This window comes from Sphaerodactylus townsendi, linkage group LG05, assembly GCF_021028975.2.
Source record: "Sphaerodactylus townsendi isolate TG3544 linkage group LG05, MPM_Stown_v2.3, whole genome shotgun sequence".
Lineage (NCBI taxonomy): Eukaryota > Metazoa > Chordata > Lepidosauria > Squamata > Sphaerodactylidae > Sphaerodactylus > Sphaerodactylus townsendi.
In genome coordinates this window covers 119707603-119778850 of record NC_059429.1, presented here as the reverse complement: position 1 = coordinate 119778850, position 71248 = coordinate 119707603, and the positions used below count along the sequence as shown (strand labels likewise).

Here is a 71248-nt window from a genome sequence, read left to right as displayed (position 1 = left end):
AGGAGGAGATAACTATTGTTTTATTTATTTATTTATATGCCATTTTTCTCTCTAATCGTGAGTCAAAGAGCCTTATTGCATTGTTCTCTCCTCCTCTACCTTATCCTCACAAAAACAACCTTGTGAGGAAGGCAAGGCTGGGTGACTTGGTATAGCCCTAAAATTCCCCAGTAAACTTCCAAGGCAGAGCAGAAATTTGAACCCAGTTCTTCCGGGTCCTAATCTGATAACCATTGCATACAGTTGCCAATCTCCAGGTGGTGGCTGGAGAGTTCCCACTTTACAACTGATCTCCAAACAACAGAGATCAGCTCATCTGGAGCAAATGTTGGCTTTGGAAAGCAGTCTGCATGTCATGATCCCCTCCCCAAACCCTGCCCTCCTCAGACTCCACACCCAAAACCTCCACGTACTTCCCCCACCTGAAGTTGGCAACTGTACCACTGTTCATAATTCAGCATATGTGTCGAATCTCAGGTTCTCCAGGATGCTATGGACTACAGTCTCTGATTATCCCCTGCCAACATCATGCTGCAGGAGATGATGGGAACTGTAGTCCATAACATCTGGAGGGCCGCGAGTTTGACACCTGTGCACTACACCATGCATGCTCTCAACCTCTCTGCCGTTCCTCTGCTCGGTGCTATTTGGTTGATTTACAGAAGAGCTTTGGCAATATGGGAAGGAAATTATTTTCCCTGATTGCCCCTTGAGGTCTAACACTGCACTGCTACATCTGGCATCCTCAGAAGCAGTTGCGGGGCATATGGACAGGATTTCAGGAGGGAGGCTTGTAGTGCACTGGATCCAACGGAGGCTACCTGAGGAATTAATTCAAATGTTTCAAGTGAGAAAAGTTGGATTTCAAAAGTTAAAAATTGGATATTTGAGTGTCACAAGCAAGGACATCTCATATGCATCCCAACTGAAATCCTATGTTTAAGTTCTGTTATTGGTCTTCCGGATGTGAAATGTGACCCTAAATACAGCCACAATCAACAACAACACCCAAGAAACTTCAAGCTCCAGAAGGGGCGGAAATAGGCATAATAAAGACATTACCAGACAGAAGGGCATTTTTTATTTCAGATGGGGAAGTAAAGAAACAACATGGCACCAGTGGTGGGATCCAAAAATTATAGTAACCGGTTCCCATGGTGGTGGGATTCAAATTGTGGCATATCGCCAATGGGGCTGGGCAGGGCATGATGGGGGCGTGGCTGGGCATTCCGGGGCGGGATATTCCTGGGTGGGGCTGTGGCAAGGATGCAGCCGCTGCGCCGGTCCTTGGGCGGGAAACGAATGCACGCAGGTGCAGGCTGACATGCACGCCGGTGCACCTCCTGCTGGACTGCTTCAAGTTCTGCGTGCTACTGCTGAGAGGAGGGGCATAACTAAGGCAAAAATCACGTGGCAAAATCACCAATTAGTAACCCCCTCTCGGCACACACAAATAATTAGTGACGCACTCTCGGGAACCTGTGAGAACCTGCTGGATCCCACCTCTGCATGGCACCCATCCAGAAACAAGGCTCTGACCCAGGCTGAGCACACATACAGACCTGGGACTTCTTTTAAAGACCAGGTTCCATCTGGAATTTTGCTGATTCATACATTTCGAAAGGCCTCCTGTCTGCCCTGCAAACATTCTACCAGACATGCTCTGAGGGTTCTGTGGTTGACACTTAATTCCCAAGTTCACAGGCTTGGTTTGCATGAAGACCATGGGAAGAGGGGGTTTAACCCTTACCCCACACACACTCACACACACCAATTCCTGACCTGAAATGGCCCCAGGGAGCCACCAGGTACCCCAGTAATGTGTACTGACCTGAATGGCCCAGAATAACTCCCTCTCAACAAATCTCAGAGGCTAAGCAGGGTCCACCCTGGATAAGGACTAGGTTAAGAAACCACCAAGGAAGTGCAGGGTTGCTACTCTGAGGCAGGCAAAGGCGAAACATCTCTGAACATCTCTTGCCTTGAAAACCCTCCAAGGCTGTAACATAATGGCACTATCTGCCACCGATATACTGATGGGTTCATGAGATTGTTTCAAACTGGGAAAATGGTAATGAGGGGTTTAAGATCTCCTTTTTCTGTGTGCCACAAGCCCACTCCAGATTACTCCTCCCCCACCCCCCACCCCACATGCACCTGACAGAGTTACCAACCCGGGGTTGGGAAGTTTCTGGAAATTTGGAGGTGGAGCCTCGGGAGGGCAGCATTTAGGGCTGCCATTTCTAGGTCGGCAGAGAGCATAAGCATAAGCATTTTATTGTCATTGTGCACGCACAACGAAATTTACAGCAGCATTCCTCGATGCACACAATTTCAGACTCATACATCATCCTCACTTTCCCCTTCCTCCACCCATCCCTACACAGCCCCAAACACATCAACACGAAGCCGCGGAGTTCAGCATCGCCACAGCTCTAGAGTAGAAGCTGTCTCTAAGCCTCTTTGTCCTAGTTTTGATAGACCTATATCGTCTGCCAGATGGTAACAGTTCAAAAAGAGAGTGTGCTGGATGAGACGGGTCCCTCAGAATATTTTGGGCTTTTTTTAGGCTTCGGGAATTATAGAGTTCTTCCAAAGAGGAGAGAGGGCAGCCGATAATCCTTTGTGCAGTAGTGATCACCCTTTGGAGCGCCTTCCTATCTGCCACTGTGCAACTGGAGAACCATACACAGATGCAGTAGGTTAAGACACTCTCTATAGACTTGGAAAGGGACTTCAGCAGGATATGATGTCACAGAATTCACCCTCCAAAACAGGCATTTTCTCTGGGGCCACCGGTTTCTCTGCTCTGGAGATCAGCTGTGATTCTGGGTCATCTCCACAACCTACCTGGAGACTGGCAAACCTAACCTGGCTGGAAATTAGGTTCCAATCACAGAATTCTCAGAACACATCTAGTTAAAAGGTTCTGTGGAGGATACAAGAACTTCATAACGCATGCTGAGATTCCAGTTTGTGCATTCAAGTGAGAAACTGGACTGTGGAGAAAAAAAACCTGTGGGATTGCAATTCTAATTTGAATTTCAAAAAAAATCCACTTCTGCCTTTGAAATGAACTTTGGCAAGATACTTCTTAATTTGTTTAATAAGCTAAATTTTAAAGCCTTGATGACTGTGAAGGAAATAATATCTTCACGTCATTTTAAGACAACCACAGAATAGTCACCAAGTGATGAACGGGCGTGAGTCAGCATGAGATAAGGATGCTCTGTCTTCACTTCGTACAGTCTGCAATTTTGCCTCAAATTTCATCTTCACTTTTAATCTCTGCACAAATACAGGCTGGGAGATTTTCATCGGGGTGACTCCAAATTCATCAGATCTAGCTTCTAGCCTCACACACCCAGACATATTAAAACAAAATGACTGTCTTGCTTGACCTGTTATGGGGGTGCCATTTATTAAATTCCTGGGAGAGGACTTTTTCTAAATCCACATTTTGATGCTGGATGATCAGATAATGAGCGTGAGCCGTATTTCTGACTGGAAGGGTTTGTTGACACACCAGGCACCCTTAACTCCCGCCAATCACAGCTAAGCTTGGGTTTCGGGGAGATGCAGACAGAAACCACAACAAGAGTAGCTCATAAAGATGCTGGTTTTCCTGCCTCACCAAAGCGCACTTTTTACTTATTTATTTAGACAGCTCTACCCAACTTTCCTGCCCAGTGGGGACCAGCGTGGCATACAACAGCATTCTGCCTGCCTCCATTTTCCCCCCTCACAAAAAGTGCCCTGCGAGGAAGGTTAGGTTGAGAGTGACAGGCCCAGGGCCACCCAATGAACTTCCAAGGCAGAATGGGAATTTGAACCCAAGTCTCCCAAATCCTAGTCTAGCACACTATCCACTATACCACTCTCTTAATCCCAAACATTTGTATGGAATCCATTTGTACTTTCATTCCACAAGGAGACCCTTTTCATACATGAAGTGTGTTGGCGCACTAGAAGGACAACAAAATGAAACAAGTATAAAAATGGGCTGACTCAAAAATCACGATCTTGAGTGGTGTGGCTGCAGACTATACCAGCAAGCCCACAAAATAACAGGAGGTGAGTTCGAAAGTGAAGTCTAAAGGCAAAAAGAGCTCCCTGGACTGCATGAGTTATTCTAGAATAGATTGTATGAGTTATTCTCGAATATTCTAGAGCGCACCAATCAGGTGTGCTCTTACTGTGATAGCTGACCAATCAGCACATTAACACAGTCAGCACAAAACCATATGTGGAGTCGGCTATCCAGCTTTTTATTCTCTGTGTGAAAGAAATTAAAATGTAGTCTAGCGATGCAGATTCTACCTCAAGAAAGGCTGCAGCCTTCCAACGCTTATTTGGATTGTGTATGTTTTTTGCACACTTTTTTTTAGCTTGCTTCGTTTTCTCTGCAACTTTTAATACTTCATATGGTTTGTTTTGGCTTTGCTAGGGATCAAAGGGGCAGGGCAAGAGTCTACTCAGGTCCTATGTCAATCACTCAGCATCCCTTCTGGCTTGTCAGATTCCATTGGGCATTGCCTTCATATATCTTCACAGCCAAAAGGACTGGAAGCATAAGTATATTAGGAAACTGAAATCTGAAACTTCCACCCCTTTTGTTTTACTCCCACAGAAATGTAGCACCACAAGGCAAGGAGAATTTACCACTCTTTTGCTTGCTTGCATTTCCAGCCGGGTAGGGATGAGTGGCAAAATTCCTCTCACCACATGGGTGTATGCATCTAGCTCGCTGCTTGGGAGTCATTACATTGCATGCATGATGTCAGCATCAGAATAGTGGAGGGAAACATAGACTTGTCATAGAAAGAGGTCCTAGTTCAGGGCTAAAGCAGATATTTTGTCTCTATAAGGCTTGATAAATACTACTCATAAGATTTCAAATAAAACAGACCCGAGTCTCCAAAAAGATACAGACTCTCTCTACCCCAGTTGTCTTCAGTCTAGATCCGACGTCCAAGCACGACAGGGGAGGTCCAGTTCCTTTTACCACCACCTGCCCCCCACACATCTTTTCTTGACTCATGAGGTTCTATGTGATGTTATCTGAATTCCAGTGCCAGGAGACAGCATTGAGGGACCCTCAGTCCCTGTGCCTCGTTGTTGACTCTCTATAGAGACAGTAGTCTTGGGCTAGTCACAGTTCTCTTAGGACTCTCTCAGCCCCACCTACCTCACAAGGTATCTGTTGTGGGGAGAAGAAAGGAAAGAATTTGTAAGCTGCTTTGAGACTCCTTACGGTTGAGAAAAGTGGTATATACATCCAAACTCCTACTCCTACTCCTCCTCCTCCTCCTCCTCCTCCTCCTCCTCCTCCTCTTCTTCTTCTTCTTCTTCTTCTTCTTCCAAAGAGATAGCCAATGTGGTATAGAGGTTAAGAACAGTGGACTCTGGAGAACCAGGTTTGATTCATCTCTTATCTGTATAAGCAGCAGACTCTAATCTGGAGAACTGGATTTGTTTCCTCACTCCTACTCATGTAGCCTGCTGGGTGATCTTGGGATACTGACAGTTCTCTCAGACCTCTCTTAGGCCCATCTACTTCACAAGGGGAGGGGAAGGGAGGGGGTTTGTAAGCTGCTTTGAGACTCCTTTTGGTTGAAAAAATAGGGTATAAATCCACACTCTTCTTCCTCATGTGTCCATTAGGCTTAATTTATCCAGTCCTGTAACAAGGTGAGAACATGGGCAGAAATGAATGAGGAATTGCTGGACCTAGCGTTCAAATGTGGAGCCTCATCTATATGTTTCATGGACCATTGATTCAAGTACTATATAACAAGTGCAGGCTTATTTTGAAAGCGTAGGCCCTGCGATGCTTTGAACCTTTCGTGACAGGTTTATTGCTCCATTTAAATTACCCTTTTGAGCCTTGAATAGGAGTTGAATTTTTCTCAGACTCAGATTGCAACAACATATTCCGGAAAGCAAAGTGTTGCAAAACAGAAATGGGCATGTTCTGTTCTTCCTGCGGCTTGCATTCATTCCATTTCTTCTCACTTCCCACTTTACCTCTGCTGCAGTGAGAGGTCAATTGCATTAGTGACCTCTGCAGTTCCGCATCACATGACTTGCAGTATGGAACTCCTCGCTTCACTGTTCCACACCAATACCTTTCCCAGAATCTGCTATCCACAATCCTATAAATTGTGCTATCCACAATCCTATAAGATCAACATGTTGCAAACTTGGTCACTAGCAGAATCACCAGGTGAACTTGCTTTGCACACTTCCTTGATCAGATAGAGGTTGAGCTTCTGAACGGATCAGTTTGATGGCTGTTGTTAAAGACTTATGTGTGGTAACCTTGCCCTTGCATGGGTGAATGATTAGTCTGCAAGTTGCTACTATTCTAGTGTTTGACCTTTGAACTGTTGGGCGTGGCTTCCAACTTCTAAGAGAAACTGACCAAATTAAACCATTATTTCTACTACCAGGCAATATTCATAACGTTTTGGTGTAAGAGTGCTCAGATTAATATCTATGTATATATGGCCCCTTCCACACACGCAAAATAATGCGTTTTCAAACCACTTTCACAACTGTTTGCAAGTGGATTTTGCCATTCCACACAGCTTCAAAGACCACTGAAAGCAGTTTGAAAGTGCATTATTCTGCATGTGCAGAATGAGCTTATGTGTGTAAGTAATGTAGGTATACTTCGTCCAGTGTTAGTAAACAGAGAAGAAAATGAATTCATTATCTTGAAGAGCAGACACCCAAGGTTCACAGAGACATCTAAATAGTAAGGCTCAATTTTTTTTCTTTTCAGTGATGAATGTTTTATCACAGGTAGCATCAGATGAATGATGTGGTGTGTACAGGGGAAACTGCTATGTAAAATCACAGCCATTGTGCAAGAATACAATGTAATTGCAGTTAATGGACACACTGTAATTTGTGCAAACGGCTTGCTGAACAATTGCTGTGTAGGATGTGAGTTGAACTGATGGCTGCTCAAGGAAGTCTAGATAGAGATTCCAGAGACTGAACATGAGGCCTTCCGCATACCAAGCAGAAACTCCTTGTACTCTGCCCTTTCTTTAGGTATGCATGGTATATACATGTGTACTGGTAGTTCTAGATTGTTATGGGTATGTGTGAATGAATATACAAATCAATGAATGAATGAACCAACAAATGAATCATCTCAAATTTTCAACATTAATCCTGATACTGGCCCTTTCCACACAACCAAAAATAAAACGTTTTGAGACAGGAAATAAAACACTTCCTCTGAAGACTCCCACTAACTTTCCAGCCCAAAATGTTTTATTTGCATCTCATTCCCTAGCAATTTCTTTTTTCTGAAAACATTTAGAAAATAGTTTCACTTACTGTGTATAGGTCTTTAAGACATTTCCCACGTCTTCCAGACTTCCTCGTCACCGGCTGTCTTGCACCATATTTTCATCAGGTTGGATTTTTTAAACAATTGGGAGGCTGGTGTCTCTATAGCTTCAAAGACACGACCCCTAGAAAATCGCAACATGAGACATTGAAGCTTCAGATCCACAAACCTGTAAAAAACAAACCACAAACAACCACAAAATGGTGGCCAGGAATCGTTTCAAGGGGGTGAGTATGAACAAACCGGGGGGGGGGGGGGGGTCGAAACATTTTCAATGATTTGTGCAGAATGGACCATGGTCTGGATGCTGACCAAATTCTTGTATTTTACTGCTTTTTTTCAGCAGTTGCTTTTGGGACCGTGACAACATTGCTTTCCTTTTCAGCCAGTTTGCTTAAATGATAGGAAGGAACTCTGGAGTGGGCTAGATCCCAAATCAAGATGAGAACAAAGCAGTCTTTGTTCGCTGTACAGACGCCTAAGTTTATTTCCTGTATCTTGTAAATACAAAGGATGTTAACAAATAGCTGTTTCGGCACATAGTCACTGTGGCACATTTCGCAGTGCAAAGGTTGGCATAGAACTGGGACCTTATGGAAGTTTTTAATCTATTCAGCACATTTTTTGTAATCCTGCTCTTCCTGCCAGGAACTCAAGACTGGCTTCCCCTCTTCATTTTTGCCCTCCTAACCCCCAGGGCTGGTTCTCCAGCAAAGCCACCCAAGTGGTTGCTTGACACAACACAATGAGCACTGGTACACATTCAGGGCAAGGGCTCAGCTGGCTGAGCCCCCAGGGGCACAGAAGATGATTGGCATCCAATCCAAGGTCCTTATCACTACCGGACTCCAGCGGCCTAGGCCTAGGAGCAAAAGTGGTCCTTATCAGAGGGGACAAAATACCTTGAACCAGCCCTGTCAATAGGCTTCAAGGTGACTGGCTCAAAGCCACCCAGTGCACTTCATAGATCAATGGTGGAGAACCTTTGGCACCAATTGGCCATGCTGGCAGGGGCTAATGGGAATTTTAGTCCATAACATCTGGAGTGCCAAAGGTTCGCCACCACGGTCATAGATGAACGGGGAATTTTGAACCTGGGACTCCCCAGTTCTTTGTCAATAGTCATAACACCACAGTGACTCTAGAGCAGCGGTTCTCAACCTGTGGCTCGGGACCCCTTTGGGGGTAGAACAACCCTTTCACAGGGGTCGCCTAAGACTCTCTGCGTCAGTGTTCTCCATTTGTAAAATGGATAAATGTTAGGGTTGGGGGTCACCACAACATGAGGACTGTATTCAAGGGTCGTGGCATTAGGAAGGTTGAGAACCACTGCTGTAGAGCTGGAGTCTGCAACCTGCCACTCTCCAGATGTTTGTAGTCCATGAACATCTGGAGAGCTGCAGGTTGCAGACCCCTGCTCTAGAGCAAACAGATTTTTTTCACTCTTACATCTTACATTTTCACTCTAACCAACCATCTCTCAAGAGGGCAAGTGTACCAGGTGACATACATTTTGAATCCCCAAATGGGCTCTGGTATGTCTGATTCCGACTTTGCATTATGCAAGGGCCACCAAGTCACAACTGACTTCTGGTGATCCCAGCAAGAGCCTTCCAAATCAAATGAGAAGCAGAAGTGGTTTACCGTTGCCTTCTTCAGAGTTTCCCTTGGTGTCCTTTCATCCAAGTACCAACCCTGGTTAGCTGAGATTGGACCAGACTATGCTGCTTTCTCTTCTTCTGACTTTATTTTTTTTTTTTTGGCCATCAGGACACAACTGACTTATGACAACTCCATAGCGTTATCAAGGCAAGAGATGTTCGGAGGTGATTCACCATTGTCTGCTTCTGCATCACCCTGGTATTCCTTGGAGGTCTCCTATTCAAATATTAACCAGGGTCAGGGCTGAGAGTGTGTGACTCTCCCAAGATCTCCCAGCAAGCTTTCATGGCATGAGTGGGGATTCGAACCTGCTTTTACCACGTCCTAGTCCAAAATCTTATCCTCTACACCATGCTGGCTCTCAGTAAGATAATGAACACAAGAAGCTATCTTATATTGGTTCAGACCATTGGTCTGTTAGAGTCAATCATGTCTCTTAATTCAGGCAGCTCTTTATGATCTAGGTAGGAAGAGATCGTTCACATCCTTTGCTATGATCCTTTTTAGTGAAGATGGCAGGGATTGATCCTGGAAATCCATTTATTTAATTTATAGGCTGCCCTTCTCCTTATGGGCTCAGGGTGGCATACAACATCAATCGACAATAAAATTGATAAAATCTGTAAATTCCAACTATATTTTGGTACCAGATTAGATCACTATGGGAAATAATAGTTAACATATGAACTATGTGTCCTTAAAATCTCATTCACACAAGGAAGGAAGGAAGGAAGGAAGGAAGGAAGGAAGGAAGGAAGGAAGGAAGGAAGGAAGGAAGGAAGGAAGGAAGGAAGGAAGGAAGGAAGGAAGGAAGGAAGGAAGGAAGGAAGGAAGGAAGGAAGGAAGGAAGGAAGGAAGGAAGGCAGGCAGGCAGGCAGGCAGGCAGGCAGGCAGGCAGGCAGGCAGGCAGGCAGGCCAATTCAATGGATATCATTACTGTATTCCAGCATGCCTCTGGCGGAATAACTTTGTCTTACAAATGCTGAGGAATTGCATCTAGTCTTCTGAATGTGAAACAGATGTTGTACCACTGAGAGACTCTAAGGCAGTGGTGGCGAACCTATGGCACTCCAGATGTTCATGGACTACAATCTGGAGTGCCATAGGTTTGCCACCACGGCTCTAAGGCAACTCCCCTAGATGGACTATCTAGGCCAGTAGGTAATTTTGCACTCCAGGATGTTAAGAGGACTACATACTTCTCCATCAGGTTCTTCCATGCATGGCCATAATTCGGGCCATGCTGGAAGGGGCTGATGGGAATTGTAGTCCATAACATCTGGAGTGCCAAAGGTTCGCCACCATGGATCTAGGCTATCTAGACTGAATATCTACTCTGATCACCGCTTGATCTTCAAGGACTTGAGCACAGGTTTATTCCCTGATTTCCTTTAACTGGAGATGGCCGAAACTGAAGGTAAGACTTTGTCTCTGCAAAGCAAGTGCTCTTTTCACTGAGTGGTGGCCCCTTCCAAAGCAGAAAGGTCAAAACTTCCCAATTCCAAGACACCTTCGTGAAACTATTGTTATAGCCAGCCTGCGACGGGCGGCGAACGGTTATATCGGCGCATTGCGCCGACCTGAAGATTTCGGGACTGGCCCGCGATGGACGGGTCCTTTGAAGTAGCGCTACAGCCGGGCGCCTGCTGGAGCCAGCGCTTCAGCCGACTTCCGCTAAAGCAATTTATTTTCTGGCGCTACCGGGCCGAGGTTTGACGCTTTCATTCTGGCGCCGCCTGGAAGCAGGCGCCAGCAGGGCCAGGGGCGGTCCCCAGGCTCCTCGCCACGCAACTGGAGGCCCGGAGAAGGTGAGTGCTCGGTGGGGAGGCGCATGGCCGCCGTCGTCAAGAAGCGGAAGCATGCCGGCGTTAAGCTTCAAAAAAGAGCTTGGAAGCCTGGGAACGCCGCCTTCAGCTGCCGGTGACGCAGGGCGGCGCTGCTGCGCTTTGCAGCTGCGCCTGCAGTGACGTATGCCTGAGACGGCAGCCTTTACCGCTCCAGGCCGCCATGAATTGCCTGCAGAAACGGCTATGGCGTTTCATACCGGCGGAAGCGGCTTGAGTCCGGCGCGTGCTTGGCGCCCGACCTGAAAGCAGCTAGGACCGTCGCATGGGCCCGGTCCTTGGCTGCAACTGGGCAGCCGGCGCGCTGGCGCCGCCGACCCGGCCTGTCCCGGGCCTCAGTAGCGTCGCGCCGAGGCCACAGGACCGCCTGGCCCTGGCATGCAAACGAAGCGGCGCGCGGGAGCCAGAAATAATCCCCAATTTTCGGCGTACCAACCAGAGCGTGAAGATGCGGGTGGGGAGGCGGCATGAAACGCTGCCGTTAGCTGCGGCAGCGGCTTCATGCCAGCGACCCCAAAAAGCTGGGAAGCGGCTCACAGAACGCCGCCTTCCAGGCGACCGAGGCTGACGCGAGGAAGCGGCGGCTGCGTTGCAGCTCGCCCCGTCGCGAATGGCGTACCTGGAGGCGATGTTTACCGTCTCCAGACGCCATGGTGCCCGATGCAGAAACGGCCTATGTCTCTGCCAGAAGATAGGCTGTTTCGCCTAGTTTCTTAAGCCTAAGATGCAAAATGGCGTGTCAATTTTAGTACTTTTTAAAATTCTGTATCTTTTTTTACAGGTTCTAAGGGGAAAAAATGGCTGACAGCCTCCCTGCCTTCGGTTGTGATCTTGAGAGCTCTCTCAAACGCAACAAGCTCCAGCCTGTCAGTTACTTGAATCGGAGACTTCTAAGGAAAACCCAGATGCCACCGGAAGTGGGGCTGATGAGCAATGAAGGAAAGCAGCCCTCCCTCCTATCCGTCCAAGACTATTAGACTGCTGAGGACAAACTAACAGCCTTATCCAAACTGGTGGGCTGTGGCACTAATGTGGCACCCCTCCATTGCTCCCTCAGAGGCTTCCTGGTGCTTGGGGAGGCTTGAACAGAAAAAAAAAAGAAACCTCGATACCAAGAAGCCCTCACTGGGCTGAATGGACTTATGCTGCCTTTTTGGCGACATATGTCCAAGGCCCAGGTCAACATCATAATGCTGGCAAAGGCTGGGAGGGAGTCGATGTATTTTGGCTCCTTTCCTGGCCATGGCCCTCACCCCACCTGCTATGGGCCCTGGAACACTGGCATGGGATCCAGCATGGCATCCCGGTGCTGGGGAGGACCATGGCAGCCACACACCGGCAGAACCGTCCCTCTGTCGAGGCAAACATATACTGCTCCCATGAGCAGATTCACCCTCCCCCCTTTGTATGGTGCCTCAGGTTGGTGAAGTCAGAACTGTTGGGTCTGAAGAGGAGGAGGAGGAGGAGGAGGAGTTTGGATTTTTATCCCCCCTTTCTCTCCTGCAGGAGACTCAAAGGGGCTTACAATCTCCTTGCCCTTTCCCCCTCACAACAAACACCCTGTGAGGTGGGTGGGGCTGAGAGAGCCCCGAGAAGCTGTGACTAGCCCAAGGTCACCCAGATGGCATGTGTGGGAGTGCACAGGCTAATCTGAATTCCCCAGATAAGCCTCCACAGCTCAGGCGGCAGAGCTGGGAATCAAACCTGGTTCCTCCAGATTAGATACACGAGCTCTTAACCTCCTACGCCACTGCTTAGCTTCCAAGAAGAAGGAGGAGGAGGAGGAGGAGGAGGAGGAGGAGGAGGAGGAGTTTGGATTTATATCCCCCCTTTCTCTCCTGCAGGAGACTCAAAGGGGCTTACAATCTCCTTGCCCTTCCCCCCTCACAACAAACACCCTGTGAGGTAGGTGGGGCTGAGAGAGCTCTGAGAGAAGCCGTGTGGACTGGCCTACAAGGTCACCCAGCTGGTGTGGCAAGTGGGAGTGCACAGGCTAATCTGAATTCCCCAGATAAGCCTGCACAGCACAGGCGGCAGAGCTGGGAATCAAACCTGGTTCCTCCAGATTAGATACACAAGCTCTTAACCTCCTACGCCACTGCTTAGCTTCCAAGAAGAAGAAGAAGAAGAAGAAGAAGAAGAAGAAGAAGAAGAAGAAGAAGAAGAAGAAGAAGAAGAAGAAGAAGAAGAAGAAGAAGAAGAAGAAGAAGAAGAAGAGTTGGTTTTTATACCCCACTTTTCTCTCCTGTAAGAAGTCTCGAAGTGGCTTACAAAACCTCTCTCTACAACAGACACCTTGTGAGGTAGGTGGGGCTGAGAGCGTTCTGAGAGAACTGGGGCTGGCCCAAGGTCACCCAGTAGGCTTCACGTATAGAAGTGGGGAAAACAAATCTGGTTCACCAGATTAGAGTTTGCTGCTCATGTGGAGGAGCGGAGAATCAAATGTGGCTGCCCAGATCAGAGCCATCTGCTCCTTCGCACTACACCCCTCTTGCTTTTTTTTAAAATCAGGCACGCCAAGGCTGAGGTCTTGCCAAGGTGTGGTCAGTCCAAGATCACAGGACCCAACAGGTTTGTAAACATGAGAATGAGTAATGGAGCAAGGTGTCTCAGGTGCAACCACGGATAAGAAATGATTAGAAGAAAGAACAGCTTAGTCGGCAAGCATGAGCTGGACTGACGACATGGGTGGGGTGGCTGTTTATCTGACAGGGAAATTTTCTAGTGGGCCACCACTACCATATTTATTTATTTATTTACTTGTGTATTTATTTATATCTCACCCCCTCACCCCCTCCCCCTCACCCCCGGGCTCAGTAGCAAGTAGAACCAAGCCCTGGCAACTCTGCTGTCTTCAGGGGCCACTACGGTCAATAGTTTTCAGTCACTAAATGTCTCTTCCCATATTGCCATTCTTTTGGAGGAGGCAGCAATGAGTGATTTAATGCCTGCTGTTGGGCCGGCTGAGCTGAGTATTGGCTTCTAGCAACACAAAGGCTGCTCAGCTTGGCTTACTCCAGGGTCATTTCCTCTTCCCAGTTCACTTCTAACTGACAGAAGAAAGGAGATGTGGTGACACAAGGCAGCCCAAAGGACATCTTGACTCCATTTAGTCACATTATTTGTAACCCACCTTTCTCTTTGAGACTCAGGGTGGATTACACCATGCAAGATATATGCAGTCGATATGATAATGCATCTAATAAGCAATGTAATGGGACTAGGAATTGCAGAAATTCCAGAAATTTGAAACAGATTTGTCATCTGAACAAAGCATAAACATGACATGTTAAACAATGCAGAATGTGGTGTTACATCAGTAGAAACACGGCGGATTTTCCTGGCCTGGTGTATTACGATGTAAGCCCCATTTCCTTCATGGAGATGCCTCTTGAAGAAGAAGAAGAGGAGGAGGAGGAGGAGGAGGAGGAGTTTGGATTTATATCAGCCCTTTCTCTCCTGCAGGAGACTCAAAGGGGCTTACAATCTCCTTGCCCTTCCTCCCTCACAACAAAAACCCTGTGAGGTGGGTGGGGCTGAGAGAGCTCTGAGAAGCTGTGACTAGTCTAAGGTCACCCAGCTGGCGTGTGTGGGAGTGCACAGGCTAATCTGAATTCCCCAGATAAGCCTCCACAGCTCAGGAGGCAGAGCTGGGAATCAAACCCGGTTCCTCCAGATTAGATACACGAGCTCTTAACCTCCTACACCACTGAGAGTAAAGTGTTCTCAAGTTGCAGCTAGCAAGGGGCTTTCAAGGCAAATGGGAAGCAGAGGTGGTTTACCATTGCTGTCCTCTGCAGAGCCTTCTTGGTGGATTCCCTTCCAAGTACTGACTGACCCTGCTTAGCTTCCAAGATCTGACAAGATCAGGAAATCCCATGCTGCCTTCCCTCCCTGAGTGGCAGGATACAAGTCCCTATGCTGGAATTCTTTATTGTGGTATATTTGGACCATAAAATTACTCATTTCATCTGCTGGAACATCTCAAGGAGAGCATTAAAAGATTGTTTCTCATTATTTACACATAGAAATGTTTTGGTTCTGTCTCGGTTTCTGTCCTCCATGATCTCCCAAATTATAAAAATATGAGCTGTGAAGCTTACCAGAGAGTGTTCCATTCTTTGTGGGGGGGGTGGGGTAGGGGAGACGGCTTTTCATGCCTCTCAGAACATTCTGGTATATTTGTAAACAGAAATGGACAAGCTGTCTCAAAGATTGGTACAGCATGTCTAAAGCGATGTGGTTTGGATTTATATTTACAGGCCAGTCTCGTGTTGATCAGACAAGCCATGTGACGAATGTGTCATAGTGTGGTCTGGGGAAGGGTGCGGGAGAAAATTTCCTAGGATCTCAGTGAACACAGGCCACAATGTTGGGGGTGAAAATGTTACATGATGCGCATGCGCTCCAACTGCAAAGGAACAAATGACTAAGTTGACAAGGAAGAAGCATTTGGATTCATGTCCTGCCTTTCTCTCCTGTAAGGAGTCCCAAAGTGGCTTACAATCGCCTTTCCTTCCCCCCCCCCCCACCCCACATCAGACACCTTGAGAGGTAGCTGGGGCTGAGACAGTTCTGAGAGAACTATGACTAGCTCAAGGTCACCCAGCAGGCTTCATGTGCAGGTGAAGAGAAACAAATCCAGTTCACCAGACAAGAAGCTGCCGTTCATGAAGGACTGGAGAATCGAACCCGGTTCTCCAGATCAGAGTCCACTGTTCTTAACCACTACACCACACTGGCTCTCCACAGGGAAAATTTCTGACTTGCACAAAACAGAACAGTTTTGTTCTGTTCTGTTCAGCAAAACTTAAAAGTCTTCCTCTAGTATAACAAGTCTTCCTCAACCTTAAGTGGCCCCTCCTCATGTCCGGGGTCATCCAGAAGGCTTCATAGGGAAGAGTGGGAATCAAATCCTGTTCTCCAGATTAGATTAGAGTCCACCACTCTTAATCAGTACATCATGCTCTCAAACGTGACTGAATGAAATGGTAGCATCCAGCCAGGCAGCTAACTGAGTGCAGGGAGCTCGACTGTTTGGAATTCTACTCCATTATTTTTTCATAGTAAGGCAGCATGCACCATTGCTGGTTGTTGTGCTATCTTTACACCATAGCAGTGATAAGAACATAAGAACATAAGAACAAGCCAGCTGGATAAGACCAGAGTCCATCTAGTCCAGCTCTCTGCTACTCGCAGTGGCCCACCAGGTGCCATTGGGAGCTCACATACGGGATGTGAAAGCAATGGCCTTCTGCTGCTGCTGCTCCTGAGCGCCTGGACTGTTAAGGCATTTGCAATCTCAGATCTTCAACATGGTGCCAATGAACTTCATCATACCTACCAAAGGGTTTTCTTTTGAGCTATAATGGGTCTGCAATCTGCGGTTCTCCAGATGTTCATGGACTACAAATCCCATCAGCTCCTGCCAGCATGGCCATGTCCATGAACATCTGGAGAGCCGCAGGTTGCAGACACCAGTTTGTTAATGGCAAGTAGTAATTGCAAAATTTACTAATTGTGCGTATCAATGAAATTGATTGTCTCCTGTGTGCGCTGTACATTGTAAGGCTGCTTTGGGTCCATGTTGTAGGGGTTAAAATATTCTGAATGAATCAGAATCAGTAATAACACTCATTAATGGACAAAATTGCCAACCCCGACAGATATTGACTGGACTGCAGTTAAAAATTCAAAATTACAGAAAGTGACATTAGCAGTTGATCACACAATAACTCTTAGTATGCACAGGAGAGTGGACGCTGCGCTTGGAAGTAAGTCCGGCTCATACTATTCTGCCCAGAATAAAACTGATAAACATTTTAGCTTCTAGGTACAGTTCAGGCTTGATTTGATCTAGAACTCAACTGTTCTTTTCCTTCTTTCTTGAGAGTCAGTGAAGTATAGTGGTTGAGCAGGGGACTCTCATCCGGTGAACTGGGATTCCTCACTCCTCCACATGAAGCCTACTAGGTGACCTTGGGTCAGTCACAGTTCTCTTCAAACTCAGACATAACAGTTTGTTATGTGAACAAGCCTTGTGAATTCTTAGGTAATATAATTGAAGATGTCGACTTTCATGGCAAACCCTAGTTGGCTACAAGTTTATGGCTTGTAGGGAAGAAACTCCAGTTTATGGCTTGTAGGGAAGAAAACAAATCAAGAGAATCAGTACAGTGTAGTGGTTGGAGCATCGGATTAAGTTCTAGGAGATCTAGGATCAGATCCCCACTTTGACATGGAAGCTGTCTAGGTCAGTGGTTCTCAACCTTCCTAATGCCACTACTCTTTAATACAGTTCCTCATGTTGTGGTGACCCCCAACCCTGACATTTATCCATTTTACAGATAGAGAACACTGATGCAGAGAGTCTTAGGCGACCCCTGTGAAAGGGCTGTTCGACCCCCAAAGGGGTCCCGACCTACAGGTTGAGAATCACTGGTCTAGGTGGCCTTGGGCCAATCACAATGTCTCAGTCTCCCCTCCCCCCTCTGACAGGATGGTTGCTGTGAGGGAAAAAATGAAGGGAAGGAGAATGACGCTGCAAACCAGTTTGAGTCCACACTGGGAAGAAAAGTAAGGTATAAATAAACATGTTGGTAAATAAACCAAGTTTGGGATCCAGGTTGGTAAGAAGAAGAGCTGGCTTTTATATTTCACTTTTCTCTACCATTACGGATTCTCAGAGTGGCTTACAGTTACCTTCCCTTCCCCACAACAGATACCTTGTGAGGCAGGTGGGGCTGTGAGAGTTTGAAGAGAACTGTGACTGACCCAAGGTCACCCAGTAGGCTTCATGTGGAGGAGTGAGGAATCCCAGTTCACCAGATGAGAGTCCCCGGCTCAACCACTATACTACACTGAATCTCAAGAAAGAAGGAAAAGAACAGTTGAGTTCCAGATCAAATCCAGCCTGAACTGTACCTAGAAGCTAAAATGACTAAACTGAGGCTGCCGTAGACAAGTCACTGGAAAAGACAATAGCGCTAGGAAAAGTTGAAGGCATCAGGAACAGAGGAAGTCCCAACATGAGGTGGGAATGACTCGATTGGGGAATCCAGGGCCCTCAACTTGCAGGACTTGAGCAAGGCTGTTAACAATAGGATGTTTTGGAGGTCATCAATTCATAGGATCTCCATGAATCAGAAGTGATTTGATGACACTTAACACACGCACTCATCTGAATTAGCAGGGCTGCTCCTACTTCCTTTTAATGAAGATGGAAAACAAAGATGAAGTGTCGCCAGTATGGAACTAGCCATCGCTGTGATATAGTTTCTATCATAAGCACAATCATGCACATTAAAGTCATGGAAATGACTTTCCGCAGTGCCAGGGCACATCCGTCAGACCACTAGTTAGGCCTGCTAGACACACAGCGGGCTTTGCTTGGGTACAGATTGCTGAAATAAAATGGAAACCTGCTTCTTCTCTCTCCCAGAGGGCAATGGCCACAGTCTCTGGCTGGGAGCTTGAATAAAAGGCAAGCTTTACAGCTTTTGTTCAGCTAATTTAAAATATTGTTCTGTAGCATGATCAAAGTCTCCTGCACATTCTCTTGCTGCAGAAAAAGAGAAACAATTATTGTGCAGGACAGAAACTGTTGTTTCTTTCCATGATGTTCACTTTCCTTGTGGGGATGTGCCATACTTTTACTAAAAATGTCAATACATCAAACAAGATTTGGAGGATGCAGGGACAGAAAGGGGTGGGTGTGTACAGAGCAGCTGGAATTTGATCCCCTTTCCATGCTTCCAACCTGCTGTGTAGATCTTCAGCTGATTAAAGACATCTCAGTTGATTAATCACAAGATTTTTAATCAATTGCACTTGTGTATGAAGGAAGGAACACACACTTTGTTCCAAGATGTGCAGGCCTCAACTGAAAAACTGAAAAATTCTTTTACCAGAGAATGGCCATCTGCAGTTTTCAAAACTTTTCAAAAAATGAGTTACCCAATTCTAATCTGGAGGAACTGGGTTTGATTCCCCGCTCTGCCGCTTGAGCTGTGGAGGCTTATCTGGGGAGTTCAGATTAGCCTGTGCACTCCCACACACACCAGCTGGGTGACTTTGAGCTAGTCATGGCTCTTCGGAGCTCTCTCAGCCCCACCTACCTCACAGGGTGTTTGTTGTGAGGGGGGAAGGGCAAGGAGATTGTAAGCCCCTTTGAGTCTCCTACAGGTGAGAAAGGGGGGGGGATATAAATCCAAACTCTTCTTCTTCTTCTTCCTTATTATGTATAACAAATTAACTATGTTCTGTTCCACCAAAAGATGATCGTTTGGTTAGTTGAGGTGCAGTGGATGAGAAAATTGTAAGCCTCCAAATTAGAATATAGTCCTGAACAAATATGAGAATTATCATTCGTAATGATGTGCTGTCTTTGTCAAAACCATTATTTTGTGCATTATTGAACATGGTACTTTGATACAAGAGCATTTAAGCCAAAATTTATTTTTACTTTCAAACAGATTGGGGGAGCAAAGCTAGATAGGCACTAGGATCCAGGCAGAGCATTCTACAAAAAAAGGTCTGGCATGCTTTGTTCTGTGCAGAGGAATATCGAAGCCTACTACCATCTTCCTGTGGAACGGAGTATAAATTTGCAGCCTTGGTAAATGGGGGAAGGGTCATGGCTCCCTGGTAGAGCAACTGTGTGGCAGGCAGAAGGCCCGAGCATGCTCAGTTCAAAGAATCAGGTAGTAGGCGATGCAAAAAAGACCCTTTGCCTGAGATCCTGGAGACATTACACACCTTGATTGAGTAGTGACTTCACTTATATGTGTTCCACTGATTGGTTCTGGGGTACCTTTAAGCCCAGACCTAGATAGTTCAGGCTAGCTAGCCCAATCTCAGAAGCTAAGCAGGATCAGCTCTGGTCAATATTTAGATGAGGGACCACCAAGAAAGTTGAGAGTTGCTATGCAGAGGCAGGAAACAGCAAACCACCTGTTTCTTGCTTTGAAAACCCTACACTTGATGCCACTACACTTGATGACAATTCACACTCTTACCAACTCAGACATGCCTTGAACTGGATGGCCCAGGCTAGCCTATTCTCATCGGATCTCAGAAGCCTACCAGGGCAAGCCCTGGTTAGTATTTGGATGAGAGACCCCCAAGGAAGTCCAGGGTGGCTATGCAGAGGCAAGCAATGACAAGCCGCCTCTGAATGCCTGAAAGCCCAACCCCCCTTACAAGGTCAAATTAAGATGGCTGCGACTTGATGGCAAAACAAAGGCCCCTCCCGCCCACGCAGAATACTTTCAACTCGCTTTCACAATTGTTTGCAAGTGGATTTTGCTATTCCGCACAGTAAAATCCAGCTGCAAAGTGCATTGAAAGTGCATTATTCTGCATGTGCGGAAGGGGCCAAAGAGCACCGTTAAGCCAAAAGTAGCATAATGACTGAGTCAGACTCTGACCTAGGAGGCTTGGATTCAAATCCCTGCTTTGCCACCAAACTCACTAGATGGGCTGATCTCTCTATTTCAACCTCACAGCACTCTTGTTAAGGATAAACAGGAACTCTGGGGAAGTACGTGGGGCTCTTTTGGTTGGTGGCAGTTGTGGATGTGGCTGCCAACAAGACATGGATCAGGTATCACTGTACTAATGCAACTCAAGCCACAAAATTTGCCGAGAGATTGATGCTTGGGTCTGTTGTGTATTCTGTTCCCACGTCAACTGAGGTACCCTGCCACCCCCACCCCGCCCATTCACATGAAACAGGACAACATTTTCCAATAAAGCAAAGGGGAGAAAAAACCCAAATCACATACTTCTATCCAGAATACTTTTATTATGGTTATCCTATACAACAGCATGATGATAGGGAAACATTTACAAACCGGGATTGGGGGGGATTGGATTGTACGCCTTTCTTTATTTCTTCCCCCCTCCCCACAGACATACGCCACCTCACACACTCGCTTCAAATTGCTACTAATACACAAAATTATTGCTTTGTCAACATACACCTCAGATTCTATCTAATCTTCAGTGGCAAGAATAAAGACATCTCTTTTTTTATTATTCGTAAAAAGTCTTAAATACCCAGCATAAACAGACCTGTGCATAAACTTAGCAATATACCAAGCTTACCCATTACCTTTTGAAAAAAAAATTTGAAGCCCATTTATTAAAAAAAGTATTAAAAAGTTCACCATTATTTACAAATCCCATTAAATTACAACATAAATAAATATGTACATTCAACACACTTGCTTTCCCTTATACACATAAAACTTCCCTGGATAGATAGATATATTTATATATAATTTTTGGCCTATATAGGCAAAACAAAAAAATTAAAAAATTATGTGCCTATACTTTTCAAGTTTTTTTCCTATTTTAAAAACACCAAAAAAATGGATAAAGCTGCAGTATCCTGGATCTTTTTAGAAGTGGATGTCAAGTTTCTAAAACTCCCCCCCCCCCTTTTAGCTGGGGCACTCGGGGTGGAGTGGGGGTACCCTTGTGTCAAAAGACAGACCACATCCCCCTTTAATCCTGCCTCACTTCCATTTGAGTGTTGCGGGAACGTTTCCTGGATCAGGCCCAGAGATCCTAAAGCCCTCCCCGAGATACACAAGACATTACACAGAGCGTTCAAAATACCACCAGATATTTTTAAAAGAAATAATTTTACATCAGCCGCCTCCTAAGACATTTCAATTAGGTTACAATCCTGGGCATTTTGCCAGTAGTTCAGAATCCCTGGGGTTAATACTGTTTCTCTATGCTATTGCCGGCTTCTGAATATATAGATGTCCTAGAAGTTTTTGAGAGTTAGAAGGATCCCAGCTGGTCAGAAGCTTGATGTTCACCTGAAATAAAATCTAAACGGGGACGATCCATCCTTTCCTTTACTCACTGCCCCACACAGGGCCTGACAAAGCCCTTTTAATTCATTCCCCCACCCACCCTCTGCTAAGTGCATGTATGGTCCATGTGCATTTCCTGTGGACTCAATCCCACAGGTAGCCCACAAGCGTAGGGCCCTGTCAAAATTCAGAAACAAAACAAGTGCCCACACAAGGACAGGATGGATCTCCTTCCGCAGCTTCTAGAAATACCACATTATTTCCCCGTTTTCCCCCTCCCCCAAATAGCACCACTTTGTACTGCTTCACAACAAGCTCATGTCCATGTTACCTTCTGGTACCTGGTCCCACAATGAATGGATAACAGCAGCTTTAAGGAAAGAAGAAAAAGAGAGAGAGAGAGATGTATCTCGTGGCGGATCCAAAAACAAGAGGCTTTCATCAAAAACAAAACAAACCCCAAAAGTGTTGTGATTGATTTCTACATGCCCCCTAGGCATGAAAATCTTAAGTCCTCTATTTGGGAGAACGGCTTAGAACGTCCGGCTCCTGTCTCGCGCACTCACTTCCGATGTTTATCCATCTTCTCGATGCTTTTGTTGGCTTCTGCGGGACTCTGGTCCCCTGCGTTCATGTACGTTTTGTCTGCAATTTTTAGCGCTTCGTTCAGGTAGTTCTGGACCGACGTCATGGCGGCGCAGATGGCGGCGCTCCCGAATCCGTGCGTGATGAGGCTGAAGTGAGTCAAGCAGCCCTGGATGCCAGGGTCCAAAATCGGGCTCGGCCTCGCGTTACCAAGGGGGGTTCTGTCCTGAGTGAGGAGGTCAGTGAATTCTTTGCAGATCTGTCTGCATGTGCAAAGACACAAAAGAAAGACCGACCGTCGCGTTAGTGGAAGAGCAAGATTCCCAGGATCAAAAAGAAACAACTTTAAGAGGAAGCTTTAAATTGCTTGCAACATACAAGTCATGCATCTGTTTTGCTGAAGAGCAAAAAGGTAGTCCAACAAAAATAGTTGTGGTGTCAAGAAAGCATGAGGCAGAGCTAGGAGAATGCACATTCTGAAGGTAGAAGTCGCATACTATGCCCAGGTAACCCTGACTCAGCAACAACCAATTAAGAGCCAGCATGACACAGACTTGAAAGATGGTAGATTAGACTGGAGGATGCCGAGCTTCAAAATCCCTTCAAGGAAAGGGGAGGGGGAGACTTCCTGTGGTGGAGAACAAGGAAGGGTTTGGGCGGAAGGCAGTCCCAGGATCCAACCCCCATGTGGAAAGTGGAAATAGGCAGGACAAAGGCAGACTTGTCAATATGAAAGAGCAAACTAACCGAGAACCATGTATGCCATTCTGAACTCTTTGGAGGAAGGTGGGATCACAACTATATATATTTGAAATCGGAGCCTGTCAGTTCAGCAATTCACCCAAGATCTCCAAATCTGTATATTTGATTTTTTAAAATTTTATTTTCTCCATCAAGTTTTTATTTATTTATTTATTTATTATTTGGTTTTATATACCGCCCTATCCCTAGAGGGCTCTGAGTGGTACGCAATATAACTTCACAACAGATACAGCCAGAACAGATGGAGCAAATAAACAAATACAGGATAGAGTAAATAACACAGGCTCCATTAACTATAAACTGAAAAACCCATTAAAATACAGCGGTCAGTACAATAAAATGGCGTCCAGCGATAAAACCCTTATTGAAACCCTCCCAAGAAAGGAGGGGGGGAATGAAAATAAAAACGAGCCAGCTGGATCAGACCAGAGTCCATCTAGTCCAGCACTCTGCTACTCACAGTGGCCCACCAGGTGCCTTTGGGAGCTCACATGCAGGATGTGAAAGCAAAGGCCTTCTGTGCTGCTGCTGCTCCCAAGCACCTGGTCTGCTAAGGTGGGTCCCATTGATGTTAAAGGGACCCCAAGTGTAAGGAGGATAAGAGGGAGCATTCCAATCAGCGGTCCAGTTGCAGTCCAGTTATGGTGAGGGACTTCAAGGCAAGAGACGTTCAGAGATGGTCTGCTATTGCCTGCCACTGCATCACAGCCCTGGCATTCCTGGGAGGTCTCCCATCCAAATACTTGCCGGGGTCAGGGCTAAGAGTGTGTGTGACTGGCCCAAGGTCACGCAGCCAGCTTCTATGGCACATGTGGGGATTTGAACCTGCTATGGGGCAGAGAAGACACAATCCTTCCCTCTGACAACCAAATCACAGCAATCTGAAGGTAAGTTACTCCAGTCTAAGCTTATTCAATGGACTTACACCGAAATAAGTCTGAATAGGATTGTACAAGAAGTCTTATTTAGCAATTGCTCCAGCTTCAAGGATTTTCCCTGGGGTTGGCCACAGCGTTTTGAATTCAGAAATTCCTTTGATGCTTTTCCAGCCATTCAGCCCCCAAGTCAACATACAACTGCTTTTCAAAAAAAAAAAAATGCAAAACAGCCCATAACAAAACACAGCAGTAAAATCAGACAGAAACAACAACCGTCGCCCCAAACAAGTGTCTTTTCCAAATAAAAGTGGGCGGTGGTTGTTTTTTAAAGTAGAGGAAGATGCTTCAGTAATGGAGGGACTTTCCAGAAGAATATTTCCCATAATGGGAGTGACAAGAGTGAAGGCCTCATTCTGCCAGTCCTCAGGTCAAATTAGAGAAGCAACAGACCTCAGAACTGAAACACTTCAAGTAGGGATGCCAGCCTCCAGCTGGGACCTAGGGATTCCCTGGAATTACACTCATCTCCAGACAACAATAATCAGTTACCCTGAAGAAAATGGTCCCCATCCTTTCCAGGCTCTTCCTCCAAATGTCAGGGAGTTTGCCAGCCTGGATTGAGCAATTCTATCCCCCATCAGGGCCGGGGGGTGGGGGGGAGGGCTGGAAACCCCAATTGCTAGCAATGGGGAGATGCATCCCAGAGATAGCACTCCAGAGAAGGTTGCCAACTTCCGGGTGGTGAAGGTTGCCTGTAGACCAATTGTAATTCTAATCTCCAGCCACCACCTGGAGGTTGGTGGTCCTATTTGTTGGAGACTTTTGATTGACATGCAAAGCTGCTGTAGATTGCAACCCTTCACCCAGCCTAAACCAGTCCCCATGTTTGCAGAAGTAAGAAATGTATTTTACACACGTCTTATACCATAGCAAAACAAAAACAAAAACACATCCCCCTGAACACATCATAACCTGACCAGTATTTAATTTGCCTGGTTCCTTTTAAACTTGCCAATGAATAAAGGCCACGAAAGTCCTTGCAGCCTCCCACTGGCATTTTAACCACCGTGGTAAAAGAACAAATTGTTGTACTGATCCAAAGCATAGGACATGCACAGAAAGACGTGCAACACCTGATCGTTGCTTTGGAAGTCATCCAATAACAGACAACATACAGTACATGCTTAGGCTGACCAGACGTCCCGCTTTTGGCGGGACAGTCCCACCTTAAAACAACTTGTCCTGCGTCCCGCGGGTTTTTTCAAGTGTCCCGGGTTTTGGAAGGCTGCCGCACTGCCTTCTGGGGTGCAAGGGAGTGCGGCAGCCTCCCGCACAGCCGCAGGAGCGCACGGCCTTCTGGGGCACTCCCGTTTCCCGCCCTTAACAGTTTGCAAAGGTGACCATCTGGTCACTTTATACATGCTTCTTACCAAAGTCTTACCAAAACTGAGCTGGGCTTGAAGGGTCAAATTCCCTCTTCCTCTCCCATGTGGTCCTGCCTCAAGCCAAGTGATCTCCCTCACCAATCCTTTGACCTCAAGCAAATGTGTGAGATCTTTTTGCCCTGCACAGAATTTTACAAAGTGCAAGCAGCAACTGTTTAGGAATACTTTTAAACCTTTAGACTCACACGATTAGGTTGGTTGACTCCTTCAGGCACCCGGGTTTGAGAAAAGAAACATTTCCTTGGCTGTTTACGTGCCATAATTTCAGAAAACGTCCCCGGGTGCAGAATAGAGTGGCCAGGTTGGTGTCCCTCCCCCCCAATCTGAGGAAACTCCTGGAGATTTGTGGGTGGAGCCTGAAAAGGACAGGGGCCTCAGTGGGGTACAATTCCAGTCCACCTTCCAAAGCATCCATTTTCTCCAGGGGAACGGATCTCTGTAGCCTGGACATGAGCTGTAATTCCAGGAGATCCCCCAATCCCACTTGGAGACTGGCAAGTTTATTGCAGAACTCTGCCTCTCGGGTCTGTCCCCTTTGTACATTAAGAAATAAATGTCACTGGTCCTGATAGAATCATAGAATTGGAAGAGACCATAAGGACCATCAAGACCACAAGAGATCACAAGGGCCACAACCCCCTGCAATGCAAGAAGACACAATCAAAGCACTCCTGACAGATGGCCATTGAGCCTCTGTTTAAAAGCCTCCAGACGAGGAGAGTCCAACACACTCTAGAGATAGTGCATCCCACTGTCGAACAGCCCTTACTGTCAGGAAGTTTTCCCTGATGTTTACGTGGAATCTCTTTTAGAATAAAAGAACATAAGAACTAGCCTGCTGGATCAGACCAGAGTCCATCTAGTCCAGCTCTCTGCTACTCGCAGTGGCCCACCAGGTGCCTTTGGGAGCTCACATGCAGGAGGTGAAAGCAATGGCCTTCTGCTGCTGCTGCTCCTGAGCACCTGGTCTGCTAAGGCATTTGCAATCTCAGATCAAGGAGGATCAAGATTGGTAGCCATAGACTGACTTCTCCTCCATAAATCTGTCCAAGCCCTTTTTAAAGCTATCCAGGTGAGTGGCCATCACCACCTCCTGTGGCAGCATATTCCAAACACCAATCACACGTTGTGTGAAGAAGTGTTTCCTTTTATTAGTCCTAATTCTTCCCCCCAGCATTTTCAATGAATGCCCCCTGGTTCTTCCTTCACCTTGGACCCATCACTCCTGGTCCTGGTCTCTGGAGCAGCAGAAAACAATCTTGCTCCCTCACCCACATGACATCCTGTCAAATAGCTAAACATGGCTATCATGTCACCTCTTAACTTTTTCTTCACCAAACTAAACATACCCAGCTCCCTAAGTGATGACTGCAAAGAGGAGCTTGAGAGTATTGTCAAAGGCCTGAAGAGATTGTAGAAGGGAAGTAGCCACCTTCCAAAGTAGCCATCTTCTCCAGGGGAACGGACCTTGGTCATTTGGAGATCACAAATAATAGTGGAAGATCTCCTGGGACCACCTGGAGGTTGGCAACCCTCCAGAAAGGGTGGGGTGGGAATCCCAAGAGTCGGGGGCAGAGCTTCATACCTCACTGCCTCTCCCCATAATTAGGAGAAGCAACATATACCTTCACTAAAGTTTGCTTAATTTGCACAAATACAGGTTTGTGCTTTTCCTGAGGCAGAACTGCAGTTACAATACATACAGCTCTGACCCACATCTACCAGCTACTTTTTTTTCCAGGGAGGGGCACGTTAAACAAGTTCCCGTGGAACAGCATTTCATAGACTTGTGCCACTTTGGCCAGTGGGGGCTGCATCCGTGAACATTCAAGTCATCCTCAGCCTGAACAGGGAAAGTCAGAAGACAGCTTGAACACAAGAACCAATGGAGAACATAAGAGCAGCCCTCTGAATGCAAGCGCTCAGAGCCAGATTGAGACATACCGAGTCCCTAATTTATAGGGAACGAAGAGGCTCCATAGTATAAGGTGACCAGATGGTCACCTTTGTGAACCGGGACGGGGGTAGGTGGCTGCGCGCGCGCATGTGTGCACAGCCGCAGGAGCGCACTGCCTTCTGGGGCTTGCCGTTTCCCACCCTGTGACAGGGCGGGAAACGGCAAGCCCAAAAGGCCGTGCTCCTGCGGCCGCGCACACGGGAGGCTGCCGCACTGCCTTGCGCCCCAGAAGGCAGTGCGGCAGCCTCCCAAAAATCGGGACAATTGAAATAACCCGCGGGACAAATTGTTTGAAAGCGGGACTGTCCCGCCAAAAGCAGGACATCTGGTCAGCCTGCCATAGTATTATCCAAAAGTGTGCTATTCACACATCTGGTGTATTTTGCAGCCCCTTGTAAATTCAAAGCAGCATGAATAGTCCTGAACAGCCCAAGCTTGGCAGAACTTTAAGGATCAGCCATGGTCAGTTCTTGGACAGTTTGTGGTGGCAAACCACCTAAACTCAACTCTTGCCTTGAAAAATACATCAGGGTTGGTCATAAATTAGCTGAGACTTGACAGCACTTCATTTTCTGATCTCAATTGCCAAGCTGCGGTTTATTTTGCTGGTTCGTCAATCTGCCTCAACAAGCAGGGACCCTCTTGAAAGGCATGTTGGGGGATCAAAGCTCTCTGACACAAACACGCAAACCCCCCCCCCCACTAAGAAAGCCCTGCCCCCTTATCCGATGCACTCAGAAGGGAAAAGAAGCCACAATGCATACCAATTCAGACTCCCTGCACAGAGAAATCTCCTTAGGAGTCACAACCTGGGATTTCCCCAACCAAGTGTATTGTTCTTTATGAACGATGACTTAGCAACCAACCACCTTTGTGTCTACTTAGGGCACCCAAAATAGTGACTCAAACCCAACACAATCTCCACAATAAAATAAGCAAAGAAGCAACCACTACATCTAACCAAGAAGTGCAACAAAAATCAATACAAGAAATCAGAAAATGTCATTCAAAGACCCTCCGGAATGAAAATGGCAGCTCCAGAAGACCTAAAGAGGTGAAGCAAGATTCAACTCTTCTTCACATACTGGTCGGGCACCCAAGGTTGAAGCAGTGCATGAAGCGGTGCATATAAGAAGCTCCAGATCAGTGGTTCTCAACCTTCCTAATGCCGTGACCCTTTCATACAGTTCCTCATGCTGTGGTGACCCCCAACCCTAACATTTATCCATTTTACAGATGGAGAACACTGATGCAGAGAGTCTTAGGCGACCCCTGTGAAAGGGTCATTCGACCCCCAAAGGGGTCCCGACCTACAGGTTGAGAACCACTGCTCCAGATGGAGCGTTATGACATTGCCCACGTGAAGGATGGAGGGGAACCTCTCACGCTGCCTCCTTGTCAACTGGACTGCCAGACGCCAGGAAACCCTCCGCTCAAACAGATGCCACCAGAAGATTTGGGAGCAAATAGACATTTCAAAAGTGCCTCCCCCACTCCTAGCTCTTTTAGATCACTGTCAAAAGTGTTTTCTTTGCCTTAGATAATAAAAGCAATTTGAGAAAGACATGGGGGAGAACTGCACTGAAATCCAGGCACAGAGATCAGATCAGCAACAAGTAGGAAAATGGCTACTGGAGCACGTTTCCCCTATCCCAAAAATAAGCCCTAGCCCATAGGTGTCAAACTCGCGGCCCTCCAGATGTTTGGACTACAGTTCCCATCGTTCCCTGCCAGCATCATGCTAGGGCACAGGTGTCAAATTCGCACCCTCCAGATGTTATGGACTACAGTTCCACCACCCCCTGCCAGCATCATGCTGGCAGGGGATGATGGGAACTGTAGTCCATAACATCTGGAGGGGCGCGAGCTTGACACCTGTGCCCTACCATGATTTTTCAGGATTTTGTGGAAGATGCTTGAAATATAAGCCCTACTCCAAAAATAAGCCCTGGTTACAGATTTCACAGCGCAGCTGATCTGGTCACATGGGGGGTGAACAATCATGGCAAAAAATAAGACATCCCCTGAAAATAAGCCCTAACCCATCTTTTGGAACAAAAATTTAATATGTCTTATTTTAAGGGAAACACATTAGTGGCTGTGAGCTAGGACGCTTCAAGAGACAGGTTCTGATCTGACAGCTTCCTTGTTCTCAAAAGGTAGTCTTGAACAAGCAGTTTCAATCCCCAGTGACAACATGTAAATAATATCCTTACGGGCTTCCACCTAATGCAGTTTTATTTCACTGGTCCTCCAAGGAGCACTGAGTGGCAGGCATGGTTCCCTCTCCAAGAATTTGTCCAAGAATTTATGGAAAATTCCAGAGCATCCTTGGCAAATTTTGCCTTCGAACGAAAGGGACTTACTTTGCAGCCAGCAGCATGTTCTTTCTGTTTGCCATCTCGTTGCGACCCAGATGCGGCCGGGTTAAGTATTCGGCCACCGCTTTCGAAGGAAACTCAGTCTCACACACATAGCCGAAGTCACGAGCGAGGTGCACAGCTTCACCTGGAAGGGGGACAGAGAGATTTTCCCTTGTGAGGCCGAGGCAAAACCCAATTTGTTTGCAAGCCGCACATGCGCATCGCTACTTGTCACATGCTCTATTCACGCTAGGACTGCCAGCTGGAGGTTGGGAAATTCCTAATGGTTGGGGGTGGGGCCTGGGGAGGATCGGGACCTCAGCAGGGTAAAATGCTAGAGAGTCCACCCACCCAAGCAGCCATTTTCTTCAGGGGAAACTGATCTCTGTGGTCCGGAGATCAGGTTCCAGGAGCTCTTCAAGCCCTAGTTCAGGGGTCTGCAACCTGTGGAACTCCAGATGATCATGGACTACAATTCCCATCAGCCCCTGCCAGCATGGTCAATTGGCCATGCTGGCAGGGGCTGATGGGAATTGTAGTCCACGAACCTCTGGAGAGCCACAGGTTACAGACCCCTGCCCTAGTTGGAGGTTGACAACCTGTGATTACCTTATCAGCTATCACAGCTCACATGCCCTTTTTTGTCAGATGCATGAAGTTATATCCTCAGGTTGCAGTTCTCTTGTTTTATCTACACATACGCACAGCCAGCAATGCAAAGAATGGGTGCATTCTATGTACATGCAAACCCCAGGTTTTAAATGTAAACAAGATCCAGTCTAAGCTGGGCAAGAACAGGCCATTCCAAAATATTTAGGAATGGGTATGATGGCTATGAGAACAGCTTTAAAAAGATGACTTGCCAATTGTAGGTTGGGAAATTTCTAGGGATTTTGCAAGTAGAGTCAGCGACTGGTACGGTTTGGAGAGGAGAGGGCATAATGTTATACAGCCCACCATCCAATCTATCAGTTTTTTCAAGGGGAGCTGATCTCTGTCTCTGAAGATTAGCTGTAATTTGAGGAAATCTCTAGGCCCCATTTGGCAACCTTAGTAACTTTGCAGACAGACATCCTCCAAAAGAACAGATAATTTTTCCAGTAGGACTCAAATAGAAAGAACTGGCTATGTCTTCTCAGATTCACACTCTGACCAATATAGAATGTACTTGAGGGGCAGCATTCATTATTGATCAAGAAAGCCAAGGATGGGTTTCAGCAAGAAGCTCCTCAAAATATGTCAAATCTGTACAGAAACTACTCTCAAGAATGAGGCCTGGTCTATGTGCTCTGTGTTCAAGCAAAGAGATGGTTGCCTCTGCTCCAGTGGCGGAGCGGCAAGGGGATGGGAGGGTGAGTCACGCACCAGACGCACGCCTGGGGGCAGAAAATCACCCCCGGGCCCTCCCCCTTTTCCTTGTGACCCCCCATGACCCACCCCCACCCCCTTCCCACATTTACCTTAGTTTCTTTTCTTTTTCTAGTACTTTTTCAGGCTGAAAAAAGTGGCCTCTTCACAGTCCAGGCTCAAAAACAGCTTGAGGAACTACAGTTCCCAGGAGACCTTGGGGCTCACAAAGTCTTCTGGGAAGTATAGTTCCTCAGGCAGTTTTTAGCCTGAACTGTGAAGAGGCTACTTTTTTCAGCCTGAAAAAGTACTAGGGGGAAAAAGGAACTAAGGTAAGTGTGGGAACGGGGGCAGGGGGGGCGCTGTGGGGGGCCGCAGGCAGAAAAAACACACTGCGCACTGGGCAGTTTGGCCCAGCTATGCCTCTGCTCTGCTCCACCCCACATCATTAGCCAAATGCAAGTTTCTCCTCCTGTATAATTGGCATATGCTCTCTGCCTATTTTTGCAGGATGTCAAACGCTTGCAAAATGTTACACTTTGCAATTATTTGTTCGGCTGAGCACAAATTCACAAGCCAATCGCCATAACCACTTGCCGCGTCACCCTCCTACATTTTTGAGGCAGCCTGAACCAAACAAACTCAACTCAGGACACCGGCACTCCCACCCGGTTCACTAGCAAAACAACTCTGTAACTTTAATGCTTGTGGACTCTCCACCCAAACCGCCAAATCCTTCAAAAAGCAGCAAACGCAAGCAGAACCGCAGGGGATCTGGGGTTCCCAGCATGGAAATGGGGGCTGGGAGATTTCCTGGGATTACAATTGGTTCTCAGGTGACACAAATCAGTTTCTCTGAAGGAAATGGCTGGTGTGAGGGTGGGCTCTATGGCTTTACACCCCAGCCTCTGCCTCCAACATTTCCAGGAATTCCCCGACCCAAAGTTGGCAACCCGACTGGGATCCCAAATCATTTTCATGGCATGAATATTGGATGCTACACACTATTGAACACTATCTGTGCTTTTGCATATCACACAGCAACACCACCAAGGATCACAGCCAACCCAGTTCTCTGTCCACCTACAGACGCACACATTTATGGTATTTAGGCATATAACTTTAAAAGTTATGTTTGAAACATCCCTGCAAAGCAATTCCCTTTTTGCTGAGAAGGTAACAGCAAAAACTAAACAAAAGAAAGAAAAAGAAATGCATCGGGCTACAAGCTACGTTTGCTCCAGTTTCCTGCCTAAAAGTCAGGATCTTTAAAACTAATTTCTTTTATTATTATTATTTTAAAAAATTATTAAGATTTCTGGGAATTCCACTGAGAAATCGCCAGTCATCTGCGCCAGGGTGTAACACAGTATCACGCAAAGCCAAGTTGAATGAATAATGAGCCGTCGATTCAAAAATGACTCATGGCAGTCCCAACCGTGGGATGTTTAAGACAAGAGAGGAACCGAGGTTTGTCGTCACCTTCCTCTGTGTAGCAACCCTCATCTTCCTTGGTCGTCTCCTATCCAAGCACGAACCGTAGCTGACCCTACTTAGCTTCCCAGCTCTGATGAGCCCAGCCTGCTCTAAACACAAGTTACACCTTCATAAACCCATGAACCTGAATGGAAGTGGACAGGTGTAAATTCTTAAGGACTGCTCTGTAACTCTCTGGATACCTCCCAAGCAAGGTTATCAGAATAAGCACTTTGGCTTTTAGCAGATCCTCATCTCTCGTTATCTCCCTGTCTAGAGGTAGTCGTTTTAGACCTATACTCTTCTCACAGACCGTCAATTTAAGTCCAGTTATTCTTCCTGAAGTTTTGCAATGGTCCACAGGTATCACACAGCTGTGCAGCGATTCCAAAGCTGCAAGCCATTACAAAATGCCATTACAAAAAATGTCTTTATTTTCCTGTGCTCGGGGTCCCTGACCATCTACGGGGTACATTTTTCCTTTCCCCCCTCTTTGGGAGGGTTTTAATGAGGGTTTTATTGCTGACGCTGTTTTAGTATGTCAACTGCTGTGTTTTTAATTTAATGGGGTTTTAGCTGTATATGTTGTAAATTTATGTTGTCCACCGCCCAGAGCCCTCCGGGGGTAGGGCGATATACAAAACCCAGCAATAAATAAAAATAAAAAGTTAGCTAAATACTAAACGCTACCTGCACAAAGTGAAAGGGGGGCTGGCTGCTGGGAGCAGACTCCCCACCCCACTCCTATGAAGGAGCATCTGAAGCTACAGGAAGGCCCCCTCTCTGCTGGGAAAGGGGTTGCCTGCTGCTCCTCTGCATGATTTACAGCCCAGGATCTCCCACCTCTTACACCCAAAAAGGAAACTTGATGCCTATGAATATCCAGTTTTAGTTCAGAAAAAGAGGAGAGGGTATCTCACCTATTAAAAGAGAAAGACTCCTGTAGGTTTTCAGGAATAAAAGGCATATTCTAGATTTTTAACCGTGAGCTGACCTTATAGAGCCGTGGTGGTGAATCTTTGGCACTCCAGATGTTATGGACTACAATTCCCATCAGCCCCTGCCAGCATGGCCAATTGGCCATGCTGGCAGTGGCTGATGGGAATTGTAGTCCATAACATCAGGAATGCCAAAGGTTCGCCACCACTGTTATAGAAGATGAAGGGGTGCAAGAGTGTCAAACTAGAATCAGGGAGAGCCAGGCTCAAATCCCCATTGTGCTATGGAAGCCCATGAAGTGACCCCAGACTCTCTCAGTCCAGCCTGCTTCACAGGGTTGTCGCTGGAAGGACAAAATAGAGGAGGAGAGAACAATGGAAGTAACTTTCGGTTCCCATCATCAAGAAATGGGGCATAAATGCCAATAACTAGACACAAGGTGGTGGTAAATAAAAATTAAACCAGTACTATTTTAGACAGCTAGGCTTTTAACCTGAAGTCTAGGCTGAAGTCCTCAAACAGAGGTGCTTCAAAGGGTGATTACAATGCAGAGATTGCTGACCTTGAGTTAATTCACAAGTTCAGAACAATGGACCACTCCAAGGTTGAACAGGGAGATAAGAACCTTATCTCACTACGGATGCTAATTTTCTGCCCCTAAGCGTTTCTCCTCTGCTCTAATAAAGCTGGTTGCATTCTACATTGTACCTCTGCATTCTGACTCTTTTCTTGGCAAGGCCATTCCCACGCTCAGACTGGGATATAAGTGATGGGATACCTCCATTCCTACTTGTATCTGATGAAGGGAGATTTTACTTATACCATGAAAATCTTGTTGGTCTCTAAGGTGCTAGCGAACTCAATTTTAGCTGTGCTGGACCAAGCTCTTATGGCAAACATGTATGCCTACTGATTCCATTTCTAACTTGGGACTGTCAGGGAAGCTTCCCCACCATAACCTGTGGCACAATTTCATCCCACAAATGCAGACCATATAACATCTGTAACCTTCATCACAAACATCTGCACAGATGTAAAACACACAACCAACATTTTGCATGGCTTCACTGGACAGCAGCCTCGCAGCGGTTGTAGCTCTCAAGGATTATTTATTTGTTGTTCGTCTCTTAAATCAGCCTAATTATTAAAGAGGACACCTTCATTTGGTCTTCCAATTATCTTTATCTTTTGCCCAAAGAAGATCTGGGGGATACTTTTTTTAAAAAAAAGACTGACCTTCCACCAACGATGTCAGTAACGTCACATTTGCCGCTTTCCTTCTGCCTGCAGGAAGATTCAGACCGATTTTGTCCAGCTTCTCCCTTAATGAGCGGCCTCCGTTTTTAGATTTGGCTCTGTAATGGGGCGGGGGGGGCGGGGAAGGGAAGGAGAGAAAGACAGAGCGGGCTGTTATTTAGCAGTATTTTTTTTAAAGCGGCCACATTTCAAAGCAATTTGGAAAATACAAGTTGCTGACATTCAATACGGCTTGGGGGGAGGGGGGGGGAACAACAAGATTTGACCTACTTTTTAACGCTCCACCACATAAACATCAGAAACCAAGATCAAAAAGAGCGAGAGACAGAAGACACTTTTTTTTTCTTTGCCCGCATGCAGCCCAACATCAGGCCAAATTGCAGGGGGGGGGGGACAGAATGAAAATTAAACCTCCCAAAGCATTGAAAGACCTTTGTGGGTGGGGGAGGGTGTGTGTAAATGAACAAGCAGGTATTAGCCAAATGTGCAAAACCTAATTTCTTAACATGAAAACTATACAGTCCACTGAAATCCAGTGTTCTTCAGAAGAGGCTGCATTTCCCTTCCCCTCCCCTGTTTCAAAAACCTTTCTCTGTGTGTAAAGTGTCATCAAGTGACAGCTGACTTCTGGTGACCCCACAGGGTTTTTAAGGCAAGAGCCAAAACAGAGATAGTTTGCCATCGCTTTCCTTTACATGGTAAGCCTGGTATTCCACAGCTGCTTCCCATCCAAGTACTAGCCAGGACTGGCCCTGTGTAACATCTGAGATTTGAGGATATCAGACTAACCTGGGCCATCCAGATCAAGGTTTCAAACTTCCAGTAATCTATTCATCCTAAAGTGTACCTACATCCCTGGTTCCCATGTTCTCCATAGCCAGCCCCACAGTGTTTTTGAGGGAGTTGGATCCAGTCAACTTTTCCATTCACTCACTCACTCACACACTCACACACTCACTCACTCACTCACTCACTCACTCACTCACTCACTCACTCACTCACTCACTCACTCACTCACTCACACACACACACACACACACACACACACACACACACACAGAGCCCCTTCCCATTACAGAATCTGTCCCACGTGACTTCTGTCCACACAGGACCCCGGCTTCCTGACAGTTTTTAGCTGGTCAAATGGATTGCCTCTTCCCATTTTCACCAATGGGAAAGATGGTTAGATCCATAGCAAGAGACCTTGCTCTCCCTACAGAAAGATTGCCAGCTTTACAAGTAGCCCCTGCAGGGGCACCTTTAACAGCAGCTGAACGTGCTTACATTAGCCAGCACTGATGTTTGCATCATGACAGCAATTTCACCTGCTGGTTTCTGCACATCAAAACTGTTGTGAAAGAGGAGTAATTTTGTTCTCCTGGTGGCAGAACGTGCCGTCACATCACAGCCAATTTACGGCAACCCCTTGGGGTTTTCAAAACAAGAGGTTCGGGGTTGGCTAGTCATTGCCTGCCTCCATGTAGGAACCCTGGGGCTCACTGGTGGTCCCCCATCCAAGTACTAGCCAGGGTTGACCCTGCGTAGCTTCCAAGATCTGACAAGGTCTGGCTAGCATGAGCCATCCATTAAACAATACCCCATTAAAAACCAGAGAACACTTAGTACAGAAGAACTGCGAAACAATAGGTTTAAGCAGCTCTGTCAATTGTGAAGAATATATAAGAGGGGGGGTGGGGAGAGATGAGGATTCATTCCAGAACTGTTAATAGCACCATTTCTGGAAGCTGAGAGGGTGCTAAAGAGACAGAACAGAAACTCGGAAATAAACTCTATTAGGATGCAGTGCCCACCCCACCCACGCCCGCAAAGCCATAACATGATTGGAGGATAAAAACAGCTCAGTGTCATATTGCTGGGCCTTCTTGCTGCACAGGTATGCTGTTGGCAAGCAGGACGGTTGTGGGGGGAGAGAGAGAAAGAGAAATGGCGAGGGGCCTACCTTCTGAGAACTCCTCCCAGCAAAGAAGCGTTCAGACATTCAGGAGGGGAGAGCCGCCTTTGAACTTCGGCTACTGTCACTTTGTATTTCGACGTGGAGCTCAGGAGAGAAAGCCGTCCGGGAACCGAACAGAACACTTCGTTGGGGTTGATCACGACTCCAATCAGCCCGTCTTTCTGACAAGGGAGACCTAACGCATTGTTTTTCGTTAATGAAATGGGACCTAGAAACCCAAGATAGACAGAAAGAGAAGGGCGTTGCTTTTTCTTTTTTCATCCCCGTCACTTAGGGAAATCCAATGCTTGTCAGCTTAACAGACTAGCTGTAAACATTATAAAATCCGCTGAGTTTTATGAACCCATTAAGAGGAACCCCAAATAGGTGTCATCGTTAGGAGCAGGTAGGACTTTTTCACCAAGCTCAAGTTTTTTTCGTTATGAAGCCCGCCTCTCCTCTGAAGTAGTCCTTGAAAAAGGGCAGATCTTGAGAGTTAAACACCTGCTTACTCAATGAGGTTTACAGTTCAATTCTGTGCTTAAGGAGGTTTACTCTCAAGTAACAGTTCACACCAAGTGCTTGGCTAGGTCAAATTCAAGCTATTAATAACGTTCAGTTTCTAAATAATACCCCCTTTTCCTTAAAAAATTTTTTTAATGAGGAAGAGAACTCTTTCATTAATGCTACAAAAACCATATTTTTTAAACAGTGGGGAATTCTTCTGGTTATGGAGACTCCAGTAAGGGAATAGGAAGAAAAATACATAGAAATTTACTTCCACTGGGCAACTGCTGCCAGAAATCAGTGCAAGAAACAGTTAAGCCATCCACAACCAGACATTTTATAGAGAAGGAAGATTCTCAAGTGAGTAAAACTGACACCAATTACAGAAACTTCTGCCCTGAGCTAATTCTGCAATCAGCAGAGTTTACAGCAAAACATTTCTGTTTTTTCTCATAAGGGTCCTCCTCCCCCCTCCACCCCAATTATCCCAAAGTTTTCAGACAAAAATCCCCTTTGATTTTTTACAAAACTGGTGGGGGAGGGGTGTCAGTAGCAGAATCACAGGAGTTCACTTCTCTCTTTTTCCCTCCTCTGTCTTATACATTCCACCAAAGAAAGCTTTTCAGCGCAGATAAATCCTAACCAAATCCTTTGAGCATCCATTTAGACATGCTTGGGGGGAGGGGCTACAAGGTTAACTCATTCCTTCCCATTTCAGAAAATCCAATTTGACACAGTTTTACTTATTTTCTCTCCCCCCCCCCCCCATCTGAGAAAACTTATTAGGTTTTGGCTTTTTAAAAAAAAATTGGAGGAACCGGCTAAACAAACTTTTGGGCCAATGATGGATCAAACTCTTTACAATATTCAGTATTTCCTGACTTGTCCACTCCTTGTAGCCAACAAGGCAAATTGACATCACAAGTTAAAAGGTGTGAATGAGTTTTTGTCCCTGCTGATTCTTTAGTGTTTGAAAGTTATAGTTCTTTGTGTGTGAGAGAATAAGAGAGCAAAATTTTATAGACAGATTTTGCTCCCAACCTCCTTATTAAAAATTCTCATATTTTAAAAGGCAAAAATCCACTCACACCTTTGGAAGGGATATAAGGGTATCAGATACCCAGTAAGGACCACATTACGACCAAATTCAAGATAAAAATACACCTACAGCAGCATCAGCTGGTTACTTTCCACATCTGTAGGTAGATTCTTAATAGAACATCTCCCAAGATCAACATACTCAAAGCAAAACTGGCACAGGTTAATATGCTAACTCAGCAGCAAAGGTGACTGCCGTGGACTCAGCTTTTGATCATCAAAAAGAACCAGTAGGTTTATATATAATGCTAGATTGACGAATTCTGCCCAGGCACGGCAAGCTCAACTTTTAATTGCTCCTAGGAAACACTAGAAAATTTAATAACCCCTTTAAAACCCATTTTATGGGACACAAATTGCTTTTCCTGCATAAAACAAAGTCCTTATGTAAACATATATACACTGTGGCCAAATCTAGTCTGCCTACTTTGAAGTCGAGGGGTTGCAGAATAACAGCCTCAGATATCATACCAGCTCAAGCATAAAGCCTGAAGAGAAAACTCTTTTAATTTTTCCATCAGGGGAAAAGAAATTCACATGAAAGGTAATCTGATACCAAAACAATCTATTAAGCTATCCTTTATTTGTTAAAATGCCAACTATTTTTAAAAGGAAGCAAAAAAAACCACAACAGAACAGAGTTACTGACCTTTTCTAATGACTGTCTGGTCATGCATTAATAAATGTTGATCTTCCACATTCTGGAAAGAGAATGTGAAATTTTTAGAATATCATTTTAGAACTGAAAGGAGACGGATGACCCACTCGCCCCCACCCTTGCAAACCCCAGTGAAAAGTTTCCTGCCATCTTGTACCTCCCAGGGGTTTGCAACCTGCAGCTCTCCAGATGTTCATGGACTACAATTTCCATCAGCCCCTGCCACCATGGCCAATTAGCCATGGTGGCAGGGGCTGATGGGAATTATAGTCCATCAACATCTGGAGAGCTGCAGGTTGCAGACCCCTGCTCCAGCCCTAAGCTGGAAACCCAAAGGAAGCCCTTCAGTTTTCAAAGGGGAAGCCCCAAAATGCCTGCAATTCAGCAGAAGTTAGCCGTACCGAAGAAATAATTGAGACTGGCAGTCCAGTTCTAAAGCTGTGCTCCGAGGCATACTTATTTGAAAGTGTGCCACCTTGGAATCTGTAGGGCTTACTTCTGGGTAAACATGCTTGCAGGCCACAAATGTTTACTTTGCTTTAAGTACCATTGGGTTAACACGGGCTTACTCCCTGGGACATGTGCTTAGATATGCAGGTTTTAAATGCCCTGTTTAGCCAACCAGAGAACTAGGATTTGCTAAATTGTGCACAAGGCATAAGGGTTCTGATATCCTGGGAGTGTAGTGACATGGCTAGATCATGGGATTAGAAACAAGAGATATTGTTAGGTTCTGTGGTCCAATGACCCTAAACTCCAATACCAAGGCTGTGTCCTGCAAGATGCTTTATATTTGTAGAAGGCCCTCTTTTGTGTGGGAAGAAAATCCGTTTCAGTGCTGCTGCAAGAAACCTGCAACGTACAGCTTCTCTTTGGCGTCCCCAGAGCAGTGATAACCCACAGACTTTTAAAAGCAGTCCAGTGATTCAAACCTATAACCAATGCAATGGGGTCTCTTTGGTACCATTTTAGTCTCTGGCCCTGCGGGGTGTTAAAGATGCCTTCGGGATGCCACGAAGGAGGGCTTTCCTCTAAGGAGTACGGGACTGAACAGAGAGCCAGCTCCAATCTCACCTCTGCCAACAAACCCAGGAGTAGCCTTGGGCATGACACGATTCTGTCAGTTTTTATCCTCCCTCACAGTTTGGGAATCATACCAACCTACCTCTCTGGGTTGTTCGGATTGCTGAACTATACGTGAAGTACTATGCTCTGTCAATGGGAGGTCACATTATGACATTTCTAGGAGTAATGGACTTGGGTGGCTTCAATGGAGGAGAAACCCATGAACTTGTACAATGCCCATACCACATAGAATTTGCCCCCATGACTCTGTTCTGAATAGGTCAGCCCATGATAGCTCTCACACAGCCAGTTTTGCCTTTTTAAATACATTAGCCCTCACTTTAGGACAGAGGTGTCCAACTCTGGTGCTTTCAGATGTTCATGGACTGCAATTCCCAATTGGCCATGCCAGCAGGGGCTGATGGGAATTGTAGTCCATGAATGTCCAAAGCGCCGGAGTTGGACACCCCTGCTTTAGGACACTATGTAGGCTGTGTTCGTGAAGTCCTGGGCAAACTCACTGTCCTTACACAAGGGGTAATAGCCTAAAACACAAGCATCGCTTTTTGCCAGGAACCCCCAACCCTCGTTCTCAGAAACTTTACCTGGACCTCTTCCATCTGTTGGGTCATGTCATGCAGGCCAAGGTTCTCGGCCAGGCTGGAGGCATCCAGGCCATGGCTGTGAGGCAGAAGCAGCTCAGAGCGCCGGTACGTCTCCCTTCTCGCCCCGGCAGAGCCGCTTTCCAGAGCCGGGAGATGGGGGACCAAACCGGCCCGGACATGGTGGGAGAGGGCCGACGGGTCTTGGCTGGTCTGACGGCTGGGCCAGCCTGTCTGCTGCTGATTGGGAGGAGGCGGAGGCGGCTGGTGGAGCGGGTTGATGGAGAAAGGATCCCCGAGGTGTGCATAAGGGTCGCTGGACTGCGAATAAGGCAAAGGCTGGTAGGGGGGAGGGAAGTAAGGGGGCTGGAAATCGGAGGTCCCCGAGTGAGAAAGCGGGGGAGCCGGGCTGTACAAGTGCTGGCTGACAGCAGAGAGATGGGGTAATCTGGGATTCCCGTTGCTGCTCCCGTCATGGCGGTCCTGTGGGGAGAGGAAAAGAGGCCAGATCAGTACAAGGAACGCCCAAGTTGGGGGATGGGGGAGACTAATGTTCAGGCAGCCAGTCAAGAGAAGAAATTCTGTGGGGTGCATTCTTCCTGGAGTGGGGAGAGATCTCCTAGACCCCAATCCCAGAGGCATCCAGGGCAACCTTTTAAGCCTGCCAGACACCAAGGGGTTGGGGCAATTTCTCTCCCTCTCTTTCCAAATCAGTTCATTAAGAAATAGAATCGAAGAAGAAGAAGAAGAAGAAGAAGAAGAAGAAGAAGAAGAAGAAGAAGAAGAAGAAGAAGAAGAAGAAGAAGAAGAAGAAGAAGAAGAAGAAGAAGAAGAAGGAGGAGGAGAAGGAGGAGAAGGAGGAGAAGGAGAAGAAGGAGAAGGAGAAGGAGAAGAAGGAGAAGAAGGAGAAGAAGGGGAGGAGTTTGGATTTATATCCCCCCCTTCTCTCCTGCAGGAGACTCAAAGGGGCTTACAATCTCCTTGCCCTTCCCCCCTCACAACAATCACCCTGTGAGGTAGGTGGAAGAGACCACAGGGGCCATCAAGTCCAACCCCCTGCAATGCAGGAACGCACAATACAACAGGGGGAGGCTACACCAGGCGTCCTCGGTTGGCGAACTGATTTTGAAAAGCATGTGGAAGCATTACACTTCCAAAAGTCAGCTTGATCTGTGGAGATACGGCCTGGAAGTCGTTCCCATTGTAATTAACCGGATTGCCACAGAGGGCTTTCCAGAGTGGGGTGTAGCATGCATTGCGGTGGAGCCTTGTCAACTTTTAGGCAGATTCACCCGAGATTTTTTGCTGTAATCCTGAAACCATCTCGTCTGAAACTGCTCCGCTGGCGTCAAAAGAGCAGAGCGTCTCGTAAAACTTTGGTCCGCTCCCAGCAGCCTCCCTTTGAAAGAAACAGAATTTCCTCGGGGTTTGTTGCTTGAGGATTGCAACCTAATCTCAGGAGGGAGAAGGAAACACACGGGGGAAATTCCCTTAATTTCATTTTTTGAATCTGCAGCGATTTGGAAATTGAGCTGGAATGAATAGCAAGGGTCATGTATTCGAGAAAGGGAATGGGTCCATTGAAATGCCCACAAATATCCAGCATTGCACACCAAGGTAAACAGATCCAATCCATCACCCCAACTTCAACTCCAGCATCCTAGTTTTAATCCAATTTACTGCCAACTCACACAGTGACCCTCCCTGATGAACAACCCTGTGGACTGACTGGAAAGCTGAAAATAGGGAGAAAGACCAGAAAATAGGGAGAAAGACACTTGTCCTAAAGAATATAACATGATGTCCTGTCCAGTTGTAGATATTTATTTATAACTGAGTCCTACCAAGTTCAAGCACTCTCTAACACACCTGGGACCCTAGGTCTGAAGTCTTGTTTTTAAAAGCAGTCAGACCACAGCATGCTTTAGTGGAAGCAAATCCCACTGATTTCAAACAGACCTGACTGGCTCATACAATTTTAGGACTTCCATGTGATTATTTTTGCAAGTCTTAAGAAATCAGTTTCGCCAGACTCACGGAAAGAACCTTTCACTATAGGAAACGAGGTTGAACTTTCCTCTACCTTTCAAGAGAGAGGAACAAATCAAAATATGCACACCTGAGATGCTATAATTTTGTTCTTTTTCCTCCAGCTGTTGAAAAAGAAAAACTAAAGACTCCCAATAACGAAGTGGTCATTTTCCTCCTTTCCATCATACTGGACAAATAAGGAAAAAATATAATTAAAAGTGTTCAGCCTGAAACAAGTAGTCATTCCAGTGTTGTCTGTTTGAATGGAGGGTTTGAATTAAAGCAGGCTATCACAGGAAGCAATTTCCACGTTGTTTGTTTGAATTAAAGCTTGGCTTAAACGTTTGAATTAAAGTGGGCTATTGCTGATTTCATGCAAAGATTACATCTGCGCATTACTTTGCCTGCTGTCGGTGGTTCTTCGTATTCTTTGGGAGTCCTGTTTTCTATTGAGCCCGCCTGGCCCGTCCTCATGGCTGACTTAATTTAAACATAACCCCGCCCTCTTCCTCCCGGGGGCACTGAAAATTTAATATAACCTCTCTGGCCAGGGAAGCCAGTTAAAGGAGGAGGAGGGGGGAAGGCTATGAAAACATCCTACAAAAATAGTAAGGGGACATATTTTTTAAAAAAGTAATATATAATCTGGAAAGCACAGGCTAAACTTCGTTTGCAGAGATATTTGGGGCAAAAGGAAGTCTTTTCCAGGGGGCTCAATCGCCTTGGCCCCCAGCTCTTGCTTCCTCGCTCCTGACAATAAGGGGGGGGGGTTAATCAGAGGAAAATGCCCAGCGCCACGGGGACCCCAACAGGGTGGGGAAGCGGAGCTGTGACCAATGGAGGGGGGGAGGGGAGTTTCAAAAGGATCAAACGCGGGGGGGGCATGGGGGGGCTGAAGGCAGCTTGACTTGGGCGGGGGGGGGCTACATCTAGTCGGTGTTGACAGTTTAGACCTAGACCCTGCGCACCTTTGACTCCTGAGCGCACCCCGCTTATGAAATTGACTCCTAAGTCAGTTTCAAGGGAAGCGGTTTCCCAGTCGCCGTCTTAACGACTCCCCGCGATTCCTGTTTAGTTTGGCCGACAGTGCGATCCTGCGCCGCTTTACTCGTGTCTCGTCGAAACCCACGGGTTTACCCGGGAGGAATTCTGGAAATAACTGCGCTGTAAGCCCCGAGCCCCTCAAATGTCAAATTATCCCCCCCCCCCCCATCGGAAAACTATCTCTGGAAGACTGGCAAGAAAAAACGAACACTCTGCTCACGCTCAGAGGCACTCTTACACCATCCATTCCTGTTTCCGGGTTGAAAAGCCGGTTTGGTTTCTTGCTACGCTTGCTTCGATTGCAGTAAATCCCACTGGGATTTCTTCCCGAGGTAAAAACGTCGCGAACGGCACAGTTTGGCTCGGATGAAGCCGATGCACGGCAGAAAGGCCGCTGGAGACTGATCCAAACCCAGAAAGGGCCGGATCCAAGCCTGCGATTCGGAAACGAATCCAGCGCGCCGGCCAGCGTGTCCGGGAGAAACGGTTCCAAGACCCGCTGGCTACATTTACGTAGGAGCAACCCCACTCGGCCCAATGGGATTACTCTCAAGATCACAGACCGGGCATCTAATTTTATCTTTTGTATAGATTTCAAACGGGATAAGGTTCTAAAAGGGGACACGCGGTCCGCTGAAGTCTACGCGGAGGAAGGATTTCTCTCTCTCTCTCTCTCTCTCTCTCTCTCTCTCTCTCTGGGTTCAGGCCGCAAGAATCTTTCCCTCTCTTCCCTCCCTTCGGATCAGGGCCTTTACTCCTGATCTCAAAGAGGTCTCTCGACATTCATCCCCGCATTTTATGTATTTATATCTCCACAAAAGAGTTCCAGAAACATCACCCATTTGAGCTCCTCCGATTGTTGGATCCAAGCCGTCTGGGGCCCAGGGCTGCAGCGCTAAACCGGAGTCTTTCACTGCCACAAGTCTTACTTCCGAGTAAGTCTGGGAATCCTCCAAGGACTTAAAAGTCACTGAGGCTAACAGGAGTCCTGCAGCACCCAGTTAAGTGGTTCCTAGACCTCAAAACGGCCTGCAAAGCTCAGTAGTAGCAGCAGCAGTTAACAGTTGTAATAATAGTAATAATAATTTCTAAACATGGGTGCACTGCCCAGATCAATATTCTTGCGTTGCAACGTGGAACCTACCCTGATGCTGACGGCATTTCTACGAAATTTTCAAGGGGGAAGATGGAAGGGACAAATTAACCATTGTGGACTGTCAGTGCGATCCAGAACCGACGTTACTCCAGTTTAAGTCCACGGGTTTAGACTGGAGTAACTGTTCTGGATTACACTATGACTCTCAAACAGCCATTATTTATTATGCAGGCCTACTCGAAAGTCAACCCCACAAAGACCGCCTCCCCCTCCCTCCTCAAGGTTTAGAGGGATGGAGTGGTTTGTGGGGTGTAATCTTGTGTACATCTTCCCTAGGAATAAATCACACTGCCTACTTCCGAAGAAGCATGCGCAGGATTGGGCCCAGGCTCCCTGCAATTCCTTGAAGTGTATTTCACTTTGGGAAATCACATTTACACGAATTAAATTCCACCACAAACTTCCTGCTCGCAGTCCCCTCAAGCATACCACAAACCACTGAAATGTTTATTTTTTTAAATTGCTATAATTCGTTCGTATCCCACCTTTCTCCCCAACAGGGAGTCGAAGCAGCTAACATTATTCTCCTCTCCTTCATTTTATCCACACCAATCCTGTGAGGTAGGATAGGCAAAGAGACTGGCCCAGGGTCACTTAGGCTCATTCCGCACACGCAAAATAATGCACTTTCAAGCTGCTTTCACAACTGTTTTTGCCATTCCGCACAGCTTCAAAGAGCCCTGAAAGCAGCTTGAAAGTGCATTATTCTGCGTGTGCGGAATGAGCCTTAGAGAGCTTCCGTGGCAGAAGCGGGGATTCGAACCTGAGTCTCCCTGAAAAGCTGATGTTAAGAGAAACGTGCCTGTGTTGAGCGAGGGTAAATATAAGCTTTTAACGAACTAGGGCTTCAATGAATGGCTTTTGGGAACAGCGTCAAGGGACCCCTTGTCTTGCTCTCCTGCAAAACCTCCTCGCCTGTTTTCAGGACTGCAATTCTGCGCCCCCCTCTCTCCTGAGAGCAAGACCCACCCGCCTTAGTTACGAGTGTAGGACTGAGTCGTTTGGTTAACTGCAAAACTGGGCGGCGGGGTGTGTGTGTGTGTGTTAACCTTTCCCCTCTGTTTGGTGTGGAAACCACGTGGAATAGCTGCACCGTTTGGACAGCGGCCTGTCTGGGTCGCTCAAGGGCCAGGAGCCCCTTCCGCCAACCCAGGTCTTTCAAAAGCTACCCTTGGGAAGGGAGTGGCTACGCTGCCTCCCGGCTCTCCCAACCCCCCCCCCCTCCCTCCCTCCATAACACACACACACGCGCGCGCCGCCGCCTGCCATTGCTGGCTACCTCCTTTCCTGCCCTCATGGCCCAGCCTCCCTTCTTTTTTCCCCCGCCGGCAGAACCCGTCCGGCAGGCCAGCCGTGGGCGGACTTGCGCGCAAGTGGGCGAAGGTTTACCTGGGGTGTGTTTTTCCCCCGGAGAGGGAAACTGCCACGGGGGGGGGGGGAGGAGAGGAGAGGAGAGGGGGAGGGCTGCAGGGGATCAATCACTTCCGCTGCTCGTCAGTCCTGCTCGATCGCTTCTCTTAACTTGGAGAAGTAAAAAGGCATTGGGGGGTGGGGGGAACCTTTACAGACTTAACAGTACAGTCCTGGGGAGAATTACTCCAGACGACGGGGCCCCCCCCCCCATTCATTTTGATGGAGTGACTCTGCGCAGGACTGCGCTGCAAACCTACATCACTATCGAACGGCACACGAGTTGCGATTCTCCAGTGTGGTCTGAAAAGTGCGATTCTTTCGCGTGGCCTGGAGTAAGGCGGATTCCGCACGGGCCAAAAAACAGCGGCGTGGAAACGGTGTGAAAATGATGTAAACCCTTTTACATTGTTTTCGCACCACTGTTTTTGGCCCATGCGGAATCCGCTCGAGATTCTTTAGGGCGGTATAAGGAGTGCGCTTTGCTTTCGCCGGAGGGGACAGGGGGCTGCGATCCACCGCCCGGTTACCCCAGCAGTAACCGTTACTTCCGAGAAAGCGTATGTGATTCTCATCCCAGCCTGTTCCTGCACAGCACTGCACTCGCTCTGCACACGGAGGAGCAAAACACCGCGAAAGGCCCAGGGACTTACTCCGGAGTCAACGCTCTCCGGAGTGCGGCTGGGTCGCCGCGGTTCCTCCTCCCGAGGAGCTCCTACCCAGAGTTTCATCCCCCTCTGCAAGGCAAAAAGAAGAGCTCCTCCTTGGCGTTGATGGGAACGCAGCGCTCGGAGAAAGGAGAGCGGAGAATCTTACTCCGCGTAGGATACTATTCTTTGTAGGACGCAAATCTCTGTTGCAGCCCGACTTTACCGGGGGTTGTGAGATGGAGAGTGAAGCCCCACGGGAGGCTCGTTTCACACGCAGCGCTGCGCAAATCGGACCGGATCCTGGGGGCGTCTGAAACTAAGTCTCACTGGGGGTGGGTGGGGGGAAGCCCGGGGCGGCGCCCTCGGTGACTCAGGACCTCTCCCTGCAGGAAGCAACCGGGGAAGGGTGTCTCAACCGTCTGGGAGACGAGAGGCGGCCCCTTCCTCCCCAAGGCGCCGGCGGTGGGACCCGCGCGCCCTTTCTCGGAGGCAAGAGCCACGCGGTTCCGTGGGACTTCCTATCCAACGGGCGGGATCCGAACCGAGAAAGGCGGTCCGGCGAATCCGCACGCCAAAGAAAGGATCAAATCGAAGGGGGCAACTGGGCTGGATCTCGAGGGGGAAGAAGGGACCCACTCAGCGCGCGCGCAGCGGATCAAGAGGATCCAGACATGACATTTGCCTGCACTGCTATTCCGAAGGAGAGAACTCCTGCGGAACTCTCCGACACTCACTTCCGAGTGAACACGCGTTAAGTGTCGCCACGCTCGTTTCATTGGGCTGCACCGTCTGCAGTTTTAAAAGCGATTCGGAGCAAGACCCGTCGTCCCCGTGGAGAAGCGCTGAGAAACGGACAAAAGGGGGGGGGGGGCATTAGATGAAGCAGATTTTAGCAAGGACCCTACTAGGTCGGAACTCAGCCCCCGCGCCCCCAATATCGGAAGAAGGCCCGGTCCCTCCGCTGACTACCCCCAACTCACTTGGCCAGATTCGCCTGGGTAGGAAGGAAGGAAGGCACCCGCAGGAACCAGGTAAGCAGGTGACAGCCTAAGGGAGACGGTACCGGGGTGGGAAGGAGCTGCCCAGGCTGCTCGGCTTCCCCCAACCCGCCGCTTCTCGCGCTGGCCCATGGATTCGCGGGTTCGAATCCCAGCAGGGGAGAAAACTGCCCACCCCGCCCAGACGCATCCCGGGCTCTGAGCTCTCTCACCTCGCAGTCCTCTTCGTACTTGACATTGTCTGCTAGTTTCCACAACATGGCGTCCAGTATCTCCAAAAATAAAAAGTAGACACGATTTCTTTTCTTTTTTTAAAGAAAAAAATGTATCTATGTATCTAGAAACCCCAGGGACAGACGGTGCCAGGAGGGGAGGGGGGAGCCTGTCCCAGCCTCGGGTCGGGTAAATCCAAGAGCGGCGGCGGCGGCTCAGAGCGCCTCTCCCCCCTGCTATGGGCTGCTCGGGCGGCCAGGCATAGAGGCAGGCGGAGGCGACGCGGGTCTCTGGCCGGGAGATGGTCACTGAGCTTTCCCTTGGCCCCGCCACCCTTAATGGCACTCGCATTAGCATAGCTCCGCCCCCGGGGACGGCTCGGCTTTCCCCGGCAGGCGGCGCCCGGGCAGCCAATGGCGGCCGGGCCGACGAAGCCCCGCCTCCCGGGGGCACACGCGGCGCGCCAGGGCGGACGCCAGGGTTGCCCGAGGGCGCCCCACGCGCGGCTGGGAGAGAGGCAGGCCGGCTGGGGAAGCGCTCGGTGGCTGGCCGGGGAGGACCACTGGCAGGCCGGCCTGGACGCCGGATGGGGCTCCTGGCTGTGGTTTGGAAGGGGGGGTGGGTGGGCGTGGAGAAGGGCCCACCAAAATTAACCCTTCGCTGGCCAGGAGAGGACGCCACAGAGAGGCAGCCTTTTGACACGCCGAGTTGGTGGACGGTGGCGGGGAGTGAAACAAGATTGGAAATAAGGGCACCCTCCCACCCCACCTCCACCCCCACCCCCAAAAATCTAAGGGGCTCGGAAGTGTGAATCGGTCCACACTGGACCGCTCCTTAAGAACGCAGGGTCTCAAGACCCCCCTTAAAAGTAGTTTTAAACCACTTAAGCGTGGAAAAGCTCGCCCTCCGCCAGGACCAGCCCGGTCTGCCTCCAGAGAATCCGGCTGCCCTTTCAGATGCGAGGCCGCTTTGGCTGACAGCGGGATTGTGGCAGACGAGTCTCTCTCCCATCAGGTGTTCCCGAGAGGACTCAAATGCCCCAGGAGGCGGAGAGCTGCATGAAACGGGGTTAGTCTCTAAAGGGCCACCGGGCTCTTCCTCCGGCCCGGCAAACGCCGAGAAAGTTTTCAGCCCCCAGCAGTTCAGCCCCCGGGGGCTTTCTCCCGGGTCAACCGCGCCTGGGACCTGGGAGGCCCCTTTCCAAAATGCTCAGCGCCGGAATTGTTAGCCTGTGGACTTAGCTGCTTGCTGGACTGCGGCAATCAGGCCCAATGGCTGCGGTCCTATGCCTGGGCGGGAGCCCCATTGGCTTGGGGGGCTGTGAACCTGCCGCGAGCCGCGGGGCCTTGGGAAACCCGGGGGGGGGGGGCTTTTCCCCAATTGTACCGAACTCCCCGAGAGGTCTTTTCTTTCCCTCGCCGGAATAACCAGCAGAGAGAGTCCTTCCGGCAACCCTTTTGCGCCCTGGCGTGGGTTGATCAGATGGCGACATTCACTTCGCATCATAATAAATATTCAAAAGATGGGGTTTGCAGGTAAACAAAGGATCGGCCCATGCCCTTTCCCCACGGCCGCGCGGATTTCCTGGGGAGAAGGACCCTCACACAGGGGAGGGCAGCTGTCTCCCATCCCCCACCCCCAAAACCCTTTCTCGGGTCACAACGACGCGTTAAAATAACCCCTTGGATCGCGATCTCCATTGCAATCACACGCCTTTACTTCTTTCCCCTATAACCACCCTTCGACTGGTCAACCGAGTTCGCTGAAACCACAGGGTGGCCCCCTTTTTGCGCAGAAACGTTTGTGATCAGTTAGTGCTTCCTGTCAGGATTTGGGGGTCTGTCCCGAGTCGACACACAAATGATCCTGGCTAACTCGGGATCAAGGCCCTGCTGGGATCACTGGGACTTGGTTCCAAACCACCCTGCCCAAGGCTTCTGGCTATTGCAGTGTGGGGCGTTTAAGGAAGGGCCCTGCTTATTCCAAACGCAGCAACCAGGGGAGAAGTTTCTAATTCCGTGTCGGAGTGTGGTGGAGGTTTTTTAAAGAGAGGCTGGATGGCCATCTGTCAAGAGTGCTTTGGTTGTGGCTTCCTGCACTGCAGGGGGTTGGACTTGATGGCCCTTGTGGTCTCTCCCAACTCTATGATTCTATGCCCCCAGGATCCCCAGGTTAATTTTTGGGCTGCAACGGATTGTACCATATTTCTGCTCCACTCAAGCCTTTCTGGACGGGAGTGTTTGCAGAATTGCTTCAGATGCAAAAGTTCCTTTCAGATCTACCACAAATCTTGGAAGGCGACGGGGGCCGTTTGCTTGCCAGGGTGGGCTCCTTGTTTTTGATTTTCAAAACTTTCCACCTCCCGGGATCTTTCCAGGCCGAACCCTGCCTTTTCAAACCCTTGTATCTGTAGAGGAAACCGAGGGCCAGAGCCCACCGGTTCCAGTGGGGGGCCCCCACCTCTCCAGTAGAGGGCAAAGAAGACACTTCAGGGGAGTTGTTGGCAAGTCGTTAGAGAGTTATTGATTTGCATGACAAGGAAGTGTTTGTTTAGGGTGACGCAAGGGGGGGGGGGTTCCTTGGTTTCCCCCTGGAAACTGCCACGTGGCAGCTCTACCATAATATGGGACGGTTTGTTTTGATACTCCTCCTCTCCCCCCCCCCCCCGGCCCCCGGCCCCCGGCCCCCGGGGCTTGGAGAGCTTAAAACCTCGAGGGTCTGCAAAAAGGCCAGCAGAGGGGATTGGGGGTGCATCCAGAGCTTTCTCTCCCCTCGCTTGGAAACTGAGCTTTCTTTCCCCCCCCCCCTCGCTTGGAAACTGACCCAGCGAATGAAACTGACCAGGTAGGAGATTTCCCACCCAAAACAGCTGATGGCCGAGCGGCTCTTCTCTGGGGTTGGGTGACCTGTCAATCTGGCGCGCAGGTGCTGACTCATGGCAGCCAATGAGGCCCAGCAGCAGGGGCCCCAGCACCCGCCCTTACCACAAAAGAGGCGATTTGGCGTTGGGAAGGCTGGGCACGTCGACCTCAGGAAAAGGTTACAGGTAACCTTCCAAAAGGGACGGGACAACACGTGTTCCAGGCGCCTGGATTTGCAGCCGGCTAAATGGTGCCTGCCGACGACCTGAATTCTGAAGGGGAGAGGGAATCCGAATTGAAACTTTTAGAGGAACTACATTTGGGGTCGTAAATTGCTAAAGTTGGGGGGGGGGGGCCTCTTCCAACATTTTGAAATTCCGGAGTCTCTTTTCCTTACCTGGCCAGAGCGGGGGGGGGGGGATCATTCCCTGGATATTTTTTTAAAAGATAGAGGTGGGGCTTTCTAGAACAGACTGTCCCAAAATTGATTTCCCTACGTTTTGCATCCGCTAGATTTCAATCCCGTCCATTTTCAACGACATATCGAAGATTTACCTTGGAAAAGTGCATAAGAACTCTAGCTCAGCTGAGCCTACAGATTTTCTACCCGCAGCTTCTATTGAGGAGAACAGGATTCCTTCTGAGTAAAGATGCAAAGGTTGGAGCTTGGAAGGGCGACAGCTGTCTTTGCTGCGCCGACTTCAGTGGGCCTATTGCCCGTTCGTGCAGAATTGCGGGAAACAGGAGTGTGTATTGGGGGCGGGGGGGACACAGGGAGGGCGAGTTGTCAAGTTGCACGATTACTTTAGCCAAACCATAAGATTCTACTGTATGAGTTGCCCATCCAGGAAGCAAAATGGTCACAAGCGAATTAGGAATTCCGCACCAAACTTTACAGTCACTCGGATTCGGTTCCGCCACGAAAAACTCCCGCTACGTTCGAATCCCGGGAGCCCCAACTTCATCTAGCTAGAAAGGAACCGGATCCCTAATCCCCGGGGATTAAACCGCATCGAAGCTTAAAGTTATTTAAAACCCACGCACAGCACAGTCCGAAAGCTGAACCCGTGGCCACCCAAAGCACCTCCCAGGCGACGACCACCCCCGCACGGATTGCAACAGCCCTTGCAAATCGGCGACACATAGGCCTACTCGCGAGCAAGCTCCGCGGAAGCCAACGCCGCTTCCCACACCCCCGCGGGGAGTCTGAGAAAAAGATCTTTTGACAGCGTGGAAAATCTGTCTGCGGCTCCACCACGATGCAGTTTGACATTTCGAGGGTAGCCCCCACAGCCCTGTTTGAATGTTGCTTGCCTTCACCCTTGGGGGGCAAATCCCCCCTCCCAAGAGCAGCAGCGGGGCCAAGAGCAGCACCCAGGAGGGTCCTTTCAACATCTAACCCCCTGGGACTTCTTTCCTCAGGGGTCCAAGCTGCGGAGCCCACCCAAGATCCAAACACCAAGACGGGGAGATGCTCAGGCCTCCTTTATTGGTCTCTCCACCAGCATGAAGCCGACATTACTGCGCCGGTTTAAAGTCGGTTTAAAGACGAAGCAGCACCTTTGGCTGGCGGCCGCTTCCTGGGACCCCCCCCCCCCCCGGTCCTTCCGGTCGGAATAAGATCTCTGGCCCAGCTTTTAAGGGCGCCGCGCCAGGCTCCTGGGAAGATTTCTAACACCCTGTTCTCTCTCCGGAACTGTCTCTTCTTACTTGGCAAAGCAATTCGGATTACACGGCAGCGGCGCGCAACGGAATCGCACCTGGATCCTGCCGGCCTGAGCTTTTACTATTAAAGTTAACAGCCCCCCGTGCCAGGTTTTGCAAACTTAAAACACCTTCAGATGTCCGAGATGAGACAGCCCAGTCGATTCCAGCAGCCCATAATAGCTAAAGGGGCGATTTTTTGTAGTTCGAAAGATTCAGGTATGCGGTGGGAGGAGGTGGGCGGGGGGGGGGGAAGGTGAAATTCTCAATACCTGAGTTATATTTTAGGTGAGGCCTGCACTCAGTCGCGGTGACTAGAGAGTAAGAGGGCAATCTTCACAAGGTCTACTCAGAATGCTTCTGCAGTCTATTCAATGGAACTTACTCCCGGGAAGGTGATTTGAGGATTGTTCTGTAAATGCGGAAGACCAGCAAAACTGATTTCTGAACAGTTAGATCGGAGTCCTGCAGTACTTTGGAGATGAACAAGAGTTTCGGGGTGTGTAAGCTTTCCAGAGTCACAGCTCTCTTCATCAGACGCGGCCGCAGAGATCTCCACTTCTATTTTAATGCGTCTGGCCAAGGAAGTTGTGACTCTCCAAAACTTGAACCCTGACACTTTAATTTTAATTGTTTTGGTCTTGTGCTACTGGATTCAGATCGACCTGTTCTACTGCAGACCAATCCGGTTAACCCTCCGAAATATACTTCCGAGCAGACAGGGCAAAAGTCGACTGTAAACCCCAGTGAATCTGCCAAGAGAAACGTCTTCTTTTCCCCCATCATCAAAAGGATTTGACTCTTTGGGGTGCCCAACTTGATGCTGAGGTCCGGTGGCGTCGGATTACCAGAAATGGCAGCGCCTTTGGGCGGGATTAAATCCCAGTTGGGTGTCAAAGACGGGGCTGGGAGGGGGGAGGCGCCCCTATTCTTAAATGACATCTGCGGCGTGCTGGCTGGCATTCAAAGGGGCTTGCTCCCAAGTAAGGCTCATTCCGCACACGCAGAATAATGCACTTTCAAGCTGCTTTCAGGGCTCTTTGAAGCTGTGCGGAATGGCAAAAACAGTTGTGAAAGCAGCTTGAAAGTGCATTATTTTGCGTGTGCGGAATGAGCCTAAGTGTGCCCAGGATCGCAGGCCAGGAATGGGGCTGAAATTTGGGAGAAGGCACGAGAACCTGGCAAACTATCTCCCTCTTCCTGAATCTTACATGGTCCCGGATATCATGTCAGAAAACGGGGGAGGGGGGGGGAATATCTCTCTTTTTGGATCATTTGCTGGAAGAGGAACTCCGGTGGCCTCTAGGGCTGCAAGCCTTCCTGGGAGTCAGCCTCATTGAATAAAATGGGACTTGCTTCCCAATCGACCTGTTTAGTAAAGGCCACCTCCCCAATCGATCCGAGCTCAGCAAGGCCACCTATATTCGTGTAGATGGTGCCCAAGCGAGTGCCAGGCCCGGTGCAGAGAGATGCCACCTGGTCCAGGCTTATTCTGAAATCGGGCTGTTGTTTTTAGGGGTGGGGGGGGGTATGACTTAAGAGCCTTGTGGCTCCTGGACGCCTGAACAAATATCCCCAAAAGGCCTGCTTAACATACTGACAGGGATAGTTAGGTCCGGTGAGTGGGACCTAACATACTAAACCCCCGCTACCACGACAACACACACACACACACACACACACACACACACACACACACACACAGGTTTTAGTGGCGGGACCTCCCCTCCTCACGCAGATTTTCTTGTGACAACTTTAGAAAACGAAATAGTTTCCGCCGCGGTTGTGGAAAACAGCCTCTTCCTACGAAGTTTCCTGTCGTTACCAGCGCAGGTCAGAGGGTGGCAACCCCGGAACGTGTTAAGCCGATCGCCGCCGCCGCCGCCGACTGCGGGGAAGCGAGGAGACCTTTCTGAGCCCGAAGCTGCCCCCGGCTTAGGCGCCGAGGCCGGCTTGCCTTCTCGGGGAAGCGCCGACCGCGGCAGCAAGTGGCCATCCGTGCGCCACGAGGGGGCGAGAAGCCCCTTCCGCGTTGTGGATGCGCGCAGGAGCAGCTGGGGAGAGTTCGGGATCCCCGGCTGCAGTTTTTGCGCCGAGCTCTCCAAATGGGGCTGGGGGGGTGGGCTCGAGACCCCTTGGCACCCAACCCGCTTTGGCTCCAAGCCCTTCGTAGCTGTCATCCGGCAGCTTAGCTCAGCAGCTCCAGGCAATCCCAAACTCTCTGCCCCCCCCCCCCCCACCCCCGAGCAAACCCAGTCGTTGTTGTTGTTTAAACGCCGGCTTTCCCCCAATTTAAGACTCAGGAGATCGCGAGACCCACGTCGGCTTCCAGGATTCCAGCTTAATCCAGTTAGGGATCGCGGCGTTTTTAGCGCCTCTTACCCACGACATCTTAGGCCTAGCTAAGGACTTTGGAAGTTAACAGCCCCCCCCCCCCCCCCCCCCGTGCCTAGTTACTTGGCAGGAAACCCCCTGGCGCTGCGCGGGTTTGTTTCGGAGTAACGCTACCCGGGATCGGGCTGCGCCAATGACCTCCCCCCCACCACCACCACGAGGAAGGGTGCATTGGAGGAGCGCAGTCCTGCTCGGCGACCAGCCCCCTTCAGAAGAATTGGATCGCATCAGTCTGGTTCCACGTGCTTTGAAGGCACCTGAGAACGCCCCCCCCACACACACACACACAAGTCCCAGCAAGACCCCGAGCCCCTCGGACCCTTCCTCCCCAATCTCCTCCCCAAGGCAGCAATTTCTGCTGACAGCGCACTTTTCGGAGGATCGCCTCCAGTCCAAACTCCCGGATCCCAGTGGATCTCCACTGGAGCCACTCCGCCCAGCGTTGCACAACCGCAACCCACTCAACTGAGTCAACTTTACGCAGGAGGATCGCATGGGAGACTTCAAGGCAAGCCTTTGACTCCGGCACCGGGGCCCGATCCTCGCCCTTCTCAGTCTCTGCCACCTGCCCCAAGTTCACCTCTCTTTCCCCCCCCCCCCCCGGAAACTTACCTGCCAATCGAGCCTGCCCAGCAGAGCCATTCGAGGAGGGGTCGCCGGACACGGTTGGCAGCTGCCTCCTGGACTGAAGTCCCCGGCCAAGGCGCTCCACCTGGGCGCGCGGGGAGGAAGAGCCCGGCGCCTGCGCAGAAACCAGCTCAGCCACCGCGCTTCCCTCTCACCCTCCCCCCGCGCAAGACATTCCTCTTTGAATTTTACTCCCCCCCCCGCCCCTTCGCGGGCTCTCAGACTCCTCGTGGCGGATCCTGGAGAGATCATCTGGCAGCCTCCGGGCTGAGCACACGGCAGGTTCTCCAGGGCGGCTGTTGGAAAGAGAAACTCTGTAAGATTCCCAGCTGGTGAAATTACTCTACCTGCCAGACTTCTACCTGTCAAAGACGTTGGTAGAGTGGGAACTTTGGGGCCCCATTCAAGAGCATCTTTTTAAAGGTCCTCTTTTCAGGAATGAAGAAAAGCTCCTGTCCACCCTGAAGAAATTAATTGAAGCCAATCGGAGGTTTCACTCCCCCCTTTCCCCAACTGGGAGTTCTGTGAGATCCAAAAGCCCACAAAAGCCATCATTTCACCGGTTCCGGTTTCTGTAAACCTCACTCGGATGTCTGGGTCAGGGGAGAGCGTTGTGAACAGGTCAAGAATCGTGGCTGTTCAGACCCCATTCAGTGGGATTTACCTGCAGGCGGATCGCTTCGGGGCTGCAATGCTGCAATCTCAGAAGTAAAACTCGTCGTAAACAATGGGGTCTACTTGTAAGTAAGCGCGCAGCAAACTGCAGCTCCGCCCTGCTAAATTTTCTTTTACTTTACTTCCCCAGTAGTCAGAAGGAAGTCCCCCTCCCAAATCATGGCTACATTTAATTCCCGTGTAGACTGCAGTCTTATGTCCGTTTTCTCCTCAAACAGTTGGGCTTACTTCCGAGTAAACATGCACAGGATACCTTTTTAAAAAATGCGTTTTCGTGGCTAATCGCTATAACAATTCGAAAATGTGATTATATTTTTGACAGTGTTCAAAAGCACCTAAAAGCATTTTGTTGTACCTGATATCTTTCTAACACGGCTTGAATAATTCTTACAATAACCCTACCAGGTAGGCTGGCTGTAATGCCCTTTGGACAGATGGGGAGGGGTAAGGGCCTTGCGTGCGTGGTGTATTGGTTAAGAGAAGGACTATGCAGAGACGGGTTTGTTTCCCCGCTCCTTCACATGAAGCCTGCTGGGTGACCTTGGACTAGTCACAGTTCTCTCAGAACTCTCTCAGCCCCACCTATCTCACAAGATGTCTGTTGTAGGAAGGGAAAGGGAAAGGAGTTCGTAAGACTCAGGGGCGTAACGAGGCAGCCCCGGGCAAACTGTAGCCCTGGGCAAAACCTGAGTTGGATGCCCCCCCCCCATGGGCGGCCACTCCACCACGACCAATTTTTTTTTGCACCAGGACATTGGTACCTGCAGGGGGTGCATTTTTAGACATATCAGCACCAAAACTTCAGCATATCATCAGGAGACTGCCCAAATGATACCCCCCAAGTTTGGTGCAGTTTGGTTCAGGGGGGCCAAAATTATGGACCCTCAAAACTGTAGCCCGCATCTCCTATTAGCTCCCATTGGAAACAATGGGGGATAGGGGCACCCCCTTTGGGAGTCCATAACTCCTTAAGCCAAACCTCACCAAGCAGGGGGTTGTATAAGGACCAGTCTCACAGTGACCACTGAAATTTTGGTGCCACTAGCCTAAAAACTGCGCCCCCTGCAGGCCAAAAATGGAAAACCACTAAAATACCCAAAAACGAACCCAGCATTTTGATGCCCCTCACAAGGTGATGCCCTGGGCAGCTGCCCACCTTGCCCAATGGGCATTACGCCAGTGGTAAGACTGTTTTACAGTTGAGAAAAACTGGGTATAAATCCAAATTCTTCCCTTCTTGCCAAATTTACAGAAAGGCCAGAGTTTGGATTTATGTCCAGAATTTCTTTCCTGTGAGCAGACTCAAAGGGGTTTACAAACTCTTTCCCCTCCCTCTCCCCACTGCAGACACCCTGTGAGGTAGGTGGGACTGAGAGTTCTGAGAGAACTGTGACTAGCCCAAGGTCCCCCAGTAGGTATCACGGGGAGGAGCTGGGAAACAAAACTAGTTTACCAGATAAAAAAATCTACAGCTCATGTGGAGGAGAGGGGAATCGAACCTGGTGCTCCAGATTAGGGTTCCCCGCCCTTGACCATTACACCCGCTGTCCCTTTCTTTTCTGAGGTCTTTCAGCCTAGGGAGCTGGCCCTGCCCGGAGAATTAAGAAATAAAAGCTTTCAAAGCAGGGAACCTCTTGGGAATTGGCAGAATGTCTCAAGGAGGAACCCCAACAATGTTCCTAATATTGGCATGCCCGAAGCGCACGAAAGAAGGGCGCGCTTCCAAGGTCCGGCGCCCCGATCCTGTGCGAGTCTCCCGAGTAGTAAGATCGCCTAAATTCAGCGGGACTTGCAAGGAGGATGCTGGCTGAGAACATCAATTCAGCAGCGGAAGGGTTTGGGGTTCCCCCGCCCCCTTTATGAAAGCGCATGAAAAGGCCCTTTTAGGGACCGATGTGTGCGTGTCACCGCTGTTCACGACCCGACAGGCAGCTATCCAACGGCTGACACCACCATCCGCACAGATTTGATGGAAATGGAAACTGCACCTGTGGAACAGGTCCACAAAGATATCCACTCTCGCCCGGGGTGGGGGGTGGGGGGCAACCCATCCTCAAAGACGATCGCCGTGCCCCTTCAGGAGCAAACTCGAGGAGTTTATGGGGTGTCATCTTTCAAGCCGGACTAACCCATTTGGGTGGCGTTTCCAGCCAAGTCCAGGGTGTGCGCTGATTCCAGGGAGGGATGGTGGAGAAGTCGGCCTTCCAGGGGATATCTGGGGCGGTGGGATCGGGCTGTCCAGCTGCGTGCCCCCCACCCTTTAAATCTTTTTCGAGCGGGAGGAGATAACAGCAACCACTCCACCCCACTGCCTTTTTACCAGGCGCAAAGCCTTGCCAGGTGTATTCTGATATTTCTCCCGCCTTGAGCGGCTAAGATCGCGTTTCCCGAAAGTGACCGGGCAGGGGAATCCGCCCTCCGGCCTCATTTAAAGGAATCTCGTGGGTCCCTTCCTTGCTTCCGTAAAGCGCAAAAGTCAGGCGCTGCGGTCCTCTAGTAGATCTGACCTTTGCGGCGTGACACGTGTTTAGCAGAGATGACTCTGCAGGTCGGGATACTTCCAAGTTAGATCCAAGCCAAATCCAGCATTTTTCAGGAGGCGATCCTATACATGCTTGCCTGGGAATAAGCTTCAACTGGACTCAGTGGGGTTTTACTCCTGAGTAGGCAGGGACAAGCCTGGGTTGTCTTTCCATTCATTCCAGCAGGACTAGTTTTTTGCCCAGTTGCTTTGTAGAGATAACCCCTCTTTGGGGAATGAAAACCTCTCTGTCCATTCTTATACTCCCTCCCACCCTCCACCCCCAGGAAAGTTTGAGAGAGGGATCCTAAAGTCTGATGGGAATAAATGTCCATTTAATTGCAGGGTCCTTACTGCCAGGGAAGAGTCTTTAGGATTGTAATCTGTGCCACAAAGCTGAAGAGGGGTTTTTTGGGGTGGGGGAGGTGGGGGTGCATAGAGTGAAGTTGCCGCACTTCGAGTTATTTGTCTGGCTGTTTTTAAAGACAGAAATGAGGAGAGCGATGTTCAAAAGACACTGTAAATATTTCATTGTGTTTACAGTACTTGAGTTTCAGCATCATCAGAGTACATCTGGGGCCAAGGGGAGGGGGGAGGGGGGAGTCCATCCAATTCAAACCAGATTTTCCACCCCACATGTAGTTTCCAGTCGGAAACGGAGAAAGAAGAGCCGCTTACGGACAACCTTCACCAGTTTTCCACAGTTCGATTAATTGCTCGGCCCAAACACAGGCAGAAGGGCTGCCGAGACTCCCTCCCTTTCAAATCCCTCTCTCCCCATGAGTCTGACTCTCGAGGAAGTCCGCACAGTCCTACCGCCTTGGTTTCCATCAGACAGAATTAAGCAAGGGCTGGGTTAGATTTTCATCCTACCCTTTCTCCCAAGAGCTCCTTGTATGCTCACAACACCCCTGTAAGGTAGGCTAGATTTCAGCAGTACTGTGCATCTCCCCTCTTTTGTTCTTGAACCAGTTTCAAAAGATATTTATCCTTTCAGGTGCCACAGCTCTCAGATTCTGCCTTCAGAGGGACATTCTGCTGAGCTTCTGCAGCCCTGCCTTTGTTGGAAATGACTGATATTCAGGGCTACCAACATAAGGTCTGTATAGGGTTGCCATCCTCCAGGTGGTGGCTGGAGGTTGGTGGCTCCAGGTGGTGGCTAGAGAAAATGGCCACTATGGAAGGTGAACTCTATGGCATTATACCCTATTGAAGTCCCTCCCCTCCCCAAACCCCACCTTCCTCAGGCCAAATGTTGTGTTCCTGCATCCCCCCCCCCCCGCCCCAACTTGGTTGTATTAAATGTTTTGAAGGGACACAGGAAAGCAAAATATAGATCTATTCAATAAATGTTGCAGGCAAAGACGGCCGTATTTGCCCATGGAGGGTGAAGGGTCGTAGAATCATAAAGTTGGAGGGGCCAAACAGGCCATCTAGTCTAACCCCCTACTCAATGCAGAATCACCCTAGACTAGAGCAGGGGTCTGCAACCTGCGGCTCTCCAGATGTTCTACAATTCCCATCAGCCCCTGCCAGCATGGCCATGAACATCTGGAAAGCCGCAAGTTGCAGACCCCTGCCCTAGAGCATCCCTGATAAACATTTGTCCAGCCACTGCTTGAAGACTGCCAATGGGAAGCATTGTTGGCAGGTTCCAGCATCTTCCACCTCTCTGATATTTTGTCCTAGGTGGACCTGCTGGGAATCCTGTGTTCCTCATTCTTCTGTATTGGACAAGGATCTGGAAAAATCCACATTTGAATCCCAACCTGTCATGGAAGCTTGCTGGGTGACCTTGGGCTAGCTCAGGCGTCTGCAACCCGCGGCTCCAGAGCCGCATGCGGCTCTTTCAGCCTTATACTGCGGCTCCGTGTGGCCTAGAGGTCAGACGGTAGCGTGGGCGTGTCCCTCCAGCCCTCCAGAGCAGTGCTGGAAGGAAAGGTGAGTGGAGGGGCCGAACCGGAGGGGGCTCCGTGCGTGAGGGTACCGCTTTTCGCGTCCCCTCCACTCATCTCTCCTTCCAGGGCTGTGCTGGAGGTCGGAGGGTAGCATGGGCTATCCCCCCTCTGCCATCCCTGCAGCCACCATCCCCCCGCCCAGTGGTGGGATCCAAAAATTTTAGTAACAGGTTCCCTCGCCAGCCTCCCCTCAGCAAAGGGGGCAGAGGCGTACCTAGGCAAACCTGAGCCCTGGGCAAAACCTGAGTTGGATGCCCCCCCCATGGGCAGCCACCCCACCACGACCCCCCCAATTTTTTTTGCACCAGGTCATTTCTAAATCATCATCACATTATAGAAAATGCCCCAACTCACAAATCTGAACACAGCAATGGTGAAACACACAGGTTCTTTGATCGAGACTGGTGAGATAAAAGGTACGAAAGGCTGAGAATCCATGAATTGCAGGACCTGAAAGGGATTAACCCAGTTCAGGGAGTTACATTATTAGTCGCAATTGCTATATGGAACCTTCACGTTCAAAGGCAGTATGCCTCTCGGGGAGGCGAGGGCGTGGAGATGGAAAAGCGGACCCAATTAGTAACCCCCCTCTCGGCACACACAAATAATTAGTAACCCACTCTCGGGAACTGGTGAGAACCTGCTGGATCCCACCTCTGCCCCCGCCCCACGGAGCAGGCGGCTGCCTGCTCCATCGGGCAGAGGGGGTTTCCCTGCCTGGCACCTTCGCCTTCCAGTGCTGGAGGGAAATGCGAGTGGAGGAGCCAAACCGGAGGCAGCTCTGTGCTGAACTGCCTCTCCAGCTCGGTAGAACTTCGGGGCCGTGGAAAACGGGTCCAATTGGCTCTTTGGGTAGTAAAGGTTGCCGACCCCTGGGCTAGCTGGTCACTCTTAGCCCAATCTACTCCATAGGTCTGCTGTTGCAAGACATAAATGGAGGAGGGGAGAAAGCTAGAGTACGAATAAAGTCAATTAATAATAAATATAGCTGAAGGTAGGAGGTGGATAAATGGTAGACTGGTAGGTGGGAGGGAGGGAGGGAGGGAGGGAGAGAAGGAAGCAAGAAAACAGGAGAGGCAGTGGAGGAGAGGGAAATAAGATGCCCCCCTGCAAATCCTTGCGGGTCTCCACTTATAATTTCTGAACAGATGTCAGAGAAGGAGCGGACCATGGCCCAGCAGAAGTGCATCTGCTTGGCACACAGAAGGTTTCAGGTTTAGCATCTCCAGCTAAAAGGTTCCAGGTGACGTGAAAGGCTTTAAGAACGTAAGAAAGAGCCTGCTGGATCAGACCAGAGTCCATCTAGTCCAGCTCTCTGCTACTCGCAGTGGCCCACCAGGTGCCTTTGGGAGCTCACCTGCAGGAGGTGAAAGCAACGGCCTTCTGCTGCTGCTGCTCCCGAGCACCTGGTCTGCTAAGGCATTTGCAATCTCAGATCAAGGAGGATCAAGATTGGTAGCCAGAGATCGACTTCTCCATAACTCTGCCCAAGCCCTTTTTAAAGCTATCCAGGTTAGTGGCCATCACCACCTCCTGTGGAAGCATATTCCAAACACCGAGCGTTGCGTGAAGAAGTGTTTCCTTTTATTTGTCCTAATTCTTCCCCCCAGCTTTCTGGGACTCTCAAGAGCAGCTGCCAATCTAAGTAGACAATTCTGCCCTTGGATGGACCCAGAGCCTCATTCAGGCTTTACCCCTCTTCTGTGGGACTAGTCCACAAAGGCAGCAATAGAGAACATTGTGGCTCTTTGGGAAGCAAAGTGCCTTTCTAGCGACCTACTTAAACTGATTGTCTTGGGTGATGATCTCTCAAATTCTGTCAGGATAATCCTTGCATTAAAACAGGGCCGCCTCATTTCAACTCCTCACCCTACAGTCTTATTAGGGGGAAGGGAAGGATCCAGTCATTCATCCCTGATCTTAGGGCCTCTTTTACAACCATGAGGAGAATGCCTAATGGGAGCCAGGCAAGAGGTGTGGGGAGTTGGCATTCACCCCCATAATTAAAGCTACCCTTGTTCCCCTAATAGGCGCTGCTATCGTATCAGATCTCTGTGCTTGCAGGAAGCAAATCCACCCAGGCCCACATGGTGGATTTGCACGAAAGGAATTTGGAACTGCAGACAAGGAGAGAAGAGTCAACTTCAGCCATATGTAACTGCACATAAATTCATTCACAAACCTCCATTTTAATTAACAGCCATTTTAGAACAAACTCTCATAACAGATTAGAGGGAGGGGGGTCCTGCAACCAATAGGTTATAGTGGCTAGAGTATTGGACCTGAGTTCGAATTCCTACTTGGAATGAAATTTGGCGGGTGACTTTTATAAGTTCTTGCTTAGCCTAGCCTAGCTTAGCAGGGTTGTTGTGGGAAGGAGAAGGACCTTCCCGCTATCCTGAGCTCTTCCAAGAAAGAGCAGGGCAACATTTCAAGCAGTGAGTAAATTTCAGTCAAAAGAGTTCTCAGGCTATGGACCAAGTTTGCAGACTCTTGTGGTCAGTCGGATTTAAGAAAGGCTGAACACACACCTGTGAGTGACGGCAGAGGCAAATTCTGCCCCTAAAAGAGATTGAGGAAGATGATTTCTGAACTGGTTGTGATGAGTTTTCCGGGCTATGTGACTGTGGTCTGGTAGATCTTGTACCTGATGTTTCGCCTGCGTCTGTGGCTGGCATCTTCAGAGGTGTATCACGGAGAGAAGTCTGTTACACACTGTGTCTGTGTTACACAACAGATGCAGGCGAAACATTAGGAACAAGATCTACCAGACCACGGCCACACAGCCTGGAAAACCCACCACAACCAGTTGAATCTGGCCATGAAAGCCTTCTACAGTACAGTGATCTCTGAAGTCCCTGAGATTCTTTAAACAATAATCCCAACTCAGTAGCTTCATATACCCATAACTGGTAAATTACCAAAAGGGAAGTCGTTACCCTGAAAACCCCATTCTTCAAGACTCCTGATGGCAGGATCAGTCACAGAGGCCAACCTAGTAGTTGTTCAGAGTAGCTTGAGCTTTTGCAGGCTTGGAAACTTCTCAAGATTGGCCACAGTCAGTCTGTGGGCGGGAAGACCTGGATTGCCGTGCAGAGGCAAGCAACGGCAAACCCACTCTGTCCATCTCTTGGCTTAAAAATCTCCTGGGAGGGGGTTCCCATAATTTGGTTGTGATTTGATGGCACCTAATAATTATTAAACCTGGAGTATACAGACATGGGACTGTTCAGTCCCATGGACGATAGCGATTCTAAAGTGCCTTTAACGCCATTGAAAATTAAGATGGAGAAGAATCTATCTTTGTAAATTTCTTACTGGGCGGCAGTTCAGCACTGTTGATTTCCAGTTGAAGAAGAGGAGGAGGAAGAAGAAGAAGAAGAGTTGGGTTTATATCTCCCCTTTCTCTCCTGTAAGGAGACTCAAGGGGCTTACAAACTCCTTTCCCTTCCCCCCTCACAACAAACACCCTGTGAGGTAGGTGGGGCTGAGAGAGAGCTCTGAAGAACTGTGACTAGTCCAAGGTCACACAGCTGGCATGTGTTGGAATGCACAAGCTAATCTAGTTCACCAGATAAGCTTCCACAGCTCAAGTGGCAGAGCCGGGTACAGAGACGTAGCTACAAGGGGGCGGGGGGAGCGGGAAGCACAGGGCGCGTCCCCTGTGGGGGTGTGGCGGGGCGGGGCGGGGCGGGGCGGGGCGGGGCGGGGCGTTCTGGGGCAAGGTGGAGGACGCTTTCCCCCTTTGAGGGCTTTCTCCCTTTGAGGGCTTTCCCCCTTTGAGGCCTCTGGCGGGGAATCAAACCTGGTTCTCCAGATTAGAGTGCACCTGCTCATATAACCACTCCACCACGCTGGCTGCTAAAACGCTCCTAATTGCATCTAAAGTGGGAACAAGTTGGAATTTAAGGCAACCTTCCTAACACAGGGGTAGAGAAATGGACTTCAAGGTCTGATGCAGCAAACAACTCTTCTGAGGCAGACGAAGGAAAGACATACCCATGCGAGCGAGAGGCTCTGGGACATTTTCCCAGTTCTCCTTTCCTTTCCCAGACTGTGGAGACAACGGGAAGCATCTAATAGTAAGTGAAAAGAATGGGACTTTTTTTTTTGTGCACTGCTAGCAAAACTTAACATCAAAACAACTCGAATTAATTCACACTGTCATGTATAATCACACTAATAAGGCACCAGTGATGTGCAGTCAGCAGCATCAAATATCAAGTGCCAGCTATTTAAAAAAAAGGAGGAAAAATCCTTCAAGCCTCGCTATGTTTTCCTGACTGGTGGCTGCATAATTGTGTTTGCAAACAAACGCAGGACTCTGCCTGTTCAAGGCCAGACTACAGGTCACAAGCAGGCCGAATGTCCCTCTGCCCTCCACTCCCCTGCAAGGGCTTTTGGCCGCGTTTAATTTCAGAAGTAAAGTTACCACCTCAGAGATGGGAAATACTTTTGGGGGTGGAGCCTGAAGCTGAGGAGGGTGGGATTTGGGGAAGGCAGGAACTTCAGTTGGGTACAATGCAACAGAGCCCACCTTCCATAGGGTCTGTTTCTTCCAGGTGAATTGATCTCTGTTGCCTGGAGATCAGCAGGAGATCTCCTATCACCACCAGGAGGTTCCACCATAATAATCAAGGCAGGTATACAACAGGTACTGTCACAAATATTACACCCATGCATACTCTAGCTCACTAGGTGAGTATCATTTCGACAGTATCTTTCTATCACAAATATACAAAAAAAATTATTCTGGTAAGTACACCGTCAGGTATGGCTATAAAACCTCTAGATTAGGTTTTTATGAGATCCTGATATCCAGAGAGAAGATTCTGATTATCAGATCCACATGAGATCCTGATATCCAGAGAGAAGATCCTGAGTATGAGATCCACATGAGATCCTGATATCTAGAGAGAAGGACTGTTTAATGAAGAGCCATTCAAGTGAAATTTGAAATTCGGTTTGGAAACTATCATAAGAAAAAACAGTTGTGCTCCTAGAGGAGTAAGGAAAAAGAATATTTTGTACAACAATTATTGGCTTGACAAAGGACTGCCGAAATAAAAACCTAATCTAGAGGTTTTGTAGCCATATGCATGGGTGTAATATTTGTGACCCCACCAGGAGGTTGGCAACCCTAATCAGAAGAAAGTGTCTAGTCTAGGGGTGGCCAACCTATGGTGCTCCAGATGTTCATGGACTACAATTGCCATCAGCCCCTGCCAGCATGCCAATTGGTCTAGTCTTTTTGAACCCATACAGGTAAGTTTGGCCATGAAAAAGAAAGCTGAGCTCTGTGCATAAATTTTTTTTCTGATCTCATGGTTAAAAGCCTTCTTTCTTTCTTTCTTTCTTTCTTTCTTTCTTTCTTTCTTTCTTTCTTTCTTTCTTTCTTTCTTTCTTTCTTTCTTTCTTTCTTTCTTTCTTTCTTTCTTTCTTTCTTTCTTTCTTTCTTTCTTTCTTTTTTTCTCTCTCTCTCTCTCTGTGTCTTTCTTTCTTTCTTTCCTTCTCTCTCTCTCTCTCTTTCTTTCTTTCTTTTTTCTTTTTTTCTTTCTTTCTTTCCTTCTTTCTTTCTTTCTTTCTTTCTTTCTTTCTTTCTTTCTCTCTTTCTTTCTTTCCTTCTCTCTCTCTCTTTCTTTCTCTCTTTCTTTCTCTCTCTCTTTCTTTCTTTCTTTCCTTCTCTCTCTCTCTCTTTCTTTCTTTCTTTCTTTCTTTCTTTCTTTCTTTCTTTCTTTCTTTCTTTCTTTCTTTCTTTCTTTCTTTCTTTCTTTCTTTCTTTCTTTCTTTCTTTCTTTCTTTCTTTCTTTCTTTCTTTCTTTCTCTCTTTCTCTCTCTCTCTCTCTCTCTCTTTCTTTCTTTCTTTCTTTCTTTCTTTCTTTCTCTCTCTCTTTCTTTCTTTCTTTCTCTCTCTTTCTTTCTTTCTTTCTTTCTTTCTTTCTTTCTTTCTTTCTTTCTTTCTTTCTTTCTTTCTTTCTTTCTTTCTTTCTTTCTTTCTGTGAGAGAGCAAAATTAGAGGAAAATCCCTGCCTGGGCCTCTAGCATGCTTGTTGTGAATAATTATCGTGGTAGGCCTTGATTCATACTGGAACTGTTGAGGAGATTCAGTTCTGTTCCCTGCACTGTCTTCTGGCCCTCTCATATTTGTATATTTACTCAACCTGATTTCACATCACATAAACACACAAGATAGGAACAAGACCATTTCCCCTACAGGCAACACATCCGTTTGCTCATTTATTGCCTTTTTATCCATCCCTTCCTCCAGAGTTTTCAGGGCAGTGTACATGGTTCATCCCTCCACCATTTTACCCATACAACATCTTTGTGAGGTTGGTTAAGCTGAGACAGAATGACTGACCCAGAGTAACCCTGTAAGCGTCTCAGGCAGAGTGAGGATTCGAACCCGCATCTCCCAGATTCTAGTTTAACCACTGCCCAAGACTGGCTCATGGCGAACCTGTTTCTCCATCATGCACCAGTGCCTGATTTATGACTCCCTCCTTTCCTCATGGAACGGAGAGACTTGTTGGAAGCTTTATCAGAAGGAGTGAACTGAAATAACCGTTGTGAGTTTTTAAGGTCCTCGCTGGACTTTTGTTTTATTTGTAAGCAACAGCTTTCCTCCCTCTTTATCACTCACCTAAACAGCTACACCCTTCTAAGCCCACTGAGGTCAATAGTTTTTAAAAGGGTGTAACTCCACTTAGGATTACATTGTTAGCAAGTCATTCTTTTCAAGGGGTTTAGTATATGGTCATTTGACCTCTTCAGCAATAAAACATAGTCATTAAAAACAAATTGTACTATCAACTTAGAGAGTATAAATATGTTCGCAGATCATAATCCAATAGAAGCAATTTGGCAATCTAATAAAGGCAGAAAGAGGAGGTGAAGACTACATGACAATCTTTTGTTATGAGAAGAAATAGTTGAGAATTTTTTATTTTATTTTATTGGATTCATATCCCGCCCTATCCCCGCAAGGCTCAGGGACAGACCTAGAAATGCAGGACAGACCTAGAAGGATTAATATGGCACATAGGTGTCAAACTCGCGCCCCTCCAGATGTTATGGACTATAGTTCCCATCATCCCCTGCCAGCATGATGCTGGCAGGGGGGATGATAAGGGCTCTCCAGTCCATAACATCTGGAAAGCGCAAGCTATTTCCTGTCGATATAGCCACACTTGAATGATATTTCGATGGTGTGGGATGCCAACAGCGCTTTTATGAGAGGAAATTTAATAGCGGTTGTGGCAAAACAAGAGCAAGATAGAATGGAACAAACCAAGATAATAATGGAGAGATTATATCTTTGGTTGATCAACTTACGCCTTCGTACAGTGCTATTTGTACAACTCTGTTGGCTTTCTCTTTTCATCCAGAATTGAAATTAAGCTAAGCTTCATTCTCTGATTCATTTTTTTCCCCATTTGGTCGTTTAACTGCTTTTATATTGTTATTATGCAATTATGAAAAATAAAAATATATTCAGACATAGTTGTATTTGTGGATGTCTGGGTCACTTTTTTTTTTTCAACTTCCAAGATCTGGTCTTAAAGGCTACCTTAAAAAAACAAAATTCCGGCAGGGTCTACATTTTCCCCAGCAAGAAAAAGATAACAAGTTCTGTTGTAAACACAAATACCAGTTGCCGGATCAAGTGTTCCCACAAAGGCCTTTTGACAGACAGTATTCCAATTTCCATAGGGGTCAAACAGGGCTGCATCCTGGCCCCCACTCTTTTCAATCTTTTCTTAAGTGACCTCCCCTCTGCTCTCTCAGCAGTGAACAGCCATGCCCCCAAACTGGGTACATCCCATGTATCAATTCTGCTCTATGCAGATGACGCTGTCCTTCTCTCTCGATCCAGAGTTGGCCTCAGATGCTTAATGAAGCGCTGTGTGGATTACTGTGAATCCAACAGACTGACTATTAATTATGAAAAAAAAACAAGGTATTGGTCTTCTCTAGGAGCTTTAAGAAGCTCACATGGGCAATGAAAAGCACCCAAATAGAACAGGTTAAGTGCTATAAATACCTTGGCCTCTCATTCTCCTTTAACCTATCATGGGCAACTCAGAGGAAGGCCGCTCTCCTAGCTACATCTAACAGTATGTCAGCATTACTATGTTTCTTTTGCAGCAGTGGCCACTCCTTTATCCCTCCTGCCCTCAAATTTTTCAATGCCAAAGTTGCCTCGAGATTGCTTTACAGAGTCCCAATTTGGATTCAAACTATTAACCACTCCTTGAATTCTCTTCAATCCAAATTTTTTCATAAGATAACTGGACTCCCAAATTGCGTGCCCTATGCAGCCCTTTGTCTGGAGTTAGGTCAAAACTCCTTGGAATCAGCCACTTGGCTGAAGGCTTTTAGATTCTGGCTGCGAATCCATTTTCTCTCGGACTGTAATTCCCTGGTCCACCGTCTGCTCTCTGACACCCATTCCAACCCCTGGTTTTCCATAATTGAAGAAAAAAATGGCCTCTACTGGACTGTCAGTGGATTCACTTTGCCCTTGGCCCTATTGAGAAGCTTATAGAAAATTAAAAGGTCAACTATTGGATAGAGAGTTCTCCACCCTAATCACCGCAGCCAAGAAAACGTGCTCCCCCCTGTATTTTTCTCTCCCATTTGAACGGGGCCACTTGGCACACTACCTGTATTGCTTAATAAACCCTGCTCAAAGGAGAGCCATAATGCTTGCCAGGTTTAATGTTATGCCTTCTGCCTTGTTACATGGCAGATTTAATAAGCAAGAAAAGGCTAAAAGATTGTGCCCATGTAACGATGGCTCAGTTGAATCTCTGGCCCACCAATTACTACACTGTCTCAGATTCAAGGAAATCAGATCCAAGTATGTGAATCCTCCTCCTTTACATTTACCCCACCTCCCCGATTTAATTAAATTACACTACTTGTTGAACAATCCTGATCCCTCTCTCTGTATGATAGTGGCAGACTTTCTCCTGGAAATTACTAAACGCCAGTAGATTTCCTTTGACCTAACATTTATTTCCTGTATTGTATATGTTTTTTAATCCGTTTTTTATTATTGTTGTACTGTTGTCTATGCCAATAAAGGCTTGCTAAGAAACAAGTTCTGTTATAAGGGCCTGTTACCATCACCAAGAAAGCCTAAATCCCCTTGAAATCAATTAGATACTAACAAATGGTAACTAACGTTATCCTTTCGTTTTAGTGCTACAGACTCCTCTGCCTTTCTGTGGGTTGAGACATTTTGCTTGCATTAAAAGCAATGCAAGAGGCCAGAGACAGCTAGCCAGTCATATCCTCTCCCGGGGTTGCTTGACGCATTGATGTTTCTTGAGGCAGTAGCTCCTCATAGTGGTGTAAAGAACAAGCATGGTGGAGAGAAAAGCAACATCTCGAAATAAGAAAAAGTGTGCGTGCATTTTTAAAAAAATAAAAAAATCATTGAATAGCTGTGCTTTCTTTCTATTAGTCACTCAGAGCTCTGGCACCTGTGTTTCACAAGTGGCTTTCAGCTGCTGAAACGATAATTAAAATGCTGCTTTTCTTGAAGCAAGCTCCAAGTCCCTTTTCTCTCACCACCGGCTGGCCAAACTGATCCCGTTCAACTTTATCCTTAGCTTCTCTTTTTAGAAAGCTGAGCCCTGATCACAGGCTAACAGATCCACCAGAAAAAAAAAGGGGGGGGGGAGCAACTCCAGACGATTTCTTTGCTGTGGTCAGGTAAACAAACGTTGTGCATGGAATTTTCCCAGAATAGAAATTAGTTTGCTGCAGTTAATTATCACTGATGCCTTCTCAACCCTTGGTAATTAAGGGATTTGGATGCAAACGTATTCATTACTTTGGTGTTGCCATCTTAGTTCTGGAGGGCCAAGAAAAGCCCTACCCCAGCACGCTGTCATCTCCAAAAAGGAACTTGAGGATTTGTAGAAGGCTTCAAGAACCGCCAAACAGGAGGCCGTGGGCCAGAGCCACCCCCCCGGTTCTGGTTTATCTGCCCACTGATGGGTGCATTTGAACTAAGATTTCAGAAAAACATTTGCTACAATCTTGCTTGTGCAGAAAGGAATGCACAGAGTAAACACTTAATGCTGGAGACATCACTGGTTAGGTGTGACCAAGCTGATCTCCTGCAGAGATGGCCGAAGCTTATTACTTGGTGGTGATAACTTTATCCTTGTTTTGGACCACCTGTTAGTCATCTTGTGTGACGTGATGCCCTTCCAAACAAGGTCCATTGCCACAAATATGCATGTCCTCTGCCACCTGCTTTTCTGTGGAGCTCAGGGCTCAGAGTGGGTTCCTGTCTTCACCTAGCTGAGGAGCTGGTTTAAATGGTGGAGCTCAATCAGGGGAGACATGAGAGAGGTTTCGAGAAGAATTTTAAGTAGGTATATTCCTGTACCTGT

General features: G+C 48.2%; 1 protein-coding gene across 3 annotated transcripts; it reads right to left on the bottom strand.

Moving 5' to 3' along the window:
• Nucleotides 1-20657: 20657 nt before the first annotated feature.
• Nucleotides 20658-55791, bottom strand: TFAP2C (transcription factor AP-2 gamma). Of its 3 annotated transcripts, none has more exons than XM_048498119.1 (8): nucleotides 55668-55791; nucleotides 40598-41077; nucleotides 38919-38970; nucleotides 36671-36893; nucleotides 34690-34808; nucleotides 29695-29836; nucleotides 22268-22549; nucleotides 20658-22071 (listed from the first exon to the last, which is right to left on the bottom strand). In XM_048498119.1, exons 1-8 carry the CDS (start codon nucleotides 55695-55697, stop codon nucleotides 22029-22031), a joined length of 1371 nt encoding a protein of 456 aa, XP_048354076.1. In that variant the 5' UTR covers nucleotides 55698-55791; the 3' UTR covers nucleotides 20658-22028. The 3 variants fall into 3 exon arrangements, with proteins under 3 accessions (XP_048354076.1, XP_048354075.1, XP_048354077.1); XM_048498118.1 differs by lacking the exon at nucleotides 55668-55791 and adding an exon at nucleotides 48096-48416; XM_048498120.1 differs by lacking the exon at nucleotides 55668-55791 and adding an exon at nucleotides 48096-48416 and having other exon boundaries at nucleotides 36671-36860.
• Between the last annotated feature and the right edge of the window lie 15457 nt (nucleotides 55792-71248).

Excerpts from the sequence above, each read along its gene's own strand:
- TFAP2C (XM_048498118.1), bottom strand. The coding sequence starts at position 48,143 with ATGTTGTGGAAACTAGCAGACAATGTCAAGTACGAAGAGGACTGCGAG. Across the intron at positions 38,971-40,597 it reads AACAGATGGAAGAGGTCCAG|AATGTGGAAGATCAACATTT; the intron begins GTAAAGTTTCTG and ends TTCTCTTTCCAG. Across the intron at positions 22,072-22,267 it reads AAGATGGATAAACATCGGAA|CTGCTGTTATCCATTCATTG; the intron begins GTGAGTGCGCGA and ends CTTTCCTTAAAG.